Source organism: Staurois parvus, unplaced genomic scaffold, assembly GCF_062004578.1.
Source record: "Staurois parvus isolate SC_StPar_1 unplaced genomic scaffold, SC_StPar_1.0 ptg001352l, whole genome shotgun sequence".
Classification (NCBI taxonomy): domain Eukaryota; kingdom Metazoa; phylum Chordata; class Amphibia; order Anura; family Ranidae; genus Staurois; species Staurois parvus.
This window is the reverse complement of record NW_028319148.1, coordinates 951,975-1,007,500: the sequence shown is the minus strand read 5'-3', so window position 1 is coordinate 1,007,500 and position 55,526 is coordinate 951,975. Positions and strand designations below refer to the sequence as shown.

At 42.9% G+C, this 55,526-nt stretch overlaps 1 protein-coding gene across 1 annotated transcript; it reads right to left on the bottom strand.

Annotated features, from left to right (window-relative positions):
- Positions 1–30,911: 30,911 nt before the first annotated feature.
- RNF227 (ring finger protein 227) lies at positions 30,912–34,928 on the bottom strand. Its single transcript, XM_089661579.1, has 2 exons — positions 34,598–34,928; positions 30,912–33,076 (listed from the first exon to the last, which is right to left on the bottom strand). The coding sequence occupies exons 1-2, from the start codon at positions 34,896–34,898 to the stop codon at positions 33,018–33,020; spliced, it is 360 nt and encodes a 119-aa protein (XP_089517705.1). The 5' UTR covers positions 34,899–34,928; the 3' UTR covers positions 30,912–33,017.
- Between the last annotated feature and the right edge of the window lie 20,598 nt (positions 34,929–55,526).

Genomic DNA, 55,526 nt, shown 5'->3' with positions numbered 1-55,526 from the left:
AATGACAGTTCTGGGACTGTCCTTCCATACAGCGATTGAAACATTGTATCTATTTGTTTCCATAAATGGATCCATTTATGGAAACAAATAGATACAATGTTTCAACCGCTGTATGGAAGGACAGTCCCAGAACTGTCATTAATAGTCTATTTCTGACAGTTCTATGACATTCCCTCCATACAGCGGTTGAAACCGCTGTATGGAGTGATTGTCCCAGAACTGTCAGAAATAGTCTATTTATGACAGTTCTGGGACATTCCCTCCATACAGCGGTTGAAACCGCTGTATGGAGTGAATGTCCCAGAACTGTCAGAAATAGACTATTTATGACAGTTCTGGGACATTCCTTCCATACAGCGGTTGAAACATTGTATCTATTTGTTTCCATAAATGGATCCATTTATGGAAACAAATAGATACAATGTTTCAACCGCTGTATGGAAGGAATGTCCCAGAACTGTCATAAATAGTCTATTTCTGACAGTTCTATGACATTCCCTCCATACAGCGGTTGAAAACCGCTGTATGGAGTGAATGTCCCAGAACTGTCAGAAATAGACAGAAACTGTCACAGAACTGTCCTTCTTCTCATCCTTCTCCTTCTTCTCATCCTTCTTCTCATCCTTCTTCTCATCCTTCTCCTTCTTCTCTTCCTTCTCCTTCTTCTCATCCTTCTCCTTCTCCTTCTTCTCATCCTTCTCCTTCTTCTCATCCTTCTTCTCATCCTTCTCCTTCTTCTCATCCTTCTCCTTCTCCTTCTTCTCATCCTTCTCCTTCTCCTTCTTCTCATCCTTCTCCTTCTCCATCTTCTCATCCTTCTCCTTTTCCTTCTTCTCATCCTTCTCCTTCTGCTTCTCCTTCTCCTTCTTCTCATCCTTCTCCTTCTTCTCATCCTTCTCCTTCTTCTCATCCTTCTCCTTCTTCTCATCCTTCTCCTTCTTCTCATCCTTCTCCTTCTCCTTATCCTTCTCCTTCTTCTCATCCTTCTCCTTCTCCTCATCCTTCTCCTTCTTCTCATCCTTCTCCTTCTCCTTCTTCTCATCCTTCTCCTTCTCCTTCTTCTCATCCTTCTCCTTCTCCATCTTCTCATCCTTCTCCTTCTCCTTCTTCTCATCCTTCTCCTTCTCCTTCTTCTCATCCTTCTCCTTCTTCTCATCCTTCTCCTTCTCCTCATCCTTCTCCTTCTCCTTCTCATCCTTCTCCTTCTTCTCATCCTTCTCCTTCTTCTCATCCTTCTCCTTCTTCTCATCCTTCTCCTTCTCCTCATCCTTCTCCTTCTCCTTCTTCTCATCCTTCTCCTTCTCCTTCTTCTCATCCTTCTCCTTCTCCTTCTTCTCATCCTTCTCCTTCTCCTTCTTCTCATCCTTCTCCTTCTCCTTCTTCTCATCCTTCTCCTTCTCCTTCTTCTCATCCTTCTACTTCTCATCCTTCTCCTTCTCCTTCTTCTCATCCTTCTCCTTTTCCTTCTTCTCATCCTTCTCCTTCTGCTTCTCCTTCTCCTTCTCCTTCTTCTCATCCTTCTCCTTCTTCTCATCCTTCTCCTTCTTCTCATCCTTCTCCTTCTTCTCATCCTTCTCCTTCTTCTCATCCTTCTCCTTCTCCTTCTTCTCATCCTTCTCCTTCTTCTCATCCTTCTCCTTCTCCTCATCCTTCTCCTTATCCTTCTCCTTCTTCTCATCCTTCTCCTTCTCCTTCTTCTCATCCTTCTCCTTCTCCATCTTCTCATCCTTCTCCTTCTCCTTCTTCTCATCCTTCTCCTTCTTCTCATCCTTCTCCTTCTCCTCATCCTTCTCCTTCTTCTCATCCTTCTCCTTCTTCTCATCCTTCTCCTTCTCCTTCTTCTCATCCTTCTCCTTCTCCTCATCCTTCTCCTTCTCCTTCTTCTCATCCTTCTCCTTCTTCTCATCCTTCTCCTTCTCCTTCTTCTCATCCTTCTCCTTCTTCTCATCCTTCTCCTTCTCCTTCTTCTCATCCTTCTCCTTCTCCTTCTTCTCATCCTTCTCCTTCTTCTCATCCTTCTCCTTCTTCTCATCCTTCTCCTTCTTCTCATCCTTCTCCTTTTCCTTCTTCTCATCCTTCTCCTTCTGCTTCTCCTTCTCCTTCTCCTTCTTCTCATCCTTCTCCTTCTTCTCATCCTTCTCCTTCTTCTCATCCTTCTCCTTCTTCTCATCCTTCTCCTTCTTCTCATCCTTCTCCTTCTCCTTCTTCTCATCCTTCTCCTTCTTCTCATCCTTCTCCTTCTCCTCATCCTTCTCCTTCTCCTTCTTCTCATCCTTCTCCTTCTTCTCATCTTTCTCCTTATCCTTCTTCTCATCCTTCTCCTTCTCCATCTTCTCATCCTTCTCCTTCTCTTTCTTCTCATCCTTCTCCTTCTCCTTCTTCTCATCCTTCTCCTTCTCCTTCTTCTCATCCTTCTCCTTCTCCTTCTTCTCATCCTTCTCCTTCTTCTCATCCTTCTCCTTCTCCTCATCCTTCTCCTTCTCCTTCTTCTCATCCTTCTCCTTCTCCTTCTTCTCATCCTTCTCCTTCTCCATCTTCTCATCCTTCTCCTTCTCCTTCTTCTCATCCTTCTCCTTCTTCTCATCCTTCTCCTTCTCCTTCTTCTCATCCTTCTCCTTCTCCTTCTTCTCATCCTTCTCCTTCTTCTCATCCTTCTCCTTCTCCTTCTTCTCATCCTTCTCCTTCTCCTTCTTCTCATCCTTCTCCTTCTCCTTCTTCTCATCCTTCTCCTTCTTCTCATCCTTCTCCTTCTTCTCATCCTTCTCCTTCTTCTCATCCTTCTCCTTCTCCTTCTTCTCATCCTTCTCCTTCTTCTCATCCTTCTCCTTCTTCTCATCCTTCTCCTTCTTCTCATCCTTCTCCTTCTTCTCATCCTTCTCCTTCTCCTTCTTCTCATCCTTCTCCTTCTCCTTCTTCTCATCCTTCTCCTTCTCCTTCTCCTTCTCCTTCCTCATCTCCAAGGGCATTTAAATTAAAGGTACAGTGTTCTGCACTAATTTAAAGGCTCTCTGAAGCCTAGAAACCCTTTTTATAAGTCATCTTCGTAGCGGAGAAATTCGCATCGAATCGAATTTCATACTGGAATTCGCCGAATCAGCCGAATCGAATTTTTCAATTCTTCGCTCATCTCTAATGACAACATGTGGAACATTTCAAGGGGTATGAAGACTTTTTCAAGGCACTGTCCTATGAACAGTGTTTCTGCTCTAAGTTCCCATGATGGAGGGAAGCCATATGGCCTGTTTAAAAAAAAAAGTCCTTCCTGAATTTAATAATAATTTTAAAATAAAGATTTTCAATGATGTCAGAATCCTGTGATATCATCTCAGAAATCTCAATAGAGAAAATATATCAATGACATCAGTGGTTTCATTATCACAATAGGATGACTTGAAATTAGAGGACATTGTGGTATAAACCATAAATCTGTCCCTGATCATTGCTATGGATGAGCTTCAGGTTTGGGTTGGCGAAGAGGTAAACCTGAATGGTTCTCCAAATGGGCAAACTACTGTTAATGGCCAGATTTTTGACCTGATGGTCTGCCTGAACTTTTGGTTGTTGATGCAGTCAGGAGTGATTGATTTAGTGGTGGAATCACTGCTGCTACTAAATAAATGACATCCCAGCCCGCCCTCCGTAATTGACCAAATAGGGACATGACCATATCTTGGCAATGATGTCGGTCAGTATCACCAGCATGTCAGGAGGTGCAGCGTGGTGCGGCGGCCATAAAGACACACAGTCTGGTTGCAGTAAAACCTGGAGCTTGTATTGAAGAGGATATCAAACTACAAACACCCCTGCAGGAACGCAACTGTCAGGAATGGTCTTATCTCTGGTAGTGCTGGGGCTTACCTGCCTTGTGGGCTGCAGTACCAGTGCTGGCCAGCGGGTGCTCTCAGCTGCCAGTGTCCTCCTCCTGCAATCAGGCCATCACCTGAGGCTGATTGCAGGAGGTGTATTTAAGCAGGACCAGGCCTGCAGTCAGTGCCTTGGTGTATTGCGCCCTTGTGCCCTGTAGCCTGATCCTGTAGCCTGCCTCCCTGCTTTGATCCTGACTCCGCATGAACTCTGCCTATACCGACCTCGGCTACTCCTGACCACTCTCCTGCCTGCTCCTTGTACCTTGTCTGTCCATTAGCTACCGACCCGGCCTGCCCAACTACGTTTGGTGTTGTACATATTGTTATCTGTTGGAGGTTTGGTTTTGTTTGCACTGTGTTTATGTTTAGCCTTGCACTGCGTTTATGTATTGTTTAGCCTTTAAAAAAATGTATTGTTTTATACTATACCTGAAGTCTGCGTTTCCCTGTGTCGGTCCACACATTTCTGGTCATACCCGGATCCATGACAGCAACACTTGAGGGAAATACTCATAGTTCAGTTCAAATGCAGAGATGCATCATGAAGAGATACTCCGACAGCCTGGCCGGCCCGGTCCCAAAGGAATATTTCAGGAGGATTTGCTAATCTTCCTTGAGAATAGTGAATCTCTAGCCTGCCCTTATTCATCAAGAACCTTGCCCTATCACTAGTCACTTTCCCTGGCAGACCATGCCGCTCTCCCTACTGTACCTATTTCGCACAAAGAGCACCAAAATCCAGGGGCATGGACATATAAAGACCCTGATGATGCAAGATGCCTACCAGGAGTTACATGGATGCAGAGTAGCCAATTAGGAACCCATAGCCCTGGAAACCCAGGAACTTGATGTCTCCATGGCCCTGGAAACCACAAAGACATCAAGTTTCCCTCGACTTCCTCTCCAGCTGCGGTACCACTCAGTTGAGCACCACCTGCAGAGGAGAAAACAGGCTGCTCCTGCCTACAAGCGAACAGTAATTCATGGTGAGAGTCTGTGAGGAGCAAGGTCATCATGTGCTGGCCATCATGTTTATGTCAGAGTGTCTTTGGGGAAATGTTCATCATGTCTGACCGTGGATCTACATTGTTGGATGATATGATTGACTAACAATTTAAATTCCCCCACCCTGCCCACAGGTTTACATATCCACTGGGTCAGAGATGTGGGAATGGCATCCTTGTTCCAATCAACATGGTGACAAGGTGCCTTGACTGTGGACCCAATATGTTAAGGGCATGTGGCTTGGCATTGTTCAGGGTGGGGGGTACGCTTGTTGCCCTTCGTTTTCCTGGCCAGCAAGACTGTATGCTTGGATAAGGGTTTGTTATAGATTGAGGGGAACCCATGTGGTTTTTTTTTAATTTAATTTTTTTTTACATGGTCCACCTTATGATATATACCAGGTTACATGCCCTACAGTAGAAAAAAATTTTTGCATGGAAAGGGAGAGGAGGCAAGTCTGCATCTCCGTCCTCCGGAACTATCCCAGACCACATGCTCTCCACATGGTGAGGGTACCTTGACAGGGGGGACCCTCTTGGCAAGGCACCTTGCCCCAATGTTAATGAGGAAAAGGGCTTCATCCTCACAGCCCTGGACTGGTGAATGTGGGAGTTATTTATGAAAAAAAAACAACAGTCCCGTGGTATAAATCCAGCGTCAATCACATCAATCCAGGGGCGGACTGACCATTTGGAAACTCGGGCACTGCCTGAGGGCCTGGGGTCAGTAGGGGGCCCGATGAGATGTCCCTGGTACCTTTTTCATAGGCTTTTTTGAGTTTGGGCACGGACACAGGGGCCCCATGATCCCCTATTGCCCGGGGGCCCCATGAGTTGTTAGTCCGCCCCTGCATCAATCCATGCATGAACAATACTCCCCCAACGATCTGAGGACATAAACATGGCGCCATAGATTCTCAAAATAAATGTCAGCTCTCCAGCCAACTGCTGAATGACTACAGAGTGGAAACAGATGTTAACTAATGTATAAGTACTGTATATACTCAATATTATTTATCATTATCAGTGTACATTCAGTATTATTATTATACAGTGCGGTGTGATCATTATCGGAGTATACTCGGTATTATTATACAGAGCGGTGTGATCATTATCGGAGTATACTCGGTATTATTATACAGAGAGGTGTGATCATTATCGGAGTATACTCGGTATTATTATACAGAGCGGTGTGATCATTATCGGAGTATACTCGGTATTATTATACAGAGAGGTGTGATCATTATCGGAGTATACTCGGTATTATTATACAGAGCGGTGTGATTATTATCGGAGTATACTCGGTATTATTATACAGAGAGGTGTGATCATTATCGGAGTATACTGGGTATTATTATACAGAGAGGTGTGATCATTATCGGAGTATACTCGGTATTATTATACAGAGAGGTGTGATCATTATCGGAGTATACTCGGTATTATTATACAGAGCGGTGTGATCATTATCGGAGTATACTCGGTATTATTATACAGAGCGGTGTGATCATTATCGGAGTATACTCGGTATTATTATACAGTGCGGTGTGATCATTATCGGAGTATACTCGGTATTATTATACGGAGAGGTGTGATCATTATCGGAGTATACTCGGTATTATTATACGGAGAGGTGTGATCATTATCGGCGTATACTCGGTATTATTATACAGTGCGGTGTGATCATTATCGGAGTATACTCGGTAATATTATACGGAGAGGTGTGATCATTATCAGAGTATACTCGGTATTATTATACAGTGCGGTGTGATCATTATCGGAGTATACTCGGTAATATTATACAGAGAGGTGTGATCATTATCGGAGTATACTCGGTATTATTATACAGAGAGGTGTGATCATTATCGGAGTATACTCGGTATTATTATACAGTGCGGTGCGATCATTATCGGAGTATACTCAGTATTATTATACAGAGCGGTGTGATCATTATCGGAGTATACTCGGTAATATTATACAGAGAGGTGTGATCATTATCGGAGTATACTCGGTATTATTATACAGAGAGGTGTGATCATTATCGGAGTATACTCGGTATTATTATACAGTGCGGTGTGATCATTATCGGAGTATACTCGGTATTATTATACAGAGCGGTGTGATCATTATCGGAGTATACTCGGTATTATTATACAGAGAGGTGTGATCATTATCGGAGTATACTCGGTATTATTATACAGAGAGGTGTGATCATTATCGGAGTATACTCGGTATTATTATACAGAGTGGTGTGATCATTATCGGAGTATACTCGGTATTATTATACAGTGTGGTGTGATCATTATCGGAGTATACTCTGTATTATTATACAGTGCGGTGTGATCATTATCGGAGTATACTCGGTATTATTATACAGAGAGGTGTGATCATTATCGGAGTATACTCGGCAATATTATACAGAGCGGTGTGATCATTATCGGAGTATACTCGGTATTATTATACAGTGCGGTGCGATCATTATCGGAGTATACTCGGTATTATTATACAGTGCGGTGCGATCATTATCGGAGTATACTCGGTATAATTATACAGAGAGGTGTGATCATTATCGGAGTATACTCGGTATTATTATACAGAGAGGTGTGATCATTATCGGAGTATACTCGGTATTATTATACAGTGCGGTGTGATCATTATCGGAGTATACTCGGCAATATTATACAGAGCGGTGTGATCATTATCGGAGTATACTCGGTATTATTATACAGTGCGGTGCGATCATTATCGGAGTATACTCGGTATTATTATACAGTGCGGTGCGATCATTATCGGAGTATACTCGGTATAATTATACAGAGAGGTGTGATCATTATCGGAGTATACTCGGTATTATTATACAGAGCGGTGTGATCATTATTGGAGTATACTCGGTATTATTATACAGAGCGGTGTGATCATTATCGGAGTATACTCGGTATTATTATACAGAGTGGTGTGATCATTATCGGAGTATACTCGGTATTATTATACAGTGTGGTGTGATCATTATCGGAGTATACTCTGTATTATTATACAGTGCGGTGTGATCATTATCGGAGTATACTCGGTATTATTATACAGAGCAGTGTGATCATTATCGGAGTATACTCGGTATTATTATACAGAGCGGTGTGATCATTATCGGAGTATACTCGGTATTATTATACAGAGCGGTGTGATCATTATCGGAGTATACTCGGTATTATTATACAGAGTGGTGTGATCATTATCGGAGTATACTCGGTATTATTATACAGTGTGGTGTGATCATTATCGGAGTATACTCTGTATTATTATACAGTGCGGTGTGATCATTATCGGAGTATACTCGGTATTATTATACAGAGAGGTGTGATCATTATCGGAGTATACTCGGTATTATTATACAGTGTGGTGTGATCATTATCGGAGTATACTCTGTATTATTATACAGTGCGGTGTGATCATTATCGGAGTATACTCGGTATTATTATACAGTGCGGTGTGATCATTATCGGAGTATACTCGGTATTATTATACAGAGCGGTGTGATCATTATCGGAGTATACTCTGTATTATTATACAGAGAAGTGTGATCATTATCGGAGTATACTCTGTATTATTATAAAGAGCGGTGTGATCATTATCGGAGTATACTCGGTATTATTATACAGTGCGGTGCGATCATTATCGGAGTATACTCGGTATTATTATACAGAGAGGTGTGATCATTATCGGAGTATACTCGGTATTATTATACAGTGCAGTGTGATCATTATCGGAGTATACTCGGTATTATTATACAGAGAGGTGTGATCATTATCGGAGTATACTCGGTATTATTATACAGTGCGGTGTGATCATTATCGGAGTATACTCGGCAATATTATACAGAGCGGTGTGATCATTATCGGAGTATACTCGGTATTATTATACAGTGCGGTGCGATCATTATCGGAGTATACTCGGTATTATTATACAGTGCGGTGCGATCATTATCGGAGTATACTCGGTATAATTATACAGAGAGGTGTGATCATTATCGGAGTATACTCGGTATTATTATACAGAGCGGTGTGATCATTATCGGAGTATACTCGGTATTATTATACAGAGCGGTGTGATCATTATCGGAGTATACTCGGTATTAGTATACAGAGCGGTGTGATCATTATCGGAGTATACTCGGTATTATTATACAGAGCGGTGTGATCATTATCGGAGTATACTCGGTATTATTATACAGAGAGGTGTGATCATTATCGGAGTATACTCGGTATTATTATACAGAGAGGTGTGATCATTATCGGAGTATACTCGGTATTATTATACAGAGAGGTGTGATCATTATCGGAGTATACTCTGTATTATTATAAAGAGAGGTGGGATCATTATCGGAGTATACTCGGTATTATTATACAGTGCGGTGTGATCATTATCAGAGTATACTCGGTATTATTATACAGTGCGGTGTGATCATTATCGGAGTATACTCGGTATTATTATACAGAGAGGTGTGATCATTATCGGAGTATACTCGGTATTATTATACAGTGCGGTGCGATCATTATCGGAGTATACTCGGTATTATTATACAGTGCGGTGCGATCATTATCGGAGTATACTCGGTATAATTATACAGAGAGGTGTGATCATTATCGGAGTATACTCGGTATTATTATACAGAGCGGTGTGATCATTATCGGAGTATACTCGGTATTATTATACAGTGCGGTGTGATCATTATCGGAGTATACTCGGTATTAGTATACAGAGCGGTGTGATCATTATCGGAGTATACTCGGTATTATTATACAGAGAGGTGTGATCATTATCGGAGTATACTCGGTATTATTATACAGAGAGGTGTGATCATTATCGGAGTATACTCGGTATTATTATACAGTGCGGTGTGATCATTATCGGAGTATACTCGGTATTATTATACAGAGCGGTGTGATCATTATCGGAGTATACTCTGTATTATTATACAGAGAGGTGTGATCATTATCGGAGTATACTCGGTATTATTATACAGAGAGGTTTGATCATTATCGGAGTATACTCGGTATTATTATACAGTGCGGTGTGATCATTTTCGGAGTATACTCGGTATTATTATACAGAGCGGTGTGATCATTATCGGAGTATACTCGGTATTATTATACAGAGCGGTGTGATCATTATCGGAGTATACTCGGTATTATTATACAGAGCGGTGTGATCATTATCGGAGTATACTCGGTATTATTATACAGAGAGGTGTGATCATTATCGGAGTATACTCGGTATTATTATACAGAGAGGTGTGATCATTATCGGAGTATACTCTGTATTATTATACAGAGCGGTGTGATCATTATCGGAGTATACTCGGGATTATTATACAGAGCGGTGTGATCATTATCGGAGTATACTCGGTATTATTATACAGTGCGGTGTGATCATTATCGGAGTATACTCGGTATTATTATACAGAGAGGTGTGATCATTATCGGAGTATACTCGGTATTATTATACAGAGAGGTGTGATCATTATCGGAGTATACTCGGTATTATTATACAGTGCGGTGTGATCATTATCGGAGTATACTCGGTATTATTATACAGAGCGGTGTGATCATTATCGGAGTATACTCAGTATTATTATACAGAGCGGTGTGATCATTATCGCAGTATACTCGGTATTATTATACAGAGAGGTGTGATCATTATTGGAGTATACTCGGTATTATTATACAGAGAGGTGTGATCATTATCGGAGTATACTCAGTATTATTATACAGAGCGGTGTGATCATTATCGCAGTATACTCGGTATTATTATACAGTGCGGTGTGATCATTATCGGAGTATACTCGGTATTATTATACAGAGAGGTGTGATCATTATCGGAGTATACTCGGTATTATTATACAGAGAGGTGTGATCATTATCGGAGTATACTCGGTATTATTATACAGTGCGGTGTGATCATTATCGGAGTATACTCGGTATTATTATACAGTGCGGTGCGATCATTATCGGAGTATACTCGGTATTATTATACAGAGCGGTGTGATCATTATCGGAGTATACTCGGTATTATTATACAGAGAGGTGTGATCATTATCGGAGTATACTCGGTATTATTATACAGAGAGGTGTGATCATTATCGGAGTATACTCGGTATTATTATACAGAGAGGTGTGATCATTATCGGAGTATACTCGGTATTATTATACAGTGCGGTGTGATCATTATCGGAGTATACTCGGTATTATTATACAGTGCGGTGTGATCATTATCGGAGTATACTCGGTATTATTATACAGAGCGGTGTGATCATTATCGGAGTATACTCGGTATTATTATACAGAGAGGTGTGATCATTATCAGAGTATACTCGGTATTATTATACAGAGCGGTGTGATCATTATCGGAGTATACTCGGTATTATTATACAGTGCGGTGTGATCATTATCGGAGTATACTCGGTATTATTATACAGTGCGGTGTGATCATTATCGGAGTATACTCGGTATTATTATACAGAGCGGTGTGATCATTATCGGAGTATACTCGGTATTATTATACAGAGCGGTGTGATCATTATCGGAGTATACTCGGTATTATTATACAGTGCGGTGTGATCATTATCGGAGTATACTCGGTATTATTATACAGTGCGGTGTGATCATTATCGGAGTATACTCGGTATTGTTATACAGAGCGGTGTGATCACTATCGGAGTATACTCGGTATTATTATACAGTGCGGTGTGATCATTATCGGAGTATACTCGGTATTATTATACAGAGAGGTGTGATCATTATCGGAGTATACTCGGTATTATTATACAGAGAGGTGTGATCATTATCGGAGTATACTCGGTATTATTATACAGTGTGGTGTGATCATTATCGGAGTATACTCTGTATTATTATACAGTGCGGTGTGATCATTATCGGAGTATACTCGGTATTATTATACAGAGAGGTGTGATCATTATCGGAGTATACTCTGTATTATTATACAGAGAGGTGTGATCATTATCGGAGTATACTCGGTATTATTATACGGAGAGGTGTGATCATTATCGGAGTATACTCGGTATTATTATACAGAGCAGTGTGATCATTATCGGAGTATACTCGGTATTATTATACGGAGAGGTGTGATCATTATCGGAGTATACTCGGTATTATTATACATTGCGGTGTGATCATTATCGGAGTATACTCGGTATTATTATACAGAGAGGTGTGATCATTATCGGAGTATACTCGGTATTATTATACAGAGAGGTGTGATCATTATCGGAGTATACTCAGTATTATTATACAGAGCGGTGTGATCATTATCGGAGTATACTCGGTATTATTATACAGAGCGGTGCGATCATTATCGGAGTATACTCGGTATTATTATACAGAGAGGTGCGATCATTATCGGAGTATACTCGGTATTATTATACAGAGAGGTGCGATCATTATCGGAGTATACTCGGTATTATTATACAGAGAGGTGTGATCATTATCGGAGTATACTCGGTATTATTATACGGAGCGGTGTGATCATTATCGGAGTATACTCGGTATTATTATACAGTGCGGTGTGATCATTATCGGAGTATACTCGGTATTATTATACAGAGAGGTGTGATCATTATCGGAGTATACTCGGTATTATTATACAGAGCGGTGTGATCATTATCGGAGTATACTCGGTATTATTATACAGAGCGGTGTGATCATTATCGGAGTATACTCGGTATTATTATACAGTGCGGTGTGATCATTATCGGAGTATACTCGGTATTATTATACAGTGCGGTGTGATCATTATCGGAGTATACTCGGTATTATTATACAGTGCGGTGTGATCATTATCGGAGTATACTCGGTATTATTATACAGAGAGGTGTGATCATTATCGGAGTATACTCGGTATTATTATACAGAGAGGTGTGATCATTATCGGAGTATACTCGGTATTATTATACAGAGAGGTGTGATCATTATCGGAGTATACTCGGTATTATTATACAGAGAGGTGTGATCATTATCGGAGTATACTCGGTATTATTATACAGAGAGGTGTGATCATTATCGGAGTATACTCGGTATTATTATACAGAGCGGTGTGATCATTATCGGAGTATACTCGGTATTATTATACAGTGCGGTGTGATCATTATCGGAGTATACTCAGTATTATTATACAGAGAGGTGTGATCATTATCGGAGTATACTCGGTATTATTATACAGAGAGGTGTGATCATTATCGGAGTATACTGGGTATTATTATACAGAGAGGTGTGATCATTATCGGAGTATACTCGGTATTATCATACAGAGAGGTGTGATCATTATCGGAGTATACTCGGTATTATCATACAGAGCGGTGTGATCATTATCGGAGTATACTCGGTATTATTATACAGAGAGGTGTGATCATTATCGGAGTATACTGGGTATTATTATACAGAGAGGTGTGATCATTATCGGAGTATACTCGGTATTATTATACAGAGAGGTGTGATCATTATCGGAGTATACTCGGTATTATTATACAGAGCGGTGTGATCATTATCGGAGTATACTCGGTATTATTATACAGAGAGGTGTGATCATTATCGGAGTATACTCGGTATTATTATACAGGGAGGTGTGATCATTATCGGAGTATACTCGGTATTATTATACAGGGAGGTGTGATCATTATCGGAGTATACTCGGTATTATTATACAGGGAGGTGTGATCATTATCGGAGTATACTCGGTATTATTATACAGAGAGGTGTGATCATTATCGGAGTATACTCGGTATTATTATACAGGGAGGTGTGATCATTATCGGAGTATACTCGGTATTATTATACAGAGCGGTGTGATCATTATCGGAGTATACTCGGTATTATTATACAGAGAGGTGTGATCATTATCGGAGTATACTCGGTATTATTATACAGAGCGGTGTGATCATTATCGGAGTATACTCGGTATTATTATACAGAGAGGTGTGATCATTATCGGAGTATACTCGGTATTATTATACAGAGAGGTGTGATGATTCCTATCCTGTACCCAATATTATCCCAGTGATACAACACAACTTAATTATCATGGTATCTCTTATTACTCTACAAATCATACATTATGGCCGTATTATTCACACAGCCTGGTTGCATATGCTGTCAGAGAACACTTGGTGTCATTATGCGTTGCGGTGTAATTACTGTACATTAGAGATCGGCTTTTCCTTTGTGATGTCACCATTATCTCCCGAGTCCCCAGCTGCCCTCTGTCTTCCTCTACAAACCAATTTTTCAATTAGCAGTAAATTGCTCCTAAATTGGTTTTCCTGGGAGCTTAATTAACGGAAAGAGATGGGGAGCCATCCTCTGTCCCAGCTCACAACTCCCTCAATGCCGAAGGCACTTTCCGATTGTGGCGTTTCTTTCTTTAAAAGTAGTTTATTTATATTGTAATTTGCTTACTAATTGTGCTTCATACTGTCACGTGTCAGAATTATACAAGGTTTCTTTATTGAGTAAAATGAAAATTTTAAAATCCAGATTCTGATGAACATATGGACAAAATAGATAGAAAATTGATACAAAAGGACTTTTAAAAAAATTAAAATGTCATCTTTTTAGTGGTGGGTGGTCGGAATATACATATTGCCGTCATGACTCCTTATCTGCCTTGTGGCCATGGTATTGTATGGAGCTAAGTATCCTATTAGGCCAGCCATGTTACCTTGGGGGTCATGATGTCTTGGCTGCCATGTTGCTGGTGTATTGGATGGAACCTGGTCCCTCATTAGGCCACGTTATGTCACCATAAGGGTCATTCTGGCTTAACTGCCATATTGACAGGGTATTGTATGGACACTGGTCCATGCCTTTATATTTTTGGGATCATAATGCCTTGGTTCTATGTATTATCTGTTATTATTATGCAGTATTTATAAAGCGCCAACAGTTTGCTCAGCGCTGTACATTACAGTGGGGGACAGAAGATGCGACAGTACAATAACAATACAATGCGATACACAAGGGGTTCAAGGGCCCTGCTCCTTGGAGCTTACAATCTAGGAGGGAGCGGATAGTGGTACAGGAGGAAATAGCTGTGGGGGATGGAGTGGTAGGAAGAGTGGAGGAGGTCGGGAATTAGCAGGGGGTGGGGTAGGCTTCCCTGAAGAGATGGGTTTTCAGGATGCGCCTAAAAGAGAGGAGAGTAGGTGATAATCTGATGGGTTGGGGCAGGGAGTTCCAGAGTATGGGTGACGCCCTGGAGAAGTCCTGGAGGCGGGCATGGGAGGAGGAGACAAGGGAACTAGAGAGAAGGAGGTCTTGTGAGGAGCGGAGTGTGCGTGTTGGGTGGTACTTGGATATTAGGTCGGTGATGTAGTTTGGGGCAGTATGGTGGATGGCTTTGTAGCCAATGTATTGTATGGAGCCAGGTATCCAGTTAGGTCAGCTATGTTACCCCAGGGTTCATGATGTCTTAGCTGCTGTGTCTCTCATTAGGCCATGCTGTGTTACCATAGGGGTCATGTTAGCTTAACTGCCATGTTGCCAGGGTATTGTAAAGAACTAGGTATCCAATCAGGCCAGCCATGTTACCCCTTGGGGTATTGATCTTAGCTGCCATGTTACTGATGTATTGAATGGAGCCAGATCCCTCCTTAAGCCATTCTATGTTACTGTAGGGGGCATGCTGACTTAACTGCCATGTTACCAGATTATTGTATGGAGCCAGGTCAATGCCAATATATTTTAGAAGTCGTATTGTCTTAGTTTCTATATTGCCAAGCTATTGTGTTGAGCAAGCTTCCCACCTAGGCCATACCACGTTATCTTTGGGGTCACGATCTCTTGGCTTTCATGTTGCCATTCTATTGTGTGGAGCCAGGTCCCTCATTAGGCCATGCCACCACATTTTAGGGGTCATAATGACTTTTATGTTGCCAATCTATTGTGTGGAGACAGGTTCCCCATTACGCCGTGCCACATTAGAGATGGAGTCTTGATGTCCTAGTTACTTTGTTGCCAATGTGTCCAGATAGGTTCTCCATTATCAGAGTGGGCATGATGTTTTCAGGGTGTTGCATAGCGCCAGGTTCCCCATTAGCTGTGCCATTTTACTGGAGGGGTCATGATGCCTTAGCTGCTATATTGCCAGGGAATTAGATGGAGCCAGGTATCCCATTAGGCCAGCCATGTTACCATAGGGATCATGATGTTTTGGCTACCATGCTGCTGTTGTATTGCATGGAACCAAGTCCCTCATTAGGCCATTTTACATTACCATAGGAGTCATACTGGCTTAACTGCCATGTTTCTAGGGCAGTAGTCTCCAAACTGTGGCCCGGGGGCCAGATGCGGCACTTTGCAATATCCAGACCTTGGGACATTTTTCCTCCCACTGACACCAAGAATGAGGCACTATTCCTTCCACTGTCACAAACAATATAGCTTTGTTATTCCCACTGACACCAACAAAGGGGCACTACTCCTGCCATTGACACCAAGGATGGGGTACAATTTCTCCCACTGACTCCAATGATAGGGCACTATTCCTCCCCCTAATACCAAAGATGGGGCATCCCACTGATGTCAGGACATTTTCTACTTCCGCTGATAACACTCTGGCCCCCCTAAAGTCTAAAAGAACTGTAAATGTGGCCCTTTGTTTAGAAAGTTTGGAGACCCCTTTATTGTATGGAGCCAGGTCATTCATTAGGCCATGTTATTATATTTTAGATGCCAGAATGTCTTCTGTGTTGCCAAGCTATTGTGTGTAGCCAAGTTGCTGATTAGGCTATGCTGTATTACAGATGGAGTCTTAATGTCTTAGCTACCAAGTTACCGTTGTATGGAGCTAGAGCCCCCATTAGGCCCTTCTAAGTTTCCAGGGTATTGAATAGAGTTAGGTTCCCTATTAGACCACACCATGCTACCTACCTACCTATCAAGAGATCCCCGAACTTTCCACTTTTTAGTTGGTGATTTAACAGTACCAATTGGCATATTCAAGGCTTTGGACATCTTTTTTATGTCCTTTTCCATCTTTATTAAGTTCCATTACCTTGTTACGCAGGACTTTTGACAGTTCTTTTGTGATCCCCATCGCTCAGTATCTAGCCTAGTCAGTGCTTCCATGTAAGAGCTAACAAACTCATTGACTATTTATACACTGACACTAATTGCAATTTAAAAAGCCACAGATATGGGACATTAACCTCTAACTGGCATTGTAACCCGTGTGTGTCACCTTGTGTGTCTGTACCAAGGCCGAACATTCCAGGGGAGGGAAACTTTTGATCCGGGGGGTGGAGACTTCTGATTCAGGGGGCGGAGATGTCTGATTCAGGGGGCGGAGACTTCTGATCTGGGGGCGGAGACTTCTGATCCGGGCCATTTGGGTGATTTCTGTTATTATGATTTAAAAAGGAGCCAAACAAATATTTGATAATAAATGGCTTCATATGATCATCATCCTTCAATAAAAGAGCATTTTTTGGCATGATCAGTCATATGTTCAATATCAATGCCAAAATTTCACAATTTCTGCCAGGGGATGCAAACTTTTGAGCACAACTGTACATCCAACAAATGAACGGGTATCAGATATGGAGCTGCATTGTGGATTATAATGTCATTCAGGTGTATACAGGTTGTATTTAAATGTACAACCTCATCCTGTGTTTCCAGTAAAACCATTACACCCGGCAAATGTTGTGTGCCAGGGTCATGTCCACATCACAGCCTGAGAACCAGACTGTAATCTGATCAAGTAGTTTTTACTGCAATGAACTTCCTCCTCTGCTTCTCGAGAAACCATCTTCAGGGATTTCTTGGAAGAGGCTCTTCTTGTGAGTGCCAGCGCACCATGCAAAAATAAAACAAACACAAGGCGCTTGGCAGAAGGCACTTGAACGCCTCCAGATAACGTTTTTCAAAACAGTCGCATTAATGTTTTACAGCATGTTTTACTGAATAAAGGGGAATTTTGTTAAAAAAAAACTGGACATGACATACAGTAAATTAATACTACGCAAGAAGAACTATGGTCAAAGGAAAAAAAAAAACAGATTAGGATGCTGATCCTGCCAGTATGACTTTTATTTTCCCACTTGTAATAGGGTGACAACACTGTATGTTCTTATCTTGGAGGTACAAAATGGTGTGGGACCCATCGGTGGTATGGTGTGCCCGGGAACATTCCAGTTAACCAAGGTTTAACTGGAAGGTGGTGGTGCTGCACTGCGGACGGTATGGTTGTCTCCGAGCTGGTTGGTTGCGGCTGGAGGCCTAGTGGAATATGGTTGTCCGCAGATGCATTTCGGATCGTTTTGGGGGTGCCTTCAAAGACCAACAACAACTCTTTATGTTTTCTGTTATAAGGAATGGTTGATGTGTTTAAACTTGATTTGTTAATAAAAGGCCGTGCTGGCCATTTTACTCCAAAATTGGTGTTGTGTTTTCTGTAAGTATAGTAAGTAAAGGGGATTGGTATGGAAGGGTAATGGTGGTGTAGTGGGGTCTGGATGAACCTATCTCGGGTGCACTAGTCATGTAGTTTTAGATGCAATTTAAGTCAGGATGGTGAGACACTTTCCTCCGCCACGTGTTTCTGCCTTTCTTTAGCTTGCTGCTCAACTGTTGTCATCTCCTAGGCCTGGAGTGTTGGCTGCCAGGATCTGGCAGTGATGCCTCTTCTGCACTCCCTGGCTGGTGGCTGCACTTCCTTGCATTTTTATTGCTGCCTGTTCAACCCCCTCTGCCTTGATTAGCCCCAATGTCTCAGGCACTCTATTGTAACATTGCAAGCCCAGGGCTCTAGGCTTGTGATAGTTCTGATTGCACTTGTTTTGTACTTACTGTAAGACTTCATTCTGTACTTACTGTAAGACTTTGATTCTGACTTCCCTGGATTACTGTCTTGTCTGCTGCCTGTCTTGACTTCAGCCTATCCCTGGATTATTCTCTTGTCTGTTGCCTGCTTTGAACTCAGTCTGTCTCTGGATTGCTCTTTTGTCTGCTGTTTGCTTTGACCTTAATCTGTCCCAAGATTATTCTCTTGTCTGTTCCATGCCCTGACCTCAGCCTGTCCCTGGATTACACCCTTTTCTGCTGCCTGTCTTGACCTCAGCCTAAACTTAGATTTTTCTCTTGTCTGTTGCCTGCTTTGAACTCAGTCTGTCCCTACATTGCTCTTTTGTCTGCTGTTTGCTTTGACCTTAGCCTGTCCCTGGATTACTCTCTTTTCTGTTCCATGCCCTGACCTCAGCCTGTCCCTGGATTACTCCCTTGTCTGCTGTCTGCCTTGACCCCAGCCTGTCCCTACATTACTGTCTTGCCTGCTGCCTGCCCTGGCCTCCACCTGTCCTTGGATTGCTTTCTTGTCTGCTGCTTGCCTCAGATTTATCCTGTCTGTGGATTAAGTCTGTTGCCTTCCCTGACCTCACTTTATCCCTGGTTTACTCTCTTGTCTGCTGCCTGCCTTGAGAATATCCTGTCCCTGAATTGGTCTCTTGTCTGCTGCCTGTTCTACGCTCAGTCTGTGCATGGATCACTTTCTTGCCACTGCCTGTCTTGACCTCAGCCTGTCCCTGGATTACTCTCTTGTCTGTTCCATGCCCTGACCTCAGCCTGTCTCTGGATTACTACCTTGTCTGCTGCCTGCCTTGACCTCAGCCTATCCTTAGATTATTTTCTTGTCTGTTGCCGGCTTTGAACTCAGTCTGTCTCTACAGTGCTCTTTTGTCTGCTGTTTACTTTGACCTTAGCCTATCTCTGGATTACTCTATTTTCTGTTCCATGCCCTGACCTCAGCCTGTCCCTGGATTACTCCCTTGTCTGCCGCCTGCCTTGACCTCAGCCTGTCCCTACATTACTCTCTTGCCTGCTGCCTGCCCTGGCCTCCACCTGTCCTTGGATTGCTTTCTTGTCTGCTGCTTGCCTCAAATGTATCCTGTCTGTGGATTACGTCTGTTGCCTGCCCTGACCTCACTTTATCCTTGGTTTACTCCCCTGTCTGCTGCCTGCCTTGAGAACATTCTGTCCATGAATTGCTCTCGTCTCCCGCCTGCTCTACCCTCAGTCTGTGCATGGATGACTCTCTTGCCACTGCCTACCTTGACCTCAGCCTGTCCCTGGATTACTCTCTTGCCTGCTGCCTGCCCTGGCTTCCACCTGCTTCTGGATTACTCTCTTGTCTGCTCCCCACCCTAACCTCAGCATGTCTCTTGACATGGTTACATGCCCTGGCCTCTGCTTGCCCTAGGATTATGCTTCTGACTGCCGTCATCCCCAGTCAGTCTCAGTCTGCCCCCGTGTTTCACCACTCACTGGGCTATTGTCTGCAGTTCCGGTGCGGTCATCTGACACTTGTAGGTGCTCTAGATATCCCTTTAATCTCTCCTTACTCTGCCTCTAATGCTGCTTGTCCAGGGACTATAGCACTGTATAAAAAGTCCTGAGGGTGACCAAGTACTGGTAGGCCAACTTACCAGCAGACAAGGGGCCAATCCAGGGAGAGGATGAGAGCTAATGAGCTAGAAACATGTATGTTCTTGGATAAATGGTTCTTTATTTAGGCTGTAGGTATGCTAGAAGCCGGCTGTTTTGGAAGCACGTGGTCATGGGACATTAAGGAAATGGTTGGGTATTTTTGATAACTATGCTGAAGCTATAACGCATTTGATAAAGTGTATCTGTAGTCAAACTGTATTTTTGGTTAGAACCTCTGTCAGGTTTTTTTTTCACTATCTCCCACTGGGCAGATTTGTTTTCCTACACCCATCTCTCACAGCTGTCCCATGTACCCACTTAAAGTTTTTCCCTCACCTCCTGTACTTGTGACCACTGGAAAAGGTTGGATTTCCCATCATGTCCAGGTGGTGATGCTCAGCAGAACTAATAGAAAGGGTCAGTCTCCCCAGATGGGATACAAACAACAATAGAAAACTGACAGATGTTCCAACCATTCTCTTCTTGAAAGCTAAAACCAAGTTTTGCAAATAGATATACCTAAAGCTGAATGTGACGGGAGTGACTTTATGTGGGGGGCCCATGGAACACAGCCCCCTTTGGAGAGGTGGGGAGACCCCTGTCTCAGCTCCCCATATCCCTATTATGTGTAAGTCACCCTGTGCCTGTTAGGGGTACAGGGTGGAATGTTCTAATATTGGGGTGGGGGGGGGGTGTTCATTGTTCACTACCATGCAGCTGCATCCCTTTGTTCTATTGTGTGTCTTGCTTGGGAGCAAACTATTATGGGATGTATGGGTTTGTGTATTCTCTACTGCTACATGGTGTATCCCATTGTTCTATTGTGTGTCTTGCTTGGGAGAAAATTATTATGGGACATACTGTATGTGTTTGTAATGGCTTGGTGGGGGGTGTTTCCGGCAGCCCTTCCCCCTGATGGGACGGCCTGCTGATGTGTTTCCTGTTACTGGGTGTATTTCCCCGCCCTGTGTATATATCTTGTATCTATGTTAAAATAAAGCAGTCCACTTCCTGTTTTAAGATGAGTCTGGTGCTATTTCCTGTATGGTCAGCGGTGGTGTCTGTGATCTGTGTTCGGACAGGGAAGCGGGAGTCTAACAGAAATACCCTAGTGCAGTTGGGGTCCGATTCCGTTACACCGAACTTCAGCCAAAAATAACAATATAAACTGTTGGTGCTATATAATTCCTCTATAATAATAATAATATAAAAACCAATAGCCCATTAAAAGATAAAACAATACCATCTGTAATATTCACCTTCAATCCAGGGATTTCCCCTGCAAAACTTTTTTTCTGCCTCTAGATGTCCTCAGTCTGATGGCCAGCATCATTCACTTCACTTTCTTTGAGGCCAGGTCATCCCGGACTAGCCCCCAACCTGAGACTGGACAGTGAAAGGAAAAGCAGCGTAGTAATAAGCTGATCTCTCTGTCACTCTGCTCTCTCCTCCTATCAGCATGCTTCTTGTCAGAACTGATTGGCTTCTTGTGCTGCTTCTTTCTCTGACACTCCAACCCTGCTATACAGGGAATGCAAGAGGCTGATACCTGGTCGCATTCAGGTACTTGTACTGCTTGAATTTAAAAGAATACAATTAATGATATATTCATTTGCGCCTTTTATATCTGCCCAAAGTTCAGTTTTAAAATCGTTGAGCAAACATTTGCTGTCCATTTTCTGCACATTTGATTGGTCACCTTGTTATAAAGCACAATCGCCATTCAGGCAATGCGTCCCATTTGCAGTTTTTCTTTGATGAGATATCCAGTTCTTTAAAACATTCACCGTATGTTGGGAAGATTTCCCCTTACTTCCTGTCCTAGTGAGGAAAGGAAATCTCTCCAGTGGGGACACAAGAGCTGCCAAAACCTGACAGGCCTTTTAACCCAATCCCTTAATCTAAAAATTGGTTGGAGTTCCACTTTAAGCAGCAAAGACTAGGAACGGCTTGGAAATCCTTCAACCCCTTCAATCAATATCCTCCATCTGTGATAAATGTGTTGCCTCCATTCATAGATAGTTTCCCCACACATTGCGTCAGAATCAGTTGGATGATGGATTTATGTCCGGGAACTGTTACAAAGCAATGCTGAGCATATTATTAACAAAAGAAAGAATCAGCATTAAAACCGCCTGCCTGAATTTTTCCCTGGGGCTGACTTTCCCGTAATACCGCCAACATAACCAGCTGCATTTCGCAATGAACGATCTGAAACCTGCAGCGGTCTTCTTCTCCAAATATTTCTTACATTTATGCCAAAAAGTGAAGAGCATTTGGAAAGATACCAAGCCAGCTGGGAAAATAAAGCAGAGAAGTGATGGCCCATGACGCCTCTTTAGAAAACGAATCGTAAACTGGACTTTTTTTAGTCTAGTCACATGCAATGTCATAATTTTATATGTTTATAACAACTGCATTATATATACAGTGAAGAAAATATGTATTTGATCCCCTGCTGATATAAAATGTTTGCCCACTCACAAAGAAATGATCGGTCTAAAAATCGAATGTTCGGTGCATTGTAACACTGAGAGACAGAATAGCAACAACAAATTCAGCAGAAATACATGTCTAACAAATGATGACTGATTTGCATGTTCATGAGGGAAATAAGTATTTGATCCCCTATCATTCAGCAGGATTTCTGGCTACCAGGTGTCTTTCATACAGGTAACAAGCTGAGATTAGAAGCCGTCACTTAAAGGGAGTGCTGCTAATCTCATTTTGTTACCTGTATAAAAGACACCTGTCCACAGGAGCAATCAAACCATCAGATTCCAAACTCTCCACCATGGCAAAGACCAAAGAGCTGTCCAAGGATGTCAGGTATAAGATTGTAGACCTACACAAGGCTGGACTGGGCTACCAAACTATGGCCAAGCAGCTTGGTGAGAAGGTGACAACAGTTGGTGCAATCATTCACAAATGGAAGAAACACAAAACAAGTGTCAGTCTCCCTAGGTCTGGTGCACCATGCAAGATCTCACCTCATGGAGTGTCAATGATCATGAGAACAGTGAGGAATCATCCCAGAACTACACGTGAGGATCTTGTCAATGATCTCCAGGCAGCCGGGACCACAGTCACCAAGAAAACAATTGGTAACACACTACGCTGACAAGGATTGAAATCCTGCAGTGCCCGCAAGGTCCCTCTGCTCAAGAAAGCACATGTCCAGGCCCGTCTGAAGTTTGCCACTGAACATCTGAATGATGCAGAGGAGGACTGGTTGAAAGTGTTGTGGTCAGATGAGACCAAAATCCAGCTCTTTGGCGTCAACTCAACTCGTCGTGTTTGGAGGAGGAGGAATGCTGCCTATGACCCCAAGAACACCATCCCAACTGTCAAACATGGTGGTGGAAACATTCTGCTTTGGGGGTGTTTTTCTGCTAAGGGGACAGGACAACTGCACTGCATCAAAGGGACGATGGACGGGGCAATCTTGGGTGAGAACCTTCTTCCCTCAGCCAGGGCATTGAAAATGGGTTGTGGATGGGTGTTCCAGCATGACAATGACCCAAAACACACGGCCAAGGCAACAAAGGATTGGCTCAAGAAGAAGCACATTAAGGTCCTGGAGTGGCCTAGCCAGTCTCCAGACCTTAATCCGATTGAAAATCTGTGGAGGGAGCTGAAAGTTCGAGTTGCCAAATGTCAGCCACCAAACCTTAATGACTTGGAGAGGATCTGCCAAGAGGAGTGGGCCAAAATCCCTCCTGAGATGTGTGCAAACCTGGGGGCAAACTACAGGAAACGTCTGACCTCTGTGATTGCCAACAAAGGATTTAGCCACCAAGTACTAAGTCATGTTTTGTGAAGGGGATCAAATACTTATTTCCCTCATGAACATGCAGATCAGTCATCATTTGTTAGACATGCATTTCTGCTGAATTTGTTGTTGCTATTCTGTCTCTCAGTGTTACAATACACCGAACATTCGATTTTTAGACTGATCATTTCTTTTGTGAGTGGGCGAACATTCAAAGTCAGCAGGGGATCAAATACTTACTGTATTTCCTTCACTGTATGTGTGTATATATATATATATATATATATATATATGCAGTGCCTTGAAAAAGTATTCATACCCCTTGAAATTTTTTATTTTGTAGTTTTAATTTTTTGCAGTTTGTGAGAAGCTATGTGGGGGACACAGCAAACGTGGAAGAAGGGGCTCTGGTCAGATGAGACCAAAATGGAAATTTTTGTCCTAAAAGCAAAACGCTATGTATGGTGGAAAGCTAACACTGCACATCACCCTGGATGGAGCCAAATACAGGGCAATCTTACAAGAATATCTATTAAAGTCTGCATAAGACTTGAGACTGGGGCGGAGGTTTACCTTCCAGCAGGACAACTACCCCAAACATCCAGCCAGAACTACAATGGAATGGTTTAGATCAAAGCATCTTCATGTGTTAGAATGGCCCAGTCACAGTCCAGACCTAAATCCAATGGAGAATCTGTGACAAGACTTGAAAATTGCTGTTCCCTGACGCTCTCCATCCAATCTGACAGTTTGAGCTATTCTCCAAAGAAGAATGGGCAGAAATGTCCCTCTCTAGATGTGCAAAGCTAGTACTTTTCACATATTTATTTGTAAAACATTTTGAAATCCATTTATCATTTTCCTTCCACATCACAATTATGTGGCACTTTGAATACTTTTTCAAGGCACTATATCAGTGATGGCGAACCCGTGGCACGCGTGCCACAGCCGGCACTTATCTGTGGGCACGCCAGGAGAATCCAGCGGCGCGCTGTCTTCCCGGCTGTAGTGTGCGTGACAGCCGGGTCCCAAGTGCGCATGCACAAGAAGCAGTGCTCTTTGTGAATGGTAAGGCGGTACCTGGGACACATGACAGATCCCAGAAGCCGCCGGACCAATCACAAAGCGCAGCGCTTCTCGCGCATGCGCACTGGGCATCCGACGAGCGCCCACACTACAGAAGCCGGGAAGACAGCGCGCGGCTGGATCGAGGAAAAGGTAAGATAAAAAAAAACTCTGCGGAAGTAAGAGCGGGTACCTGTCAAATTCAGGTACCCGCTCCCCCTCCCTCCCCAAAGGTCAGCAGTCATCTCTGTACTGTCCGCAGACTCTGGTCATCCCTGTGCTGTCCGCAGTCTCTGGTCATCCCTGTGCTGTCCGCAGTCTCTGGTCATCTCCTGTACTGTGTCCGCAGTCTCTGGTCATCCCTGTACTGTGTCCGCAGTCTCTGGTCATCCCTGTACTGTCCGCAGTCACTGGTCATCCCTGTACTGTGTCCGCAGTCTCTGGTCATCTCCTGTACTGTGTCCGCAGTCTCTGGTCATCTCCTGTACTGTCCGCAGTCTCTGGTCATCCCTGTACTGTGTCCGCAGTCTCTGGTCATCCCTGTACTGTCTGCAGTCTCTGGTCATCTCCTGTACTGTCCGCAGTCTCTGGTCATCTCCTGTACTGTCCGCAGTCTCTGGTCATCTCCTGTACTGTTCGCAGTCTCTGGTCATCCCTGTACTGTGTCCGCAGTCTCTGGTCATCCCTGTACTGTGTCCGCAGTCTCTGGTCATCCCTGTACTGTGTCCGCAGTCTCTGGTCATCTCCTGTACTGTGTCCGCAGTCTCTGGTCATCCCTGTACTGTGTCCGCAGTCTCTGGTCATCCCTGTACTGTGTCCGCAGTCTCTGGTCATCCCTGTACTGTTAATTAGTTTGCACTACTGTACGAGTTGTTTTTTTCTAAACCAAAAGCTCGATATTCAGGTTTCATTGCAGTGTTGGCACTTTGAAAGAAATAAGTTGGTTTTGGGTTGCAGTTTGGGCACTCGAGCTCAAAAAGGTTCGCCATCACTGCACTATATATATATATATATATATATAATGTTGCCAAAAGTAATTGGACATCCCTCCAAATCACTGGACTCAGGTTTTCCAATCACCTCCATGGCAACAGGTGTATCTGCCCCTAGGCATGCAGACTGCTTCTACAAACATTGGTGAAAGAATGGGTCGCTCTCAGGAGCTCAGTGACTCCAAGCGTGGTCCCGTGATAGGTGGTCACCTGTGCAATAAGTCCATCCGTGACATTTCCTGGCTACTAAATATTCCACAGCTAACTGTTAGTGGGATTGTAATAAAGTGGAAACTACTGGGAACAACAGCAACTCAACCACCAAGTGGTAGGCCACGTCACATGACAGAGCGGGGTCAGCGCATGCTGAAGTGCACAGTGCACAGAAGTCGCCAACTGTCTGCAGAGTCAATAGCTAAAGATCTCCAAACTTCATGTGGCCTTCAGATTAGCACAACAACAGTGCGTAGCAAGCTTCATGGAATGGGTTTCCATGGCCGAGCAGCTGCATCCAAGCCTTCCATCACCAAGTGCAATGCAAAGCGGCGGATGCCGTGGTGTAAAGCACGCCGCCACTGGACTCTAGAGCAGGACTAAGACTGGGATGCCATTAAAGTTCATGTGCGTGTAAAGGCAGGTATCCCAATGCTTTTGGCATGCTTTTACAGTATATATATATATATATATATATATATATATATATTATAGAAATACACACTGCTCCTCAAAAAAATGAAAGGAAGCCTTTTTAATTAGAGTCTAGCATCAAGTCACTGAAACTCCTTGGGTATTGATCTGGTCAGGTAAGTAGCAGAGGGGGTTGTTAATCGGTTTCAGCTGCTTTAGTGTTAATGAAATTAATAACAGGTGCACTAGATTGACAACAATGAGATGACCCCCAAAACAGGAATGGTTTTCTGACTGTTTGTCACTAGTTTTGCATTTGGCTAGGGTCAGTGTCACTACTGGTAGCATGAGGCCATACCTGGACCCTACAGAGGTTGCACAGGCAGTCCAACTCCTCCAGGATGGCACATCAATACGTGCCATTGCCAGAAGGTTTGCTGTGTCTCCCAGCACAGTTTCAAGGGCATGGATACCAGGAGAAAGGCAGTTACTCTAGCAGAGCTGGACAGGGCCGTAGAAGGTCCTTAACCCATCAGCAGGACCGGTATCTACTCCTTTGTGCAAGGAGGAACAGGATGAGCCCTGCCAGAGCCCTACAAAATGACCTCCAGCAGGCCACTGGTGTGAATGTCTCTGACCAAATAATCAGAAACAGACTTCATGAGGGTGGCCTGAGGGCCCGACATCCTCTAGTGGGCCCTGTGCTCACTGCCCGGCACCATAGAGCTGGATTGGCATTTTCCATTGAACACCAGAATTGGCAGGTCCACCACTGGCGCCCTGTGCTTTTCACAGATGAGAGCAGGTTCACCCTGAGCACATGTGACAGACATGAAAGGGTCTGGAGAAGCCGTGGAGAACGTTCTGCTGCCTGTGACATCGTTCAGTATGACCGTTTTGGTGGTTGGTCAGTGATGGTCTGGGGAGGCATATCCATGGAGGGACGTACAGACCTCTACAGGCTAGACCAGGGGTCCTCAAACTTTTTAAACAGGGGGCCAGTTCATGGACCTTGACGCTGTTGGGGGTCCAAACTATAGTTTGAAAAATGTATGAACAAATGCCTATGCACACCGCACATATCTTATTTGTAGTGCAAAATCCAGAAAAAAACAATACAATATTTAAAATGCACTGTACTCTGTTACACTGGACACCGCAATGCACTGTACCTGGTGAGCTCTTCTCCTTTCCTGTCCTGTTGCTCCTCTGGCTGCAGCAAGTGAAATCCGGGGCTTGCAGGCTGCCGCTCGCTGGGTCCTCAAAATTCTGAGGACCCAGTGCAATCATGAGGTCCATGCTAAGTGCATGGTGGGACCCAATTCTGTCACTGGGAGTGAGGTGACAGAGGTACGCAGGACAGGTGGAGTGGGCAAAGGCTCAGCGTGTGCATTGACATGGGATCAGGAGGTTAGCTGGAATCCAGTTTATTCTCTCAATGTACAGTGTACAGCCCATCTCTAAGTTGGAGGACCACCTAAGACTGACTTTCCCTGCAAGCAGTTCCTGCCTTGTTCCAGGCATTGATGAGCATGGCACAGCAAAAGTACCCCATATGTAGGGTGAGTGACCTTGTCCACCACGCCTAGCGTGCCCCAGAAGAATCCACCCTGTGGTAGGCCTCTTATTTAATCCTGCATAATGGTCCTCAACGAGGGGAACATGGAGGAAGGCCCACCTACCCTACACCTCTAACATTGCTATCTACCTAGATTCACAATGCTGCTGTCCATTGTTGGCTCCGTTGTTCCTTCATCCAGAGTGGAGCCACCCTTAGGCCCCTTTCACACGGGTGGTCCGGTCGGGTCCGCCTGTTCATTTTTCAGACAGACCCGACTAGTCCTTCCATTCTGCTTTAGGAGTACCCAGATGTCCGTTAACACCTAGTTACCTCAGATCCGATAAAACCAGACAGAAGGGGGATCTGTTCCCCTCATCTGGCCGGAACAGATCAGGAGGCAGTTGGGTGTAAACAGACAGCAGAGTCCGTTTACACCTGGCCACCTATAGAGCAGAGTGGGCTCTGTCCGTGTCCACTTTGCATAAGCAGTGCAGACACGAACCTGTCATCAGAGCAGGGGATCACTGGACGGATCTTCTACTGATAAAAAGAGGATCTAGCTCATGTGAAAGGGGCCTAAGACAGCAAGTTACTGGCTGGATCACCATGTGAAAATAAAGGGAGAAAACAGGCATATAAAAAGAAAACAAATGCTGCCAACACATCTAATGACTGGTAAGCTGCAATATATGAAATGTTTGTTTTGGTGTTCAAATCACCTTAGAATTGTGATCTGTGATAAACTAGACTCTCAAAGGTTGGATAGATTGCAGGGCTTGTCGTCTTTTTCAATGAAAGCTTCCTTTTCACTTCTCAACAATAACCAGAAGGATGGTGTAGAAAGATATTCCCCAAACAGTTCATCCTGATTCAGGGGCGGACTGACAACTCATGGGGCCCCCGGGCAATAGGGGATCATGGGGTCCCTGTGTCCTTGCCCAAACTCACAAAAGCCTATGAAAAAAGGTACCAGGGGCATCTCATGGGGCCCCCTATTGACCCCGGGCAGTGCCAGAGTTTCCAAATGGTCAGTCCACCCCTGTCCTGATGTATTAGTGTCCTTTCACACAGGCGTTCCATTTTTTTTCATCAGTTCAGTCACATTTTTTCCAAGACAAAAAAAAAAAAAAAACTCAGTTCACATGTTTTTCACCAGTTTACATCCTTTACTAATGCATCCATTTTTCGTCTGATTACATCCGTTTTTGGGGTTTTTTTTTTAAATGGAAGAAAAATAGGGTTTTCTTTTATTGAAAAGAAAAAAAAAATCTACAGATGTTAACTGGTGTAAACAGATAATCACCCGTTTACATCCGCTGGTCCATAGAAACACATGGGTGTCTATTTTTCATCTGTAAACCGGACAGATTAAAAAAATAAATTAAAAAAATAAATTAAAAATAAGAAACAAAAACCCACCACACACATACCCATGTGAAAGTGTAACTTTGTCACTGCCACTGACATGTCATTTGTTAGCAGCAGCAGGGGGGCGGGTTACAGGCACTACCGGGTTACTTGTCAAATATGACAAGCTAACGGTCATGTGAAATTAATCCAGTGGTTGTATAGTCACCCGATCGTTTCTACAGAACCCAGCAGTGCAGCATCTCCAACCCCCCCCCCCTCCCCACAAGATCCCTCAGCCATGATTTATGTTAATGCTAGCTAGGAAAGCTCAGTAAATGAATGGTCACTGGTCTCCCGACCCTCTACCCAGCCACAACTGCTATCGGGGTGCTGGGCCCACAGATGGGACAGCAGAACTCAGGACCCCCATGGCAGGTGTCACTAGGTAGAGGGGAGGGAGACCATAGAAGTGACATGTATTTCATCAACCTCTGAATTCAGTTGACAGCCCCAGTCGAGTCAGAGCTAAAGCTCTACAATCAAAGCTCCTTGTTGACTGTAGAGAAGGCGCTGCAACTCAGCAAGGGGTATGTCGGATCACTGCAGAGAGACCACTGTTTCCACACAGAGAAGAAGGGTCCTTTGCAGCATGCCATCGGGAACAGGCTTTCCTCCTCAGGCTGTAGCTGCCAGATAATGAACTGTAAGACTTTCCATCTATTTTGGTGCATCTGAAAATTAACTATTTAACTAACCTAAGGCAGAAATGTAGAAACTGAAAATTCATTTGGGCTAGAATTATTTTGGGTTTTTTTGATCTTTGAATAGCATAGATAAGACTTAGAGCTGAGTTTTCACTTTTAGAAGATTACTATCAAGTAGTCTCACTTATGATGCTGCACTAAGATAGAACTGAACTTTATGCTGAATATCAAACCGGATTAAATGTTATATGTGGTATTTTCACCTAGTGCCGCATGGCTTTTATACTCACGCACTTATGAATTCTGTGTGTATAGTTTTATATAGGAGTCACTTATAGCACGGAACTTTGTATTTGTCATATTGGGATTTATTTTTTGGGGAACAAGTGCGGGTGTCCAGCAGCTCAATTTTTACTTTGTTTGCTTGTTTTTTTATTTGGTACATAAAAAAAAAAAAAAAAAAAAAAAAACACAATCAACTCTTGACGTCCGTTATAAATATTTATTACAAAAAGAAGTAAAGCAATACATACAAATATATACATAAATACCATAAATAAAGTGCAATTTGTTTACTTCCAAAATATCAAAAATCACAGCTAAAGTAAATTAAAAAAAAAAAAGAAAAGTGTATATTGCTGGAAAATATGGATAAAATGACCATGTGTAACAAAAGGCATATTACAATAGGCTTCTTAATCAAAAAAAATGTTGGATACAAGAGCTCCCATACTGCCTGCAATGTGGGCTGAATACGATTGGCTGCTTGGGGACAATATAAACAATCCATATAGGATGGAAAGGCCCACTCATTCTCCATTTTGGAAAGACATTCCCCAGTTCCATTCACACCAACTGAAGCAATTGCACACAAGAGGGAATACTGCCTCCACAAAAAGGAGGCAGCCATTCTTCTAGTTGTAACAGGACGTCACCAGTTCCTAGCAACTTTATACACTTAAAAGTAACAAAGCAGCCACCATTGACAGCACAAAGCCTCACTCGGGTGGACTACAAGGCTGAGACTGGCTGAAGGCCTGTAGAAGAGGCTGGTGCCAGTGGACCACTGAAGTCTTCCCTCTAATCCAGTTATGTCCAAACTGTGGCCTTTTGCTTGTGTTTATCCAGCCCTTGGAGCATTACCCCCCCCTCCCCTACTCCTACTGGTCACAGTCCGGCCCCCTAAAGTTTGAAGGACCATAAACTGGCCCTTTGCTTACAAAATTTGGAGGTCTCTAACCCCGGGAAACCAGAACAAAAATATTCTGCAGTCAGTAAAAGAAGTAGACTGAAAATGACCACTTCTATCAAGGCCAATTTTAGAGAGCACTTATAGTTTTAACAGATTGCTGACTCTCCGAGACCCAGATAGACAAAAAGGGTATAACTGTGCAAAGACCTGGCTGGTTGACCTTCCATTTCACGAAGGCTCCATATTTTCAGTGACTAACACTTGCTAGAGCCAGCTGTATGACACCAATGATCTTTTTAGTGGCCTACAAGGGTGGCATTCCAACCACTACAGTTAATTCATCATGCTCATCACCAATGTAAAGGGCATTTTCCCGCTATCCACCAATGTGACAGGGCAGTCTTCTCACTGGCCACCAATGTATAAGGCTTTTCCCCATTGATCTCCAAAGAAACTAGTTCCAGCAGAGGTTCCCCCAAGACCTAAGAATTTTCTCAAGAGCTCCTCCGGTGAAAGACTGGTTCAACCTACACTTATGGAATGAACTGGCTCTACTGAATGAGCCACTTGGATAATTTACATGGCTATGTCTACTCATTAAAAGGAACTTTCCATAAAAGAGGTGAAGTCTGCCATTGCCAACTTCTTACTCTGCCAAAGCCAACTCTTTGGTTTCAAAAGTTGAAGTCCATCTCCCAGAGCAAGTACACAGGCAAGGGCTTTGGCCTCGTGAAGGGTCTCATTTATCCAGGTCATGGTATAGCTAGTAGCAAGTTAGTCAACTAGACTTGTTCTGTAATGTTGAACACGACCAACTACTGCTAGCTATGACTTGACATTCTTCATCTGTTGGTGGCCTTGAGCTCAAAAAAGAAAAATTGAAGCCAAGAACCATATCATTTTTAGGAGGTCCACCATAGCAGCCCCTTTAGGTCACCCAGGGAAGCCCCTCTTTACTCAAGGCATATTTTCTTTGGAGCTGTGATTGCCCAGTTGACCTTTAGATATGTTTTGTCTGAAAGCAGTGTTGCTACTGCAAAGAGCAGCAATTCTCCCAAGTCCCATACAACACACAAGCACCTTCACAGCAAGAAAATAAAAAAATAGAAAAAAAAAAAATTGTCCAATGGTGGGACTTCAGGGTGCAACTAGACAGTAGCAGGCGGCTCAGAAGCTATGTGACCTTTACACCGTCTGGAAGACTCCACTCCATTATCTGCCGCTGATCTCATTTCCAGTTGTTGAGTCAATATCATGTGAAAGTGACAAAGTCCTGCTTGGAAGTCATTAATCATCTGATCAATCCCAGGAGAAGCCGATTCTCCAGCTCGATGCATTCCGGAGCCCTCGGCAGGAGCTCCCTGACAGCGCACCATTCACAGCTTTGCGGTTTCCACATACATCACATGAAGTATGAACTCATTATAGCCAAGTCTCGCAAGTCTTCGTTTGCCAGAGATCCTGAGAGGAGAGAAATGAGGTCATTAATTGGAGGGCACATCAAACTAGGGAGGAAAAAACATTTAATAGACCATGTACAGGAATGGGTACTCCTAAGGCTCATTCACATGGTTGACGGTAAAAGCAGGAGGCTGAGCCGTGGTTTTAGCCAGTATCAGTCCTATAACCCATAGCAACCGATCAGCATCCACCTGGTACTGGTCACGATGGGTTGCCATGGGTGACCACACTGCATAAAAACTATTCATCTGATGAATGGCTGGGTGTAGAGTTCATCATTTGGGGCTTCCCAGTGTCTGGCACAAAAAAAAAAAAAATCAGTTTTACCAAATTCCATTAGAATTTTGGTAAAACTGATCTTTTAGACAATATGATTCCTTCATCAAAAGAGCGCTTGTTGTTACGGCCAACATTAGTGAGAGCCAATCAGAGACAGGCATTAGAACTGCCAAATGCCGACTCTTACATACGCACAGATTCAAGACAATGGCACACAGGGTAATGATAATGCTCAACAAGCTGTAACCCGGGGCAACAAGCTTTCTCCAACTCCATGGCAACCAAACCCACAGCAGCCAGCCCCAGGGCAATAAACCTGCCCAAACTCCACAGCAATCAAACCCACGGTAACCAGCCTATTCCAACCCCATGGCAACCAGACCACTCTAACCCCATGGCAACCAGACCACTCTAACCCCATGGCAACCAGACCACTCTAACCCCATGGCAACCAGACCACTCTAACCCCATGGCAACCAGACCACTCTAACCCCATGGCAACCAGACCACTCTAACCCCATGGCAACCAGACCACTCTAACCCCATGGCAACTAAAGCCACATCAACCAGCCCACTTCAGGGCAACTAAACCTATGGCAACAAACCCGCAGCAACCAAACGACTCCAACCAACCCACTCTAACCCAATGCCAACCAAACCCACGGCAACCGGTTTGCTCCAACCAAATCTAAGGCAACCAGCCCACTCTAACCCCATGGCAACCAGCCCACTCCAAACCACGGCAACCAAACCCATGGAAACCAACAAATAGCAACCAGCTGACTCCAACAAACCCATTCTAACCCCATGCCACCAAACTCATGGCAACTGGTTTGCCCCAACCAATGGCAACCAAACCTACAGAAACTTGCCCACTAACTCCATGCCAGCCCAGTTCAATCCGTGCCAACCAAACCTATGGCAACCAGCCCACTGTACCCCATGGCAACCAGCCCACTCTAACATCACTGCAGTGAGCCCACTTCAATCCATGGCAACCAAACCTACAGCAACCAGCCCAATCTACCCCATGGCAGCCAGCCGACAGCAACCAAACCCATGCAAATCAGTGTGCTGTAACCCATGACAACCAACCCATTTTTTTCGCATTATTCTCCTAGTTGATAACCAGCCAGAACGTTTACACTTACCAACACACATCTGTTTAAAATCCCGCCCCACTTTTAAAGCAAATTACAGCTCCCCGTCAATCAACCCCTTCGCCCCGCCCTAGTCGCTCACCTCTGCGGCGAGACCCCGCCCTCGTCTTCTTGCACAGCCTCTTCAGCCACTTGAACGGACCCTTCACCGCCACCCCACTCTCCTCCTCCTCCTCCTCGTCGCTAGGCAGCGGGGAGGGCGCGCGGCAGAAGGGACACGTGATCTCTCCCCCTCCGGCCGCCAGGCGGTCAAGGCAGTCCGAGCACACCACGTGACGGCAGGCGGCCAACGAGCGCCGCCTTCGCTCCTGGCAGTAGTCAAGGTAACAGATGCCGCACTCCTGCTCCGCCATGTCGGCTGTGGGCACAGGTGACGTCACCATATTTCGACTCCACTCAGCTTTTCAGTAACGAGAGCAAATGAATGAGAGCGTGTGGAGGGCTGAGGAGTTTTATAGGCTGCGAAGACACGCCCTCCTCCGAAAACTGGTGAGCTCACTTTGAATGGGCGGCCAATGAATGCCGAGTGGGTGGGGAGGAGGTGGGCGTGGCGGGTGACTCATTCTGGGAGAATTCAGTGTTTACTCGGCTGGAGTGATCTCATGTCAGGAGGAGGAGGATTATTATTATTATTAATTATTATTGTTATTATTTATTATTAGTAGTAGCATTGTTGTTATACATTATTATTATTAATTTTATACATTGTTATTATTATACATTATTATATATTATTATTATTATACATGATTATATATTATTATTGTTATTATTATTATACATTATTATTGTTGTTGTTGTTGTTATTATTATACATTATTATATATTATTATTGTTATTATTATACATTATTATTATTATTATACATGATTATATATTATTATTGTTATTATTATTATACATTATTATTGTTGTTGTTGTTATTATTATACCTTATTGTTATTATTATTATACATGAGTATATATTGTTATTGTTATTATATAAATTTAAACCCAAATATATTCTGCTCCATGTTTTTGGTTAAAAAAATCCCAATAAGTGTATATTGATTGCTTTGTGTGAAGTTATAGCGTCTACAATGGAATTTACACAGCTTTTACTTTCTGACTGCCCATCACATCTCTTGAGGTGCTAAAATACCAGGACAGTACAAACACCCCAAATTACCCCTTTTCGGAAAGTAGACACCCTAAGCTGCTGAGAGGTATATTAAGTCCATGAAAGATTTTTTTTTTCCACAAGTTTTTGGAAAATGACAAAAACATTTTTTATACATAATTATTGTTGTTATTATTATTACATTATTATTTTGATATTATTATTATACATTACTATGCATTGTTATACATTATTATTATTATACATGTGTATATATTATTATTGTTGTTATTATTATTACTATTATTATTATTATATATATTATATATTATTATTATTACTATTGTATTATTATTATATATATATATATTATACATTATTATTATTATACATGTGTATATATTATTATTGTTGTTATTATTATTATTATTACTATTATTATTATTATTATATATATTATATATTATTATTATTACTATTGTATTATTATTATATATATATATATATTATACATTATTATTATTATACATGTGTATATATTATTATTGTTGTTATTATTATTATTATTACTATTATTATTATTATATATATTATATATTATTATTATTACTATTGTATTATTATTATATATATATATATTATACATTATTATTATTATACATGTGTATATATTATTATTATTGTTATTATTATACACTATTATTATTGTTGTTATTATTATTATTATACATTAATATTATTATTATTACTATTATTATTATTATATATATTATTATTATTACTATTATTATTATATATATTATACATTATTATTATTGTTGTTATTATTGATATTATTATTGCTGTTATTAATATATGTATATGTATATATACATTATTATTATATATATTATTATTACTATTGTATATTATATATTATTATATATAATATACATTATTATTATTGTTGTTATTATTGATATTATTATTATTATTTCTATTATATATATATTATTATGCATTATTATTATTATTGATATTATTGATGATATTATTATTATTCTATCCCTATAATACAATCCTTATAAGGATGAGGAGGACTGACTGTAAGACCATAATAATAATAATAATCTGTTCCTCTCAGAGTGTGTCCGTGTCAGGAGATGAGAATGGTGCAGCATTACATCGGCCTGTCATTATTACTATGGTCACATCATAGACCTCCTATCACAGGGGCCAGGACAGGGGGATCTGTTCTCAGAGAAGTCTATGGGGTCACTGTGTGAGGATAGGAATTCACACAGCTACAGCAGAAATGACACCATTCTGTCTGATCATGTGATCGGTTCTGGTGGTCATCGGCATCATCTAGTGGCCGTAATGTTCTATTTTTCCCGATCGAGGTATTTCTGTAAAAATTACACATTATGGTCATTAGATGGCGCCCTTTGAAAGTAAGAAAAATCATGAGACCCAGAAACCTGTGCAAATTCCGCACCGCGTCCGCCTTAGTCTACGTTCACACCGAAGCGTCTTGCAGAAACGCACAGCAGTCCATTTAACACGATTTCCTATGGGACACGTTCACATCTCCGCAGTTTCCCCCACTGCGTTTTTTGGAAAGGGTCAGGGACTTTTTTAAATGCAAAACGTTGCGTTTTTGGTCCTATAGACTTCAATGGAGACGCTGCAGAAAAGCATGTAGTGCGTTTTTGATGCGTTTTTAAAGTGTTTTTGATGCGTTTTGAAATTTATTCTGCCCAGCAACAAGTTGAAAAAAAAAACGCATCATAAATACAAAACGAACTGCAGAAACACATCACACACAAACTGCGTAGGGGTGAACCTAGACCTGCTGCGGAGCGTACAGATTTATCTTTAGTTGCCATTGCAGGAAGTCTATAATAAAAGTATAAAAGTCGTCGTGATTTTTTACTTTCATTTACTCTTCAGGGAATTTCCAGATTCCAATCAGGCATCAGATGTCAGTGTGGACAGTTATATCTTGTGACACCAACGTGTCTGTAAAACCTGGAGACGTGGAATTCTGAGAGATCAGGAGGGCTGAGCACACAGGACCCCACCTACCAGGAGGTTATTGAGGGATGTCAGGACACAATAGGCCAGGAGGGGGCAGAATGGAGGGGACAGGTAAGTGTGAACTCCGGGGCACCACAAACTCCAGCAGAGATGACACTTATGTCAGGGTAGCACCACATGTCCCAGCAGTCCCAGTGTCCAGATAGCAGCACACAGCCAATACAGGACTACAAGTCGCAGCAGTCCCAGTGTACAGATAGCAGCACACAGCCAAAAAGGACAACAAATGATAGCAGATCCTGTGACCCAGCAGCACACAGCCAAATGGGACTATAAGTCCCAGGAGTCTCATTGTCCAGATGGCCGCACACAGGACTACAAGTCTCAGCAGTCCTAAAACTAGCATACAGCCAATACAGGACTAAAAGTCCCAGTGTGCAGATGGCAGCATGCAGTAAATACAGGACTACAAGTCCCAGCAATACAGCCAATACAGGACTACAAGTCTCAGCAGTCCCAGTGTCCAGATGGCAGCATACAGCCAATACAGGACTACAAGTCCCAGCAATGCAGCCAATGCGAGACTACAAGTCTCAGCAGTACCAGTGCTCAGATTGAATGCAGCCAATACGGAACTACAAGTCCCAGCAGTCCCAGTGTCCAGATAGCATACAGTCAATACAGGACTACAAGTCCCAGCAGTCCCAGTGTGCAGATGGCAGCATGCAGTAAATACAGGACTACAAGTCCCAGTGTCCAGATGGCAACATAAAGCCAATACAGAACTACAAGTCCCAGCAGTCCCAGTGTACAGATGGCAGCATACAGCCAATACAGGACTACAAGTCCCAGCAGTCCCAGTGTACAGATGGCAGCATGCAGCCAATACAGGACTACAAGTCCCAGCAGTCCCAGTGTACAGATGGCAGCATACAGCCAATACAGGACTACAAGTCCCAGTGTCCAGATGGCAACATACAGCCAATACAGGACTACAAGTCCCAGCAGTCCCAGTGTACATATGGCAGCATGCAGTAAATACAGGACTACAAGTCTCAGTGTCCAGATGGCAGCACGCAGCCACCGTGGAACTACAAGTTCCAGCAGTCCCAGTGATCAAATAGCAAAAAAAAATTCTTTATTCCATAATTTTTTAAAACACGATGTCAGTGAATGTGCAGGATGGGTAACATTCACTCTTTTCATGAATAGGATGAATGTTGCAGTAAAGACCTTTAATTTCTCCCTCATTATTAGACGCAGGATTCCCAAACGATCGGCTAATTCTGCCACTTAGAGGATGTGGACCTTGTTCTCCTGTAGGAGGCAGTATAACTCAATCGTCCCTCAATGGATTCCAAGAACGGATTTTACAGTGAGTACAAAAATCCGATTTTCTTTCTCCTTCATTGAGGCACACAGGATTCCGAGACAATCGGCTTACAGTGCCCCCTGCAGGAAGATTTGGTCCAAACCCTCCCATAGGCGACAGTTGAACATAATTATCTCTGCATCCTGTGTGTGACCATGATCTCCATGAAACAGATTTTACGGCAAGTAGAAAAATCCAGATTTCCCGCTGCAATACACAGGCTGCCAAATGTTAGGAAATTTAAGTTTTCACTTGGAGAAAAGTCATCTAGATACATAGGAGACATTTTTGGTTGATGAACAGACCCACCTGTAATGCCGGCCATAGACGGGTCGAAAATCGGACAAATTTTTGTCCGAAAAAAAAATTGACCGATTTTCGCACCGTTAGTGGGTTAATTGGTCGGCCGTTATTTGGGGGTTTTGTACATTTTTTTTATCGGGCATGTTGGAAAATTTGCGGCCGATTTTGACAATCGGACGATTTTCCCGGCAATGATGGGCAAATCAGCCGATCGTTTTACCGATAAAAAAATCTGCGCATGAGCTGTGACCTGCAAGAAGAAGAAAAAGAAGAAGAAGTAAAAGAAGAAGAAAAAGAAGAGGAAAAAGAAGAAGAAGAAAAAGAAGCAGAAAAAGAAGAAAAAGATGAAGAAGAAAAAGAAGAGGAAGAAGAAAAAGAAGTAAAAGAAGACGAAAAAGAAGAAGCAGAAGAAGCAGAAAAAGAAGAAGAAAAAGATGAAGAAGCAGAAGAAAAAGTAGAAGAAAAAGAAATGATGGGCAAATCAGCCGATTGTTTTACCGATAAAAAATCTGCACATGAGCCGTGATCTGCAAGAAGAAGAAGAAGAAAAAGAAGAAAAAGAAGAAGAAAAGAAGCAGAAAAAGAAGAAGAAAAAGAAGACGAAAAAGAGGAAGAAGAAAAAGAAATGATGGGCAAATCAGCCGATCGTTTTACCGATAAAAAATCTGCGCATGAGCCGTGACCTGCAAGAAGAAGAAGAAGAAAAAGAAGAGGAAAAGAAGAAGAATTTCAGTCCACTATTATATTTTATATGAAAAGTCTTGCGGTTGCAACAATGTATCCATTTGATTTCCAATGATGGGCAAATCAGCCGATCGTTTTACCGATAAAAAATCTGCGCATTAGCCGTGACCTGCAAGAAGAAGAAGAAGAAAAGAAGAAGAAGAAAAAGAAGAGGAAGAAGAAGAAAAAGAAGAGGTAAAAGAAGACAAAAAAGAAGCAGAAAAAGAAGAAAAAGATGAAGAAGAAGAAGAAAAAGAAGAAGAAATGATCGACAAATCAGCCGATAAAAAATCTGCGCATGAGCCGTGACCTGCAAGAAGAAGAAGAAGAAAAAGAAGTAGAAAAAAAAGAAGAAGTAAAAGAAGACGAAAAAGAAGAGGAAGAAGAAAAAGAAGCAGAAAAAGAAGCAGAAGAAAAAGAAGAAGAAGAAAAAGAAGAAGAAAAAGAAATGATGGGCAAATCAGCCGATCGTTTTACCGATAAAAAATCTGCGCATGAGCCGTGACCTGCAAGAAGAAGAAGAAGAAAAAGAAGAAGTAAAAGAAGACGAAGAAGTAGAAGAAGAAGAAGAGGAAGACAAAAAAGAAGAAGAAAAAGAAATGATGGGCAAATCAGCCGATCGTTTTACCGATAAAAAATCTGCGCATGAGCCGTGACCTGCAAGAAGCAGAAGAAAAAGAAGAAGAAGAAAAAGAAGAAGAATTCCAGTCCACTATTATATTTTATATGAAAAGTCTTGCGGTTACAACAATGTATCCATTTGTGCAAATAAAAATATCTGTATCCAAATAATGTATTTGTATTGCTGTCACATTGTATGGAGTGCTCCCCCGTCTCTGCAAGGGACAAGTTATGGGGTTAATGTCAGCCGTAGACGGGTCAAAAATTGGCCGATTTCTTTAACGTTGGTAACGCCGGCTGATCAAACAACCGATTTTTTTTTTTTTTTTAATTGGCCAATGTTCGACCCGTCTATGGCCTGCATAAGCCGTATCGTGTATAACTGCCATTGTAGGAAATCAATCGAGCGGGATGGTTTGTTATCAAAGCCGCAGACCTATGAGCTCATACAATTTCTGATAGCCCGTTCATGCATTCATTTCCTGTACGCCCCCCACCCCGGTTACCCTGCAGGAACCTACTACAGCCTGACGAAGCCAACACCACTTTTCTGGACTGCATTTCTTGTCCCCATTTCAGGAATTCTAAAGGGTGTTTCCATTTTACAGCCAAATAACACCTAAGTTTAGACGTACAGTTGGGGGGCAGTGAAAATGCACAGCTGAGCTGCATTTTTAGCACCCCCCCAATGTCTCCCCAGCTTACGTGTTGCAGTTGCGATACTTCACCCCCCGTGGCAAAAGCCATCCGACGAGTTGTGATTGGCAGGCGAAAAACTCGCTGAGCACGGCCCAAATAGAGAATGCCCTGCACACGTGGCCAGTGAGCGTCCCTAGGCAGGTGCGGGGGGGTGCACGCCGCACCGGGTGACACCTACCGCACGGGGTGACACCGGACCCGCTCCACGAAAAGGTAAGTTGTAAAGCAAGTCGATGATCCCTGCAGGATGGATCGGATCTGCAGATTGGGGAGCATAATGGATCGGAGTCTGATCCATTATGCTCAATCCGCATATTGGATCCATCCTGCTGGGATCATCGGCATGCAACCTATACGGGGTTAACTGATCTCTCCACGAGCTCCACGAAAAGATACGTTTTAAAGCAAGCCGACGATCCCCGCAGGATGGATGGGATCTGCGGATTGGGGAGGATAATGATCCATTATGCTCAATCCGCAGATCCCATCCATCCTGCCTGGATCGTCGGCTTGCAGCCTATACGGGGTGACACCGGACCCGCTCCTCGAAAAGGTAAGTTGTAAAGCAAGCCGACGATCCCCGCAGGATGGATCGGATCTGCAGATTGGGGAGCATAATGGATCGGAGTCCGATCCATTATGCTCAATCCGCAGATCCGATCCATCCTGCAGGGATCATCGGACGGGGTGTCACCAAGTGACACCAACCCTAGGGACGCCCCTTCTAAAGGGTGTTTCCATTTTGCAGCCAAGTAACACCTACTAAGTTTAGACGTACAGTTGGGGGGCAGTGAAAATGCACAGCTGAGCTGCATTTTTAGCACCAGGGGCGGACTGACCATTTGGAAACTCGGGCACTGCCCCAGGGCCCGGGGTCAGTAGGGGGCCCCATGAGATGCCCCTGGTACCTTTTTCATAGGCTTTTTTGAGTTTGGGCAAGGACACAGGGGCCCCATGATCCCCTATTGCCCGGGGGCCCCATGAGTTGTCAGTCCGCCCCTGTTTAGCACCCCCAATGTCTCCCCACCTTACAGGCGTTTATGTGCTGCAGTCGCGATACTTCACCCCCGTGGCAAAAGCCACCCAACGTGTTGTGATTGGTAGGTGACAAAGTTGCTGAGCATGGCCAAATTGGATCATGCTTTGCTGGGTTTTTTGCCTTCCTCTGGATCAACTGTGGGTATAGGATTATAACTTTTTTTTTTTTAATGGTTGAACTGGATGGACTTTTGTCTTTTTTCAGCCAGACTAACTATGTATTGGGTAAAGGGTTGATCGTTATGAAGCAGCAAGGTTATGGGGAAAAATAGGGGTTAATAATATAATAAAGCAGCACTAGGGCAGTAGAGGGGATCATCTGTTCTAGCCAGGGGCGGACTGACCATTTGGAAACTCGGGCACTGCCCGAGGGCCCGGGGTCAGTAGGGGGCCCCATGAGATGCCCCTGGTACCTTTTTCATAGGCTTTTTTGAGTTTGGGCAAGGACACAGAGGCCCCATGATCCCCTATTGCCCGGGGGCCCCATGAGTTGTCAGTCCGCCCCTAATTCTAGCTAAGTGTCAGGTGAAGGGTTAATGATGTCATTAAGTGGCAGTTGAGGGGTTAATTATATAAGAGGTGACAGGTGATGGTTTAATGATATACCAGTTTATTGACATATAAAGGATCAATGCTTAAGCGGCAGATGAGGGGTTAATGACTTAATCTCTTCAATAAGTGGAAGGTGAGGGATTAATCATAAGATCCTTAAGTAGCGGGTGAGGGGTTAATGATATGCTACTTCTGTTAAGTGGCAGTTGAAGGTCTAATGATGTAATACCTTCATTAAGTGGCAGGTGAAAGGTTAATCATTCAATAGTTTTGTTGTTACAGGTGGGGGAGGGGGTCAAAACATATACTATATTGCCAAAAGTATTGGTCGGCCTGCCTTTCCCCGCACATAACCTTTAATCACGGGACCACGCTTGGAGTCACTGAGCTCCTGAGAGCGACCCATTCTTTCACCAATGTTTGTAGAAGCAGTCTGCATGTCTAGGGGCTTGATTGTATACACCTGTGGCCATGGAGGTGATTGGAACACCTGAATCACATGATTTGGAGGGCGGGGACAATACTTTTGGCAATATAGTGTATCTGTTTTATGTGGCAGATGAGGGGTTAATATAATACTTTTGGTAAGTGACAGATAAGGGGTTACAGTGGAAGTGAACTCAAAAAGTAAAGATTTTCTAAGTTGTAGGGAACATTTAGAAATGTTAATTGTGTCTAAACAGAAATTTGAAAATGTACCTTTTGTTTGGAATTCCGCCTAAAAATAGCAGTGCACTTCCTGGTGTGTGAGTGTGCCTAGGCACTCCTGTGCCTCCTGTCTCATAGCTTTATATCTGCAGAGTGAGATCTAAGGCACTGCTGCCTCTGACTGCTGGTCTCACCAGACTGCAGGGAGATTTGGCGATGTCATTACAGTGCTGCTCACTGTTCTCCTTGCTGGAGGCTCTGACATGAGGTAGAAAAGCCCTGCCACTACCAAGATGGCCACCTCAGAGTCACAGTATAAAACAAGGGGAAAGGTCAGCTGCAGGGAGACCATAACTAATGCTGGTGAGCATTCCTATGCCCTCCAACTGCCTTTTTTGGGCACTGCATTCAAAATTCAGTTCCCTTTTAATGATAGAATAGTTAAGTGGCAGATGAGGGGTTAATGACATAGTATTTTTGTAAAGTGGCAATTGAGGGGTTAATAACATAATATTTTTGTAAAGTGGCAGTTGAGGGGGATAATGGCACAATATTTTTGTAAAGTGGCAGTTGAGGGGGATAATGACTTAATATTTTTGTTAAGTGGAAGGTGAGGGGTTAATAACATAATATTTTTGTTAGGTGGCAGTTGAGGGGGATAATGTCATAGTATTTTTGTAAAGTAGAAGGTGGGGGATTATTAACATAATATTTTTGTTAAGTGGCAGTTGAGGGGGATAATGGCATAAAATTTTTGTAAAGTGGCAGGTGTGGGGTTAATGACATAATATTTTTGTAAAGTGGCAGTTGAGGGGTTAATGACATAATATTTTTGTTAAGTGGCAGTTGAGGGGGATAACGGCATAATATTTTTGTAAAGTGACAGGTGAGGGGTTAATGACATAATATTTTTGTTAATTGGCAGTTGAGGGGGATAATGACATATTTGTGTAAAGTGGCAGTTGAGGGGTTAATGACATAATATTTTTGTAAAGTGGCAGTTGAGGGGGTTAATAACATAATATTTTTGTAAAGTGGCAGATGAGGGGTTAATGGCATAATATTTTTGTTAAGTGGCAGTTGAGGGGGATAATGGCATAATATTTTTGTAAAGTGGCAGGTGTGGGGTTAATGACATAATATTTTTGTAAAGTGGCAGGTGTGAGGTTAATGACATAATATTTTTGTTAAGTGGCAGTTGAGGGGGATAACGGCATAATATTTTTGTAAAGTGACAGGTGAGGGGTTAATGACATAATATTTTTGTTAATTGGCAGTTGAGGGGGATAATGACATATTTGTGTAAAGTGGTAGTTGAGGGGTTAATGACATAATATTTTTGTAAAGTGGCAGTTGAGGGGTTAATGAGATAATATTTTTGTAAAGTGGCAGGTGAGCGGTTAATGACATAGTATTTTTATAAAGTGGCAGTTGAGGGGTTAATGACAGTATTTTTGTAAAGTAGAAGGTGGGGGTTAATAACATAATATTTTTGTAAAGTGGCAGTTGAGGGGATGATTACATAATATTTTTGTAAAGTGGCAGTTGAGGGGTTTATGACATAATATTTTTGTAAAGTGGCAGGTGAGGGGTTAATGACATAATATTTTTATAAAGTGGCAGTTGAGGGGTTAATGACAGTATTTTTGTAAAGTGGCAGTTGAGGGGTTAATGACAGAATACTTTTTCTATGGAATGCTGCCTAATATGTTGGCTCGCAATAAATAAAAGGAGTTAATAACTGATTGGGGGTTTTTTTGGCAGGTGAGGGGTTAATTCTATGGTTCTCCAGGTATGCAGGGGGGGAAGGAGGGGGGTTCAATCACCTGACATCCCAACATGGCGGCCCAGCAGGTGACAGGGTGACGAGGTCACGCTGCCGTGAGTCATAGGACGTTGGAGTGCGATCAGCAGCAATCCATGTAGATCACGTACACATCCGGGACCCGGGGGGAACCCCAAATAGGGCTTTCCCCAGAGACAGCTGATTGGAGAAGCCAGGAGGGTGAGGATTGACAGGCGTAGTTTCGGTGTGGGAGGGGAGGACGCCTGCATGCAGAAACAAATTACAGGAAAAAGGCAAAAAATACAGTTTGGAAACGAAACAAGAACAGCAAAAAGAATCCGGCTTGACGGAACAATGAGTGAGAATAACCTCCGGAATGGGCGATCAGATAACAGAGCGACTATGCCTCTGTACTGGCAGGAAACACAGAGCAGCAGAAGCCGACTCCTACAAAATGCCACGTCCAGCGCAGCCCAAAGAGAACCGGTCTTCTGCGGGATCTGAGCCTTCACCTTTCCATGTCGCAACATAAAGCAACAGTATCATTTCATAGGAATATACAAAATATATATAGAAAGCTCCACCTATATATACAAAGCTCCATCCGTCCTTGAGCCCCACTCGGTGACTTGCCACGGTGATGTCATCCGTCAGCTGCAGCCAGGAGGAAACATTTCCCCAGTCTCCCCACCTCCAGTGATCAGACCACAGCACTGTAACTTTGTAGCGAGTCACAATTTGAGAGGCTGCAGCAGGGGCTGGTCTGCGTCATACATTTGAGAACACAGCCAAGAACTGCACTAGTACCAGGATTTTCAGGAATGAGTCATCTCTGAGCTGTCAGCTTAATCCAGCAAGTAGATGGTGACCCTGGATGATGCCTGAATCAAAGATGGCGCTGTCCTTCTGGAGAGAAAAGCAGATGAAGGCATTGGGAGGGGAGTACTGTGATCTTTGTGAGGGTAATAAATATGTTAAAGCGGGGGCTGGCAACTGGTAGATCAGGACCTACCCATCAATTCTGGTCCTGACCTGGGACAGTCCGTGACCCGGGATCTGATCACCCAATCCTCCCAGCCTGCTAAGTTCCTGGATAAATTCTGCCATATGATCACCTCATCATCCTGGCCATGCGATATCCCACTCCACCGGAACACGGGGGGCTCTCAGTCAGGTGGCAGCTCACGGCCCAGAGATTACATTGGTTGATGAGTTCTCTTGGTGACTAAAAGTGATTTGGGGGGCAGATCAGTGTTTTGGGGCGATGAGGTGTGTGTGGGGCCCCCAAAGGCACCTCTGAGGTCAGTGGATGAGGCAGAGGGAAGGACATGCTGTTACCCAGCAACAAAAGGGAGGACATGTTGCGTACTAATGACTTCTGATCTCTGCATTACTACTGACCCCTACACTCTGCATTACTTACTACTGACCCCTACACTCTGAATTACTTACTACTGACCCTTACATTCTGCATTACTTACTACTGACCCCTACACTCTGCATTACTTACTACTGACCCCTACACTCTGCATTACTTACTACTGACCCCTACACTCTGCATGACATACTACTGACCCCTACACTCTGAATTACTTACTACTGACCCTTACATTCTGCATTACTTACTACTGACCCCTACACTCTGCATGACTTACTACTGACCACTACACTCTGCATTACTTACTACCGACCCCTACACTCTGAATTACTTACTACTGACCCTTACACTCTGCATTACTTACTACCGACCCCTGCACTCTGAATTACTTACTACTGACCCTTACATTCTGCATTACTTACTACTGACCCTTACACTCTGCATGACTTACTACTGACCCCTACACTCTGCATGACATACTACTGACCCCTACACTCTGCATGACATACTACTGACCCCTACACTCTGAATTACTTACTACTGACCCTTACATTCTGCATTACTTACTACTGACCCCTACACTCTGCATTACTTACTACTGACCCCTACACTCTGCATGACATACTACTGACCCCTACACTCTGAATTACTTACTACTGACCCTTACACTCTGCATTACTTACTACCGACCCCTGCACTCTGAATTACTTACTACTGACCCTTACATTCTGCATTACTTACTACTGACCCTTACACTCTGCATGACTTACTACTGACCCCTACACTCTGCATGACTTACTACTGACCCCTACACTCTGCATGACTTACTACTGACCCCTACACTCTGCATGACATACTACTGACCCCTACGCTCTGCATGACTTACTACTGACCCCTACACTCTGCATGACTTACTACTGACCCCTACACTCTGCATGACATACTACTGACCCCTACACTCTGCATTACTTACTACTGACCCTTACATTTTGCATTACTTACTACTGACCCTTACACTCTGCATTACATACTACTGATCCCTTCACTCTGCATTACTCACTACTGATCCCTTCACTCTGCATTACTTACTACTGACCCTTACATTCTGCATTACATACTACTAATCCCTTCACTCTGCATTACTTACTACTGACCCTGACACTCTGCATTACTTACTACTGACCCCTACACTCTGCATTACTTACTACTGACCCCTACACTCTGCATTACTTACTACTGACCCCTACACTCTGCATTACTTACTACTGGCCATTAAATTCTGCATTACGTACTGCTGAACTCTCCATTCTGCATTACTTACTACTGACCAATACATTCTGGATTAAGTACTACTGAACTCTCCATTCTGCATTGCTTACTACCGCCCCTGACACTCTGTATTACTTACTACTGACCCCTACACTCTGTATTACTTACTAATGACCACTACACTCTGCATTAATTACTACTGAACTCTCCATTCTGCATTACATACTACTGACCCCTACACTCTGCATTACTACTGGCCCTTACATTCTGCCTTACTTACTACTGACCCTGACACTCTGCATTACGTACTATTGAGCCCTACACTCTGCATTACGTACTACTGACCCTTACATTATGCATTATTTACTACTGACCCCTACACTCAGCATTACTTATTACTGACCCTTACATTCTGCATTACTTACTACTGACCCCTACACTCTGCATTACGTACTATTGACCCCTACACTCTGCATTACGCACTACTGACCCTTACATTCTGCATTACTTACTACTGACCCCTATACTATGTATTACTTTCTACTGACCCCTGCACTCTGCATTACTTACTACTGACCCCTATACTCTTTATTACTTACTACTGACCCTTGCATTCTGCATTACTTACTACTGACCCCTACACTGCATCATTTACTGACTTCTGAACTCTGTGTTAACCCCTACTGGCTTTTGAGCTCTGCTTCGCCTACTACTGAACTCTAAGTTGCCTACTACCAAGCTCTGCATCACTTACTACTGAACTCTGAGTACTATTGTCCCCTGCATTCTTTGTTTCTTACCTTTGACCCCTGCCTTATGTATTCCTGTTCTCTGCACTCTGCCTTAATTACTTCTGACCTCTGCACTGTGTGCTGTTTATCCCTGACCTCTGCACTGTGTGTTGTTTACCCCTGACCTCTGCACTGTGTGCTGTTTACCCCTGACCTCTGCACTGTGTGTTGTTTACCCCTGACCTCTGCACTGTGCGTTGTTTACGCCTGACCTCTGCACTGTGTGCTGTTTATCCCTGACCTCTGCACTGTGTGTTGTTTACCCCTGACCTCTGCACTGTGTGTTGCTTACGCCCGACCTCTGCACTGTGTGCTGTTTATCACTGACCTCTGCACTGTGTGTTGTTTACCCCTGACCTCTGCACCGAGCGTTACCTACTACTGATCACTGCACGTCATTACTTCTGACCCCTGCTCTCTCTGTTACTTGTATTATTTCACACACGCAGGAGATCAGTGGTCCTTGATAATCACTGTTGAGAAGCCGACCCCACTGGTTGGACACCGTGTGTGAGAGGCTTGGGGCAGATTTCATTCTTCAGAAGGTAAATATACCTTTGGATATATCGTGTTTGTTTCACAGTGTTGTCAATATAGAGAAGCCTGCAGTGATTGCACCCCGTGTTTTTCTTGGGGGGTATTGAAAGCTCCTCCTCCATTCTGTCTACCTGATTATAGGTGTCGTATATTCACCCTCCAATGAGTACTAAATCCCTCTCTGTATTCTACACAATAGGATGTTCTCTGTCATTATTGAAATCTGAGGGTCCTGGAAGCAGGAAGTTTTTGTTTTTAGATGTAAAAGGTGTACCTTGGTCCGTATGTTTTATTCATTTTTGTATTAATAAATGGCTTGTATAAAATAAGTGACTGCTATTTGTTACAGATATATTTTTGTGATATAGATATTTAAAAAAATATCCTTTTTTTATATTATTACACTCATTGTAGCCATGTAACAGAAGTTAATTATTGGAGTCGTTTTCTTACTGAGTTTCTCTAGGAGGGTGCCAGTAATTATAAATGACTTAGAGGTTTTTCCTTTTTTTTTCTTTGAGTATGTTACATACCACTCACCCCTGAACTCTTCGTTACTTAACCCTGACCCCTTCACTCTGCTTTACATAGCACTGACATCTGAACTCTGCCTGCTAATGACCCCTAAACTCTGTGTTACTTACACCTTACCCCTGCACTCTTATTTGCATATTTCTGACTTCTCCATTCTGCATTACTTACTCCAGATGCCTGAACTTTGCATTATTTACCACTGACCTCTGAACTCTGCTTTACTTGCTTCTAACCTCTGAACTCTGCATTACCTACAACTGATCTCTACACTCTGTGTTACAATCTACTGACCTGTGAACTCTGCTTTACATATTACTCAGCTCTGAACGTTGTGTTATTTAACCCCAACCACGGTGTTACCTCCTCCTGACATCTGAGCTCTGCGCTTCATTCTATTGACATCTAAACTCTGCGTTACATACTACTGACCTCTGCGTTACATACTACTGACCTCTGCATTACATACTACTGACCTCTGCATTACATACTACTGAGGTCTGAACTCTGTTATACTTACTACTGACAATAAACGTTTTGTTACATACTACTGACCTCTGAACTCTGTTACATTCTACTGATGACTGAACTCTGTGTTATTTACCACAGACATCTGAACTTTGTGTTACATACTGTTGACCTCTGGACTCTGTGTTGCATACTACTGATGACTAAACTCTGCGTTACATGCTACTGACCTCTGGACTCTGTGTTACATACTACTGACCTCTGCATTACATACTACTGAGGTCTGAACTCTCTTTTACTTACTACTGACAATAAACGTTTTGTTACATACTACTGACCTCTGAACTCTGTGTTGTATACTGCTGACCTGTGAACTCTGTGTTATACACTACTGACCTGTGAACTCTGTGTTACATACTACTGACCTGTGAACTCTGTTACATACTACTGGCCTGTGAATTCTGTGTTACATACTACTGATGACTAAACTCTGTTACATACTACTGACTTCTGGATTCTGTGTTACATACTACTGATGACTAAACTATGTTACATACTACTGACCTCTGGGCTCTGTGTTACATACTACTGATGACTAAACTCTGTGTTACATACTACTGACCTCAGGATTCTGTGTTACATACAACTGATGACTAAACTCTGTATTACATACTACTGACCCCTGGACTCTGTGTTACATACTACTGACCTCTGGACTCTGTGATACATACTACTGATGACTAAACTCTGTTACATACTACTGACCTCTGGACTCTGTTACATACTACTGACCTCTGAACTCTGTGTTACATACTACTGATGACTAAACTCTGTGTTACATACTACTGACCTCAGGATTCTGTGTTACATACTACTGATGACTAAACTCTGTTACATACTACTGACCTCTGGATTCTGTGTTACATACTACTGACCTCTGGATTCTGTGTTACATACTACTGAAAGCTAAACTCTGTGTTACATACTACTGACCTCTGGATTCTGTATTACATACTACTGACCTCTGGACTCTGTGTTACATACTACTGACCTCTGGATTCTGTGTTACATACTACTGACCTCTGGATTCTGTATTACATACTACTGACCTCTGGACTCTGTGTTACATACTACTGACCTCTGGATTCTGTGTTACATACGACTGACCTCTGGATTCTGTATTACATACTACTGACCTCTGGACTCTGTGTTACATACTACTGACCTCTGGATTCTGTATTACATACTACTGACCTCTGGACTCTGTGTTACATACTACTGACCTCTGGATTCTGTGTTACATACTACTGACCTCTGGATTCTGTATTACATACTACTGACCTCTGGACTCTGTGTTACATACTACTGACCTCTGGATTCTGTATTACATACTACTGAAAGCTAAACTCTGTGTTACATACTACTGACCTCTGGATTCTGTATTACATACTACTGACCTCTGGACTCTGTGTTACATACTACTGACCTCTGGATTCTGTATTACATACTACTGACCTCTGGACTCTCTGTTACATACTACTGACCTCTGGATTCTGTATTACATACTACTGACCTCTGGACTCTGTGTTACATACTACTGACCTCTGGATTCTGTATTACATACTACTGACCTCTGGACTCTGTGTTACATACTACTGACCTCTGGATTCTGTATTACATACTACTGACCTCTGGACTCTGTGTTACATACTACTGACCTCTGGATTCTGTGTTACATACGACTGACATCTGAACTTTGTGTTACATACTGTTGACCTCTGAACTCTACATTACATACTACTGACCACTGAATTGAATGGTGCATTTCTTACCTCTGACCCCTAAGTTCTTCAAATATTCCTTAATTTTATGTTATATATATACAGTATATATATATTACAGTGCTCTGAAAAAGTCTTCATACCCCTTGAAATATCCCCCATGTTGTCATGTTACAACCATAAAAGTAAATGTATTTTATTGGGAATACATGTGATAGACCAACACAAAGTGGCACATGACTGTAAAGTGGAAGGAAAATGAGAACTGGTTTTCAGCAATTGTTACAAATAAATCTGTGAAAAGTGTGGCGTACATTTGTATTCATCCCCTCGGAGTCAATACTTTGTAGGATCCCCTTTGGCTGCAATTCCAGCTGCAAGTCTTTTTGGGGATGTCTCTTTGCACATTTAGAGAGGGACATTTCTGCCCATTCTTCTTTGCAGAATCGCTCAAGCTCTGTCAGATTGGATGGAGAGTGTCTGTAAAAAACAATTTTCAAGTCTTGCCGCAGATTCTCAATTGGATTTGGGTCTGGACTGTGACTGGGCCATTCTAACACATGAATATGCTTTGATCTAAACCATTCCATTGTAGCTCTGGCTGGATGTTTCGGGTCATTGTCCTGCTAGAAGGTGAACCTCCGCCCCGATCTCAAGTCTTTTGCAGACTCTAACAGGTTTTCTTCTAAGATTGCCCTGTATTTGGCTCCATCCATCTTCCCATCAACTCTGACCAGCTTCCCTGTCCCTGCTGAAGAAAAGCATCCCCACATCATGATGCTGCCACCACCATGTTTCACAGTGGGGATGGTGTGTTCAGGGTGATGGGCAGTGTTAGCTTTCCACCACACATAGCGTTTTGCTTTTAGGCCAAAAAGTTCCATTTTGGTCTCCTCTGACCAGAGCACCTTCTTCCACATGTTTGCTGTATCCCCCACATGACTTCTCACAAACTGCGCACGGGACTTATTATGGCTTTCTTTCAACAATGGCTTTCTTCTTGCCACTCTTCCATAAAGGCCAGATTTGTGGAGTGCACGACTAATAGTTGTCCTGTGGACAGATTCTCCCACCTGAGCTGTGGATCTCTGCAGCTCCTCCAGAGTTCCCATGGGCCTCTTGGCTGCTTCTCTGATGAATGCTCTGCTTGCCCAGCCGGTCAGTTTAGGAGGACGGCCATGTCTTGGTAGGTTTGCAGTTGTGTCATACTCTTTCCATTTTAGGATGATGTTTTGAACAGTGCTCCATGAGATGTTCAAAGCTTGGGATATTTTTTTATAACCTAACCCTGCTTTAAACTTATCCACAACTTTATCCCTGACCTGTCTGGTGTGTTCCTTGGCCTTCATGATGCTGTTTGTTCACTAATGTTCTCTAACAAACCTCTGAGGACTTCACAGAACTACTGTATTTATACTGAGATTAAATTACACACAGGTGGACTCTATTTACTAATTAGGTGACTTCTGAAGGCAGTTGGTTCCACTAGATTTTAGTTAGGGGTATCAGAGTAAAGAGGGCTGAATACAAATGCATGCCACAATTTTCAGATATTTATTTGTAAAAAATTTTGAAAACCATTTATCATTTTCCTTCCACTTCACAATTATGTGCCACTTTGTGTTGGTCTATCACATAAAATCCCAAAAAAATGAATTTACATTTTTGGTTGTAACATGACAAAATGTGGAAAATTTCAAGGAGTATGAATACTTTTTCAAGGCACTGTATTATAATTTTTTTATATATTTTACTAAAATATGTAAATTTTCTACATTTTATTATTTATTTTTTATTTTGATATTTTATTATTTTTTATTTTGTAATGTATTTAAAAAAAAAACACTTTTTTTAAATGTACCATTTTTTTACTGTATTTCTTTCTGTGTGCACATAAAGAGTGACAGATGGAAGTCCTAACTATCATGGTGATCACATGATCAAGAACCATGCTGATTGGAGGGATAACACAATGTGACTGCTAAGAGAACACAGATTCCCAGTTGTGAAATGTGGAACCCAGATTAAAGAGGAGTCCCCCCCCCCCCCCCAAAAAAAAAAATTAAAAGTCATCAGCTACAAATACTGTAGCTGCTGACTTTTACTATTAGGGCGCCTACCTGTCCAGGCATCTAGCGGTATCCTTACTCAAGCCAATTCTTCAATCGGCTATCGGGTGCCATCTTGACTGAGGGCCAGGGGCGGACTGACAACTCATGGGGCCGAGTTTCCAAATGGTCAGTCCGCCCCTGCTAAGGGCAACTGATAGTGAAGCCTTGTGGCTTCACAGCTGGCTTCCTACTGCTCATGCATGAAGTGCGCTGCGGTTTGTGAATGGGTTGTCATCTTCTGGGATCTGTGAACTGTCCCAGAAGACTTTGTGGAAGGAGTGGAGCCGAACTTATGGATTAGTTCGCCACGGTGAACTGAGCTGGAAGTGGGAGCGGGTACCTGTCAAAAGGTTCCAAATGTGGCAGCGAAGGGAGGGGTGGCTTCCCCTTTTGGGTGGCTTTAATGTTCCAATAGGGTCTTGTGGATGGGAACTTTACTTTGCAGGTGCCTGCTGGTGGGAATTCGAGTCAAGGTAGCAACATTTTTCAGTAGGAATAGAATATTCTTTTCTTTAATAGAAATACGCTCTATTCACATTGTCAGCTGACTGAAGGATCATAAAACGCTGTACATGCTCATTGCCCTTACTCCAAGGCACTGATTTTTTTATTTGCACCATGGCCATGTGTATTCTCAGTATCATTTCCGTATCATTTCACATGATCTTCTGAATGAAGGACCCTTGGACCAACGAACTGGCCAAGTCCAGGAGGTATTTGTGAGCTGTACCTGATTTCAGTGAACAGTCCCGTGTTTGGAAACATATCCCTGTACAAAGTCCCTGGTTGTGAACGTTGATCCTCTTCTCCCGCATGTTTTGGGAGTTTTGCAATTTTATATTCTGTTCAAATCTCAAAATGATCAAGCTGGGCTCCAGGCATATATAAAAGATCACTCTTCAATCCAGCTATGTTTTGAAAAATTAATGAGTTGCATTTTTAAAGCCAAGCTCCAGACAGATATAAAAGATACAAATAAATGCAGCTCTGCAATCATTAATGCATCACTAAATGTATTTTTTTTCAAATGCAAGCAGTGCAAGTACCTGAATGTGACCTGGTGTCAGCCTCCGGTATTGTTTGTACAGCCGGACTGGAGGAAGAAGCAGCACATGGAGCCAATCAGTTCACGTGCTAACAAGAAGCATGCTGATAAGAGAAGAGAGTAGCGTGACAGAGAGATATACTTATCACTGTGCTGCTTCTCTTTTCACTGTCCAGTCACGAGCTGGGGGCTAGTCCGGGATGACCTGCGTTCAGAGGCAGTGGGTTGAATGATGCTGGT

What these genes read in the sequence shown, in the direction of transcription:
- RNF227 (XM_089661579.1), bottom strand. Translation starts at nt 34,898, where the DNA reads ATGGTGACGTCACCTGTGCCCACAGCCGACATGGCGGAGCAGGAGTGC. An exon ending in GGCGGGGTCTCGCCGCAGAG is followed by an intron (nt 33,077 to 34,597) that starts GTGAGCGACTAG and finishes CTCTCCTCTCAG; the next exon opens with GATCTCTGGCAAACGAAGAC.